Source organism: Dromiciops gliroides, chromosome 3 (assembly GCF_019393635.1).
Source record: "Dromiciops gliroides isolate mDroGli1 chromosome 3, mDroGli1.pri, whole genome shotgun sequence".
NCBI classification, from domain to species: Eukaryota; Metazoa; Chordata; class Mammalia; order Microbiotheria; family Microbiotheriidae; genus Dromiciops; species Dromiciops gliroides.
In genome coordinates, this window is record NC_057863.1 from 152,841,769 (window position 1) to 152,913,857 (window position 72,089).

The following is a 72,089-nucleotide window of genomic DNA, read 5'->3' on the forward strand; positions in this document are numbered from 1 at the left end:
TGCATAGAGTACTGGGCCTGGAATGAGGAAGACCTGAGTTCAAATCCAACCTCAGACATTTATTAACTAGGTGACTTTGGAAAGTCATTTAACCCTGTTTGCCTCAGTTTCCTCATCTGTAAAATGAACTGGAGAAGGAAATGGCAAACTGCACTAGTATTTTTGCCAAGAAAACCCCAAATAGGGTAATGGAGAGTTGGACTTGACTGCAGTGACTGAACAACGACATGTACTAGGCATTGTGCTAAGCATTTAGCAAATAACTTGTTTGATCTTCATAATAACCCTGCTCAGATAGATGCTATTATGATCTCCATCTTGTAGCTGAGGAAATAGAGGCAAACAGAGGTTAAATGACTTCTTCAGTTCATAAGTGTCTGAGGTTGGATTTGAACTCAGGCCTTCCTAACTCTAGGCCTTGTGCTCTATCAACTATGCCACCTCGTTGCCAAAGAAAATACCAAAATAGTCTTGCCCTTAAGGTTATAACACAACCCAACAGATGAGTAAATGCAATAAAAAACCCCAAATAAAGTCCAAATAATTTCAGCTGTGTGTGGGGTGGAGAGTACTAACAACTAGGGATATCAAGGAAGGCTTACTATAGGATATGGAACCATAGTTGTGCTTCAGGAAAAGATAGGAATTTAATGAAATGAAGGTGAGAAAAGTGAGTATTTCAGCCATGAAAGACAGCCTGGAGAAAAACACAAGGGCAGAAGATGGAAGGTCATAGATGGGGAATAGAAAGTGGGCCAGTTTGGCTGAATTGTAGAGTTGATGAGAGGAAGTAATGTGAGATCAGTAGAGAAAGACAGGTTGGTGCCTGGTTGTGTCAAACAGTGGAGTTTACATTTTATGCTAAGGTCCACAGTGAGCCACAGAAGCTTCTTGAGCAGAGGAGAAACACGGTAAAACCTGTGCTTTAGAAATATCAATTTGGGAACTGTATGGAGGATGGAGTGAAAAGTGAGAGTTGAAGCAGGGAGTTGAATTAGAAGGGTGGCTGTATAATGGATAATTTAAGGACAAAAATTGGTACAGATGTTTTTCATTTGGGGACCTAAACAGTTGGCTTTATATTTTATTTGGACAGCATCACATGGTCCAAAGACAAGTCTAAATTATATATTTAGGCCATAAGAATAGGATTTGGGAAGATAATTATTAAAAATATCAATATTGATCACAATACAAATTATACTTTTTCTCCCCAAATCTGGTTTGTGTAAAACATGCGCCATCCGCAGTCAGTGTCATTTGTCATGGTATAGCGATATTTCTTTTTTCAATCAAAGGAAGGGTTTTATATTTGAACTTGTAGTAATAGGGAGCCACTTGGGACAGCTAGATGGTGCAGTGGATAAGGCACCGGCCCTGGATTCAGGAGTACCTGAGTTCAAATCTGGCCTCTGACACTTAACACTTACTAGCTGTGTGACCCTGGGCAAGTCACTTAACCCCAACTGCCTCACCAAAAAAAAAAATAGGGAGCCACTGGAGTTTATTGAATTGAAAAATGACATAGTCAGACCTGAGCGTTACAAAGATCATTTTGATAGCTGAGTGAAGGATGACCTGGAGTGGGGAGAAAACAAAAAAGGATTTTGAACGCATTTCCTTTAAACTGGTTCTTTGGGTCATACAGCCTACACCAGAGTTCTGAGCATTTTGAGGTGCAGGGACAGTTTTCATGACCACGGACAATCCTATTGACTCCTTAAGTCAGGATCTGAATTAATAGTATCTTCATCATTTCTTTTTCCTCCCTTTTCTTTTCCTTGAGTGAGTCTACCAAAGGGCCTCGGTTAGCTTTAAATTTCTATGTTAAAATAATCTAAATGTTTCCCCACGGTTACCATAAAATCCATAGTTAGGATGGTACATACGACAAAAGGTCCAGAGTTAAGCCATTGCCCAGCTCCGATTTTGTCATGGGTGTTTTGTTCTGAATCTGAACTCCAATTCTGGCCGTTTCTGTCTAGGAAGCAGCATTTTTTCTTACATGTAATGCATTTGTCTTTGGCTTGTCTCTTGCTTTAATCAAAGTTCGACTCAATAGTAACAAATGGCATTTGTATTCTTCTAAGGCTGGGCCTGACAAGCTATAATTAGAAATACTTTAGTTGACCTTTTATAAACCATGATCCCCAACAAAATTGTTCAGAATCACATTAAAAAAATGTTCTTGCATCTTTTGTGGGTGCGGAGAAGATTACAGGATACTTTTATTTTAGAATAATTACACAGTGACCTTCAGAGTTATTTGCAAAGGTCATATTCTCTTCACATACCCTTGATTTCCTTTCGGTTTTTTCCTTTTGTCCCACCAGACATAAATTTAGCAAAGGAAGAAGAAAGAGAGAGTATTTTTTCTGTGGTTGAAAACTGAAGAAGATAGTTCAAAGTCCCCATAGGCACTCAGAGGGCTGTGGGTTATGATAGGCCATTTTCTACCATTTAGCTCCTGCATTATCACTACTCCTTTTTCTTCATTATTCTCCACTTATCACATGCAGCATCACTACAGAGCCCAAATAGAGAGTTGTAATTACCCAGCTGCCACCTGATAGTACCCCTTCTATCATCTTTATCTCACTAGGCCTTGCTGTTTCATCATTGGATAAAACTTGCCTATGGCAATGCCTGTGATAGTACATCTCAGAGATACATTTAAAGTTTACTCATTTATCGCAGAAAAATGCTGAACCCAGGCAATTATTAGATACACTTGCTAGTTTATTTGTTCTGTAAGGTTACTTTAACTCGCTGTTCTATCAGATTTTTCCCCTGTTCTTTTTGAAAAAAAGAGGTCACCATGGGCAGTGAATGAAATTTTAAAATTCCAGCATGTCCAGCCATGAGAATATGGAGACGCTGTGTGTGTGTGTGTGTGTGTGTGTGTGTGTGTGTGTGTATTCTTTGACACTGTGCTGATGATTTGGTTCAAACACTTGGACTTGGTAGGCATAGCCAGAAAACAACACAGAACCTTGAGGAGCTCTTAGTTTCTAAGTACCGAGAACTCAAGATTTGTCATCTTTGGTAAAAAGTTGGTGGGCTGATGGACATAAAAAACAGAATGCAAAAAGGTTATATGCAAATGTATAAAAATGCATGACCTAAGGGGCAGCTAGGTGGTACAGTAGATAAAGCACCAGCCCTGGATTCAGGAGGTGCTGAGTTCAAATCCGGCCTTAGACACTAACACTTACTAGCTGTGTGACCCTAGGCAAGTCACTTAACCCCAATTGCCTCACTAAAAAAAAAGAAAAAAAGAAAAAATGCATGACTTGCCACTGCCTTGAATGATTCTCAAGACTCTTTAGTTGTTCATCAAAATAACCCAAGGACAAGAGATCTCAGTAAAAATATGTTCCCTGTGCTGGTTAATGTTGGGTAGGTAGATGATTAATGTCCATCAAAAATCAACAAAGGAGTAGATTATGCCTAGGTTTGACAGTTGTGTCCTCCACTTAATGGTATGTCAATTTAGTTGCTCTTTGTTGTTTTCATTGGTATCTGTTAGGACATCAAAAAGGTTTTCCTTGATCCTTGCAAAATGATTAATTGGGAAGGGAAGGAGGAAAAAAAGCAAAGTATGGATAAACAGACTCTAAAGCTAAGTGTTTATGTTTTTAAAATTCAATTTCTATGTTCTTGTGAGATCATTTTATTTAATGATGAAATTTGTAAATGCTTTTTGTTAACAATGTACTTTCAATAAACTTTCCTTGAGTCAGGTGAGATATTTGTATTAATTTAATATAGTTTTTAGTTAACTGCTTTTGAATTTTTTAAGAAGAGTGTTTCCAAAACAATATTTTAAATGTCCCTTAAGCTTGTCAATTCCTCACATATGTCAGGCTGTTTGCCACTTTGATGGGAATTCAGCCCATTTGCAAATGGGCTGATATCAGCATGTGGGTATTACCATATAAAACTTCTAAAGAAGTCTAACAGAAGGTACACTTTGCCTGGGTGTTAGATGTGGTTTTAAAGATTATATCCCATATGACTATTTAGTTTGACTTGATTAACTTCCCCCATGGGGTGATGCATTTAAAACAGCAAATAGTAACTTCACTTAATAGATTCAATTTCATTGCAATCACACATGCTCACAAGCAGGAATGCTTTTTCCACCTTTAACCAAAGCTTCCTTTATTCCAAGGAGGTTTTTGGGTTTTTTTTAATGTATCTCAGACTTCAAGAAAATTAGCATTGTACTCTGTGCTTCTGTATGGAAATACAGACAACTTCTGTCACTGAGTACCTGAATCATTCTCATCTTGATTCTTGGAAGAAAGCTTATCTGTGTGGTGGTTGAGCCATATAACTATCTCTGACAGATAAGGAAAACAGGTAATGTACTACCTGTTTACCCCATTGTGCTTAATTAGAAAAGAGTCTGATAGCAAAACTGAAAATCTGAAAGGAAAAGAGGATCCTATTTTTCATCATTAAGAATCAAGTCCATTATCAGATGCTAGGAACTCAGAGGCAGATTATCTTTCAATTCAAGTTTCATCTGTAGATAAGCAAAATTTAATTTGAAGCCTTAATGGTGACGCATTTATATCAGACTTTACGATTCAGAAAGCATTTTCCTTACAATACTGTAAACTAGGTCAAGCAAATATTCCCATTTTAGAGATGAGGAAACTGAGGTTGAGTGACTTGCCTACTGTCACATAGCTAAGAAAGTGACAGAACTAGAGTCCAGGTCTTCTGATCTGTTCTTTCAACTGTACTAGCTCAACACAGTAAAGGGTACTGGGTTTGGTATCAGAGGACTTGGGTTTTAATCCTGGCTTTCCTATTGACTAGCTGTGTGACCTTGGGAAGTCACTACATGTCTCTGTGCTTCACTTTTCTCATTCATAAAATAAGGATGTTGGGTTAGATGACCTCTAAGAAATGGCTTGAATATTCAGTAGCTAAGAAAATCCCAAATGGAGTCTTGAAGAGTCAGACACAACTGAAACAACTGAACAAAAACAACAATAGAAAAGATCTATTTCTAAATGTATGATCCTATAAAGTTAAGAAATATTCTGCCCCATGCCAGTATGGTAGGTAGACCGCTACTCATCTTGGAGTCAGAAACTCTGAGTCCAAATCCTGGTACAGCATTTCCCTTCTGTGTGACTGTAATAAGTCAATCACTTTCTGAGTATCATTTTCACCACCTGAAAAAATGGATAATAATACTTACACTACCAACTTTACAGGGCTGTTGAAAGGCAAACACCTTTGTAAACCAAGTGCTATAGAACCATAAGTGATTATTATACAAAGCTGTGATTCAGTCAGTAAATTTAAACCTAATGAGAAAGCCCTCACTGCTCAGTCCATCGAGGACAAAGCAGAAGAATGTCCAATCTTGCTGATTCTATCCTACTGTTGGAGCCATTGTCCCAAGTAAATTAGGGTAACACATAGATAGATAGATATATAGATAGGTAGATAGATGAGAGATAGATAGATAGATTGATCGATCTATAACCATCATTTGCAAATGGCTTAGGCAATTGGTTATGCCACCTTCCACTTTGCCCATTTTCTTGATGATGTTGTCTTTTTTCAGTAATTCTGAAGCAAATTTGAGTTGCTTCCCCTCTTCCCTTATCCAGTATCTCTGTAGTCCCTATGGTGCACAGAGATGTCTTGTGCTTGTGGTTGGTGGGGTGGGAAGTGGGGTGAGTGGGCATGGGGAGAAAGGAGCTAGAGAAGGCGAGAAAAGAAGGGAGAGAGGGTCTACAGAGAATAGCAACCCACTTTTTCACTTCCTTCTCCTCTTGTGCTGCCTTCTAACATACCTCCTTAGACTCTTGCCAAGCCCTTTGGCAAGGATTCAGAAATCATGAAGTTTTGGGTGCACACCCGTTCAGCAGCAGCTTGAAGAGGTTTCATATGTGTTCCCACCCACCTGAGCAATTGAGTGCTGGGCCATTAGTTTGAGTTGGCAAGGATCATTGGCTTAACTTTTTCTTTCTTTTTCTGAAAGCTCTGATTTGTGTTACGTGCACCCTGACATAAAATGACATGCTGTGTCACGTCCATTTTAGTGCAAACTTTATTGAGCATGTGTGTGTCATCTGTCCTGACTACCTTTTAGCACTTTGTATAAAAGTCTAGGTGTCATTATGGCACCTCCTAAAAGCAAGTCTATTGATCTATTAAAAGAAGCACTTTTAATTAAGTTATAATATGTGGTTGAAACAGAATGCCTAGCAGTAAATGGCTATACTCGAGTGCCAAAGCAGGTAATGACCGAAACATATTTGAGGCATTTGCCAGACTTGAAAGCTGCTTGTCATGAATACGTTCTCAGGCAAGGTAACATTTCCACCCCCCCCCACCACCCCCACCTCATGAAGGAAGTGTGTTGATTTTTGAATTTTTTACATGCTATGCTTGATGTCATGGCTAGCAGGGGTTCTCAGGCTGGGATCATGAATTTTTTATTTCAATGTAATTGGTTTCTTTTGTATTCTGTGTATTATACACATTTTATTTTATTTTAATTATATTTAATTTAAAAAATTTTTGTGGGGCAATGAGGGTTAAGTGACTTGCCCAGGGTCACATAGCTAGTAAGTGTCAAGCATCTGAGGTCAAATTTGAACTCAGGTCCCCCTGAATCCAGGGCCAGTGCTTTATCTACTGCACCACCTAGCTGCCCTATTTTATACATTTTAACAAATTATTATGAGAGGGGGTCCATCAGTGTACTAGATTTCCAATGTGGGGGGAGGTCGATGATGAAAAAAAAAGTTAATGAATCCTGGCTTGAGTCAGTGATTAGAATCAGAAATTCATGCATTAAAATACCATCTCAGACCCTTTCTAGCTATGTGACACAGGGCATATCATATAATCTCTCTTTGCTTTCATTTATTCTCCTGTAAGATGGAGATACTATTAGCACTTATCTTATCACTTTGTTAGACTGCAATCGTTTGAGAGAAGGAATTGTTCCAACTTTGTATCCTCAGAACCTGGTACAGCCCTTGACACATAGTAGGTGTTTCATGAATGCTTGCTGATTGATTAATTGTGAGGAATGGAAGCTTTTCCCAATTCCCCTTGTGGCTAATGCTTTCCCTGTGTTGATTACCTACAGTTTATAATGCATCTAACTTATTTATTCATAGTTATTTTCATGTTGTCTCCTCCATTAGAGTGTGAGCTCTTTGAGGGCAGGAACTGGGTTTTGTTGTTGTTTGGTTGGTTGTTTTTGGCCTTTATTTGTCTCCTCAGTGCTTAGCACAGTGCCTGGCACATGGTGAGTGCTTAATAAGTGTTTATTAAAACTGAATGATGGGGGAAGCCAGGTGGCACAGTGAATAAAGCCCCAGCCTTGGATTCAGGAGGACCTGGTTTCAAATCTGGCCTTAGACATTTGACATTTACTGGCTGTGTGAGCCTGGGCAAGTCACTTAACCCTCACTGCTCTGCAAAAAAATGACAAACCCCCACCCCAAACAAACAAACAACAAAACAAAACAAAACAAAAAAAACCCTGACTGATAAAGTACCTTAAAGTACTATTGTCTAAATATTCTAAATGTAAATATGATGATATAGAGTTTACATATATATGTTCATTTTTATTACTGATATAAGAGTAATTATTATTAAGAGCAACAAACGCTACGCCATGCAGATTTCAAAATGGATAAATAAATTAATTTGTTCCTTATTTGAATTTTATTTAAGAAACTCTCATCTGCATCTGACCTAACACATGTGGTCACCTTTCCTCTTTTATACGCTTCCCCACCCTTCATTTTGAGAGGCATTACTTCTTCTTCTTCTTCTTCTTCTTCTTCTTCTTCTTCTTCTTCTTCTTCTTCTTCTTCTTCTTCTTCTTCTTCTTCTTCTTCTTTTTGGTGAGGCAGTTGGGGTTAAGTGACTTGCCCAAGGTCACACAGCTAGGAAGTGTCAAGTGTCTGAGACCAGATTTGAACTTAGGTCCTACTGAATCCAGGGCCAGTGCTCTATCCACTGTGCCACCTAGCTGCCCCAGCATTACTTCTTAAAACTCTTTCCTAACTGAAAAAGACTAATATAAAAAGGCAACTACAGTCATTTAACAGATATTAGGACCTCTCTTCATTTTTAAAAATTTGTCTTATTTTTTTTATTGAATAGAATTTTATTTTCCAAAATATATGAAGTGATGTCTTTTATGATAAACACTAGCTTCAGGCTTTGAAATCCTGAGGTAATTAAAAAAAATTTTTTATTCCTTCTCTTTTCCTTACTCATTTGTTATCCTTAGTTTTTCCATCAATTTGCGCTTCAATCTCGAACTGAAGTACCTAACACCTTCAATTGTTTTCATGCAGGAAAGACGCTCCTTTCCTTCCCCCAAGAGTAGCTCAGGAAGTCTTTTTAAATTAAGAAAAAAACAACAGTCAATGATTGTTGCTTTTGCTATGCCTTAGCCCCCATCCTTCCCCTCCCTTAGCTAGAAAAACCTCGTTTCTCCTTCACTTACCCAAACTGTACACATCTTTTAAGAAACAGATCTCACTTCCTCTGAGAGGCCTTCTCTGACTACTCCAGCTCTCTTCTCCTTCTCTGAACTTCCAGAGAACTCCACTAGTCTGTACCATGTAATTTAGCACTTAATTATATACTGCCTTGCATTGTTTGCTGTTGTTTTATGTATTCTTTTGTCCTTGATCAGATGGTAAGTTCCTTGTGGGCAGAAACCAAGTCTTGTACTTTTTCTCCTCTCTGTTGCCTATCAGCTGCCTAATAAAGCTATAGTGGCTGCCCAATAAAGGCTCACTGACTGATGGATTGACGTATAGACCACAAATTCTCTTATTTTTTATGTTCAGTTTAAAATAAGATTCAGCAGTTTGGAAGTATGCCCTAAAGTTACAGAACTGCGCACCTGATGACTCAGCACTGCCTCTATTAGGTCTATAATGGTTATGACAACTAAAGTGCAAAGAAAGAGAACTTGTGAAAGACTTAGGACTCTAATCAACATTCATACCAGTCTCAATTCCAGAGGACAGTTAATGAAGCATGTTATCTACCTCTTAACAGAAAGCAGAATGAGACATTAATTTTTGGATATGACCACTATTTGGATTTGTTTTTACTTGACTATGCATATTTGTATACAAGGTAGGGGTTTTTTTTTCCTTTCTTTTTTTTTTTTTGTTTTAGTGGCGAAGGGGTGAGATGAGAAAGAAAATAGATCTTTGTTAATGAAAAAAATTAAGTTTAATTTAAAAAATCAGATGCAGCTATCTCTATTCAGATCTTGATAAGTGAACATTTCAATGTGCAGAATGCTTGTACAGTGAAAGTTTGGGTAGTTTGCCTGGATGCATCATTTTATTAGCTACATTGAATCAGGTTCCTCTATGGGCTTCAAGTCACCAGGAGTAAGTTAGGTATAATTCAGTATCTATACAACAAATACTTATTGAATGCCTACTATATACATGCACTATGCACAACTCAGGGTACACAGACAAATTTTAAATGTTCCTTGCCCCCAGGAAGCTTATATTTTATTGGGGTGAGGCAGTCTGTAATTATTTCAAGATGGGCATACTATCCAAGCTACTCCCTAGAAAATATCTTCATTTCTGGCTGTCTCTAGTCCAGATCAAGGTGTAGATTTAAACTGGGGTACGACTACCGAGAAAACTCTAGACTAATTTATTCCAGGGAGACCAGAGAGTTCAAACATTCATTCAGAGGTTGGTTCCCAACCTGGCCCTGTTAGCCTGAATGATGACTTGGGGATGATATGAATCTTGAGTCAAAGGCAAATCCATGTCCCATTTGCAACTAATAAGGAATGTTAATCAGTCTTATATTTGTCCTAAGATTTGGGAGGACAGGTAGATAGTTAGAATTACACAGCTTGAAAATTTTAAAGAAACCTTTGCTCAGAAGGATGGAAAAATTCCAAGAATGAAATCCTGGCATTGCAGTCACCCTGAATTCATGGCAGTGAAATAATTTCAGACCGCCCCACCCCAATAGAATATAAGCTTCCTGAAGGAGAGGGGAGGAGATGTTAGAGGTGTTTATTCTTGCTTCGCCATGAGCCATATTCTCTCTCTCTCTCTCTCTCTCTCTCTCTCTCTCTCTCTCTCTCTTTCTCTCTCTCTCTCTCTCTCTCACTTTTGTTACACATAGAAGAAAGAGAAAAGAGGGAAAGTGGAGACTTCTATAGGATCTGCACTTGCAGAAAATAAGTTACTTCTCATTGATCAGATTATCAAGTTTTATTTTTTTCTCCTTTTTGTATGGGCTTAGTGGCCAACTCAGTCTAGCCTCTTCTGTAGTGTCTCCTCACAATAAAAAAAAATTTTGTCTTTTGCATAAAATTGTAGATATGCTTAGGCAGCTAGGTGGCACAATGGCTAGAGTGCGGGGCCTCGAGTCAGGAAGACTCATGTTCCTGAGTTCAAATCTGGCCTCAGATACTTATTGGCTGTGTGGCCCTGGGCAAGTCATTTAACCCCATTTGCCTCAGTTACCTCATCTATCAAATGAGATGGAAAAGGAAATAATGAACCACTCTGGTATCTTTGCTAAGAAAACTCTGAATGGGGTCACAAAGAATCAGATAAAACTAAAAAAAACAAAGATGAAATTATTGTAAGCATAAAATATACCCCAAGAACTCTTCAAAATTGTGGTTAGCTACTGTTTATCTTGTCAATGACTGATAGTCTCTAGAAACTTGTTCTTAGACATATCCATAAACATTGTCCCATTCTTATGGCTGAATTGACTCACCCATTAGAAGGTGAAAAATATTCATCCCTAACTGCCTCAGTATTCTGGACCCATATTGTTCTTTAAAAGCACTCCATTGCTTGACAATCTAGACATGTCCACTAAGATTAAATATTTTTATTTTTCTACAGACAGTATCTTGGGCACTGGCGTTACACAGATAGTGCTATTGAATAAATGCTGAGCTTGATGTGTTGATTCTGGGTCTTAGCATCTGTAGGAACATCAGAGGATTGGATCTCTCCTGTGTGTCTGTTAGCTGGGCAGCTCCCTGGATCATTAGAGCCTTGTAGAATGGCATCTATCTACTTACCTGATATATAGAGAGATAGAGATAGAGATAGAGAGATAACAGAGAGATAGAAATAGAGACAGATATATAGAAGGATAGAGAGATTTAGTTCTATTTCTCTAGCTATATCTATCTATAGTTATCTTACTACACACACACACACACATATATATGTATATATATATATATACACATAAATACATATATGGACAGAAAGAGGGTTTTAACGTTTAGAAGTTTACAAAACACCAACATCTCATTTCCTTACAGCTGGGAGGTTAGTGCAATTATTATCCCAATTTTGCAGATGAGGAAACTGAGGCAGAGATTAAATGGCTTGTTCTGGGTTACACTGCTAATAGATGTCTGAGGCCAGATTTGAACTTAGGTTTTTCTAAGTCTAGGTTGAGTGTTCTCTCTCTTGTATATCTGCTGATATAAGAGCAAATAGATTGAGCTACATCCGCTTGGTAGGTAATCAATTGTGGTGGCCCCATCTCTGAACTCTATTTAGAGGGTCACTATCTGACAAAAATGAAGGTTCCAAAGGACACTGACTGCCCCACAAGCTCTGAACCCATTTTTTTTCCTGCTCATCCTACACACTTTTTGTTCTCTACTCACAGAAGGGAGGGAGGGAGGGTCACTAGCTCATGGCAGGTGCCAGTTTTCCTTCCTAGAGGAGAGCCCAATTTGGGGGCCGTGCTGTGTGTGTGTGTGTGTGTGTGTGTGTGTGTGTATTTTGTGGGGCAATGAAGTTTAAGTGACTTGCCCAGGGTCACACAGCTAGTAAGTGTCAAGTGTCTGAGGCCAGATTTGAACTCAGGTCCTCCTGAATCCAGGGCCAGTGCTTTATCCATTTTACCACCTAGCTGCCTCTGGCCCTGCTGTTCTGAGTGTACTATTGGTGGTCAGTGGGCTTCAGGGGGGTGAGCTTGTGCTATTAGAGACATTGACAGACAATAGTCATTGACGGGTGTGTCTCATAGACCCTTAACTGAAGTGGAGTAATGTGGTGCCTCATGTTACTTAGTAATAGGAAGGAATAGAAAGGAAGTTCCAGTGAGCTATGACACCTGACGTTTTAGACCGTAGTAATTGTCTATATAATGCATTTATAATTCAAAATCTAGCTTCTATTCACTTTTATCCTCACTAAAATGAGGCAACAGGGAAGTAAAATAGGGTTACATCCTGCCTACTTTTCTATAGTACACTTTGCAGAGAATGCTGCATGAGCCCAGGTCTATACAACTCCCATTATCCAAATAATTTAAAGCATTGCTTCAATCCTCTATATAACTGTCACCACCAAGGAATCATTTTTAGATTTGCAGAGCACAATAGATAGATAAATAGATAAATATAGATGTATGGATGGATGTATGGATGGATGTATGGATGGATGGATGGATGGAGAGAGAGAGAGAAAGAGAGAGGTTTTGGAGGAGAGTGCCAGACTTGTAGTCAGACAGGCTCATCTTTGTGAATTAAAATCTGACTTCAGACACTAGCTAGCTGTGTGCTGTGTGTCCTTGGGCAAGTCCCTTAACCCTGTTTGCCTCAGTTTCCTCATATGTAAAATGAGCTGGAGAAGGAAATGGCAAACCACTCCAGTATCTTTGCCAAAAATTTCCCAAATAGGGTCATGAAGAATAAGACATGGCTGAACAATTCCTATAAACATATGTGTATATACATACATATATACATATAAACACATACACACATACATACACATCTATAAGCACTTTACACATGTACATATGTAATATATACTTATATATGTATATGTATGTGTATATTATTCTCATTTGATCCTCACAACCACCCTGTGCTATTATTATCCTCATTTTAACAGGTGAGGAAATTGAGAGGATCAGGGAAGTTAAGAGACTTGCCCAGGATCACACAACTAGTAAGTGTCTGAGGTAGGATTTGAACCCAGGTCTGCCTGTCTCCTTGTCTAACATTCTATCCTCTATGACACCCTGCCTCTCAAATCAAAGTGGCTATAAATCTAAAAAGAAATTATATAATGGCCTATGCTACCACAGTTAATCAGATCTTTATCAACTTTCCATTTCATTTTGAAAGAATTCATTAATTTTTTTGGCAAGTGTTTGTAGTGGTTTCTGGTCCTGCCAGAAATGGGTCTATCTAATACATTTAATAAATCTAATCTAATCTAATGTAATAGATCTAATAAATAAAGTACAGTCCTTACCTCCCAGGTGCTTATAACCTAAGTCAAGGAAGCAAGGTACACACCTGAAGCATTTAAATGACTCCACCACATAGTGTCTGATTCAGTGGTAAGGTGAGTTGTACATGCGCAAAAGACCATGGAACTAGTCCAGAAAACAGGCAGCTTGCTCCCTGTGGTCTGAGAAATCTAAAAGAGCAAATGAGTTAAAATGGCCTCCTCATTTTTCGTCATGAGTTGTTATAAGCAGCTGTGCATGCTTTCCAGGTCACAAGTGGATACTGATCCAGGTTTGTATGCTGAGATTTCTCTTGGTTTCCAGATGTGGCCTTATCCCTGCTGTTTCAAGAGGTTTTCATGGGCCAGGGTAGTATAGGCCTCTACAAGTGTTGTGGTCGGCTCCTCCATATGATGCTTCTATGCAGGTGACCCCACATAGCATTAGACCATGCTGCAGCTTCTCCTGGTGGAAGTGGGTGCAGCTCTGTGAACCTGAAACATTGAGCAACAGGCCAGCTACACCCTCAGGATTGATTGATTCAGTGATGAGGGAAAGAGGGAATGAGAGCTAACGAGGAGAATGATTGACGGATTTATGTTTGAGCAGTCACCCATCCATGTTGCTCTAGATTGATGTACTGAAGAGGAATGTAGGCGTATGATTAGGAAGTGCCAAATGCAGATCTCAACACCCCATGACAGAAAGATTGAAATTTTGGTATTGAGTATGGCAGTGTGAGATCTCAGTGGTGAGTCGCAGATCATAAAAATGAAAAATGTTACAGGTGTGGTACCAGGGGAAGCAAAGTTCTCAGGACTGCTCACTGATCCACAAAGAGAAGGCTTGGGAAATATGTACTTTCTTGTCCTAAATATCTTTAAACAATATCTTTTTTTCTAAGAGCAATGCAGAGTTATATACTGGTTTAAAAAATTAACCAAAGCACTCAAACGGGAGCTGGCATGGTGCATAGATGGTGTGCATGAAAGGAGTTTTTTGGGATAAAGATGTTGAAAACAGGTCCTATTAATGTCTACTCTGATGGCTTTACAAAGGCTAGAAATGTTAATATTCTTATAATTGAAACTATAAAGTGATTATATAAATGTGTGCAACTGTTGTTATGTCTGCTATAGCCTAATGAATTTTGAAAGTTCAGTAGAATATTGGGAGATGAAATAGTGAGGTGTGCTGGTAATTGTTTAACAACCAGCTCTCTGGAACAGAATGTATAGAGGACATACTTTTAAATTTAATCTTCATTCTTAACATTTTCTCTATCATTTTCTTAAGTCTAGTCAATCAACAGAACAATAAATCAAGCCTTAATTGGTAGTTTGCCCATTTCTGAAGTCTAAATGCTCACTTAGAAAATTTAACAATCAGTTCTTACAAGCCAGTTAGAGCTGGCTCCAGCATACCTCTGGGTGCATGATAGAGGACCCCAACTGGTGTTATCTAAGGAGATGAATGTATGTGGTCATGCAGAAATGGCCCTAAATAGAAGAATAGGCATTCTTCTCCACTCCCCTGACAACTGAAACCCTGGGAAAAATATGCTGTGAATTAAGAGAGTCTTTATGGAGTTGTGGGAGTGGTAGAAAAGGATTAATCCCGAAGAAGATAAGTCTAACATTAACTTAGACATTGTAGTATAGTGAAAAGAACACTAAATTTAGAGGCAGGTGACCTGGTTTTACTGGTTCTGCTAATTACTTTCTCTGTGACTTTGGGCAAATCACTACTTCTCCAGGCCTCAATTTACTCATCTATAAAATGGGAATGGATCAGGGTGGAGAGTATACCAGCTAATCTCTAAAGTCCAATCTGGGTCTAAATCTTGTCTTCCTTCTCATCTCCCTACCCTTTTCCATCTCTTTGTCTTTTGCTGACTCTCCATCTAGTTCTTATCTTTGTTGTTCAGTCATTTTTCAGTCATGTCTAACTCTTTGTGATCCCTTTTGGGGTTTTCTTGGGAAAGATACTGGAGCCATTTGCCATTTCCTTCTTCAGATCATTTGACAGATGAGGAAACTGAGGCAAACAGGTTTAAGTGACTTACCCAGGGCCACACAGCTAGTAAGTGTCATCTTTATGTAAGTTCATTTCTCTAAAGTCTCAAGCCAAGTTTGAAGTCTGTTATTACATAGAGTGGCTGTGCAATTCCACGATTTCCTTAGCTCAGATATTCTGCTCCATATACAATGGGATTGTAATTAAAAAAAAATGTATACATATGGAGGTACAGCACTGAAACTGGAGCATTTTAAAAATTCATAACAAAAGAGTTTCAACAAATAACTTGGCCTTCGAAAAAGAACATGGAAAATCTAAGTGATTCTGCAATTTCTTTTGTTCTGTACAAATCAAGGTTAATATTTTTTGCACAGTCTTCTTAATATAATACATAATGTAATCATCCAGACAGACCATTAATATCTATGAAACAAAAAACCCCTTTAATATAGAAAAGGTGCAAAGAAGTAAAACCTTTATAATAAGGCTAGTTGGAAAGCCATTCTAATTTGGAAGAATAATTTGATTTTTTGTACACATATGCGCTTGGCCTCTGACATCTTATCACGTATAAGTAAACATTTCAAAATGCATTCAACCCATTTGTCGAAAAGTGTAGGTAGCAGGAATAAGGAGAGGTAGAGAGGTGCTAAGCTGGTAACCATTACATTTTGGATTCCATATTGAGACTTATAACCTTGAATCCATGTCCTTTTCGAGATTTTGTCCCTGGAATCAAGATTAGAAAAATCTATCGAGTTAAAACCAGATTGTAATAGTTCATTGTGGAAGTCTGATTCAGAAGGAGAAAACACACCAATTGGGACAACATTTTAAAATACATGGTGAGTGCCAAATGTTTCCTTACACCAAATAGTTCCTTTTGCATTGAGGTGGTTTTTACTTCTATGCCAAGATGACTTCTTTTCCTCTGTGCTGTGTTTTATAGGAAATAAAACAGTCTAGTGCAGTGGAAAGAACATGGGATTTGGTATCAGAGGACCTGGGCTTGAATCCTAGATAGGTGACCTTGGACAAGTCCCATTCCTTCTATAGGTCTCATACTACTTACCTATCAAATAAGGGGATTACACTTAGATGAATTTTTATGTTCCTTCCATCTCTAAAGCCTATGAAATATATATATATATAAGACTGACATATTGTGTTGTTTGCCCAATAGGTCTTTCTTACTCCTTTTTCAGTCTTTTCCATATGTTGTTTGTCCTTCATTCTCAGAGGACCATGACATCGGGGTGATGTCATGACTTACACTGAATTGGATTAAAGTCAGGGAGGGTTGTACAAGGTCACCAACCTCTCTGTCTCCTCCAGAGGCATCCGGGTCAAGTGGCAAGATATACATCAGGACAAGTGGAGATGGCCCTGGATGTTTAAGTCAGTAGGGGTTAAGTGACTTGCCCAGGGTCACACAGCTAGTAAGGGTCTGAGGTAAGATTTGAAATTAGATCCTCTTGATTCCAGGGCCAGTGCTCTCTATCCACTGTGCCATATAGCTGGCTCCTCCATATGTAGTAAGATGAGTATTAAAGGGTCTAATTTATTTAAATAAATATTTACTAATTATCTACTATTTTGCAGGCATTGTGCTAAGTGTTGCTACATAGATGAAAAACAACATGATTATAAAGAATCTTAATGATTTAACAAAGAGTATAGGACATATATACAGATAAGGATGACATGATATACTTACTGGAGGGACTGAACCACATACATACTGATATTCTCATTATAAATCAAACTACAAGACAGAGTGATGAATGAAGGCATTGGGAGAGTTAACTATGGGCCCCAAAGTTATAGGAAACATCATTTTGTGGTACACTTCATCATCTTATTTTGTGATATTCATCATAGTGGTGATGAGGTAGATCTCCATGAAGACAACTGCAACTTATATACCAACATCCCTTGTAGAGGATGTAGAAGAGAGAAAATTCTAAGAAAAACTTGCAAATATCTTCCAAACTTCATTAACATATGGCTTCCTGCTCAGTAATTTCAATGTAAAAGTGGATACAAAGGAAGACAGGAAAAAACTGTTAAAATTTGATTCAGAGAGTCAATAAATAAATATCAGGCAAAAATGAAAAAAAGGCACAAAGATTGAATGCCCCCTGAAAAATCTCAAACTTGTACATTATTCACATCTATCACTGATAAGTTTACTGATGAAAAACAATAAACACAATAAGGAGACCAAAAGATTCCAGAAACAGTCCCAGCCAGCAAATATTTAATCTTCTTTCAAAATGGAGAGACACAGGAACCCATAGTAATAGCAGTTTGGTGTACAAAGCTGTTTTTTTTTTAATATTAAGGAAGAAGTTGGATGTATAAAAGCAGCATTTCCTCATAAAGCTCAAAAAACAACTTAAGGGAAAATGAATCCATAGAGAGCTAGAAATAAAACAACAGTAAACCCAAAAAGGAAGAGATTTTCCAATGTTTAAGTGGCAAAGAGACTTGGAGTCCTCAGTGAACTCAACATTAATTTACCTGTTAATGGTTTCACATCTTCTCAAAGTAGCATGCAAGGATATATAAGTGGCCTTAGGGACCAACACATATTGACTTTGCAAAGCTAGGCAAGTCACTTAACTTCTCAGTATCTTGTACCTCTCTAAGAATATAAATTACAGAGAAGATACCAACCTGCACTGATAGTGGATGATTCTTCTTCCTTTTCTTTCTTTTTTTTTTTTTTTTGGTGAGGCAATTGGGGTTAAGTGACTTGCCTAGAGTCACACAGCTAGTAAGTGTTAAGTGTCTGAGGCCAGATTTGAACTCAGGTCCTCCTGACTTCAGGGCCAGTGGTCTATCCACTGTGTCACCTAGCTGCCCCTGTGGATGATTCTTCATCCAGGAATTCCCTATATCAATGAAATCAGAATTTTAATCCTTAACCCAATGCCAAGGTATGTTTTCTTTGGCAATTGTGATTTCTGATATACTAAATGAGGATGGGGTAATGGCACTTAAAAAGATTAAGCAGGGAAGAGCAGCTATAGCTTATATACAGAAGGTATCTAAGTTTCTGTTGACTCTCAAGTTTGCCTTTCAAAGTTTCTATTCAGCTCTTCATCAGAAATGCTTGGAAGTCATCTATTCCATTAAAGAGCTATTTTTTCTTGCTGTAGGATTATTGACTTTGGAGGCTAAGTTAATCTATGTTATAAATCCATATCTTTTGTCCTTTATAATATTGTATTCCAAGCTCTCCTCTCATTAATAGTAGAAGCTATTGGGTATTATGTGATCCTGACTGCTATTCCTTTGTACTTGAACTCTTCCTTTTTCCAGATGTTTGAAATATTTTTTTTCTTTATTAATGGAAACTCTGGATTTTATCTATGACATTCCTATGATTTTCCTCTCAAGGTTTCTTTCAGGAGGTGATGTATGGATTCTTTCCATCTTCACTTTTCCATCAGGTTATAATAGATCCTGGCAGTTTTCATTTATGATTTCTTGAAATAGGCTTTTTAAAATCATGATTTTCAGAGAGTCCAGTGATTCCTAAATCTTATTTTGACCTGTTTTCTAGGTCAGTTGTTTTTAATATCAGATATCTTACTTTTTTTTTCTATTTTTCTATTTTTTAATCTTTTGGTTTTGTTCCAATATTTTTATCTCATATAGTCACTGATTTGTTTAATCTGTTCTAATATTTAAGAAGTCTGTTAACTTTGGTTAGGTTTACCATTTTCTATTTAAATCTACTTATTCTCCTTCCAGTTCTCTCCTCCAGAACTTTGGTTTCAGTTATATATCTTGCTTCATCCCTTCTCGGTTTCATGTAATTGTTATGGATTTTGAATGTCTATTTTCAGTTGTTATGGCATTACTCTGTCCTCCTAGGTAGGATTTTGGGACTTCTTTAGATCTATAATAATTCTTTACAGTTTTGTGTCTTCTTTGACTTACTCATGTCTTCATTTTAAGTTCCCAATAAGTCCAGGATCCACCTCCTTCAGTCCTTTTAGATGAAGTGGTTAACCGTGTTTGGCCCATCCCTGGGTGTCCTAGTTTTGTGTGTTGACATTTGAGGCCAAAAGCACTGGATATTCAGGGTGTTATGTGGCGTCTCATGACAAACTGCTAGGACCTTAGAGCCCTGGTGTGTCTCAGTCTGAGTGTTATCCTACCCAAACTGATTTCTATCACTTCCACTCACTCACTGGGTTTCCAACCTTTCTGGGGCTTTCTTGGAGAACCCTCTGTTTTGATGCCTCCAATTATAGAGACCTAAAAGCTACCCAAATTTTGGGTCTCTGTGCGCAGAATACATAGGCTTGTTTGCTTGCATTAGTGATGGCTTTGCTGGTGGCCCCTTTTCCTAATGCCCATGGACTTCTGGTTGACTTTTTTGTTGTTCTGTGATAGAACAAGTTCTCATTGTAATTTGCTTTTCATGTATTTTACATTAACTTTTTATTTGTGTACATGGTTATGCTAAATGCTGGAATAAGTTTGTAGAAGCTGATAAGCCTATTTCTATTCATTCAGTCACCTTGGTTAGAAGTCTGATCTGCTTAATCATTCAGTTTATTCAAGCAAAGGTTGGATGATCACTTGTTGGCAATGTTGTCTAGAGGATTCTTGGTCCTGCAGCAGTTGGACTAGATTTGAGATCCCCTGATTTTAACTCCATGTCCAGTGATTTTTCTTATATTTTTTCCTGACATAAATGAAGTAAAAACTCATTTTAATTTTTTAAAACTTTTTTTATTTTTTGGTGAGGCAATTGGGGTTAAGTGACTTGCCCAGGGTCACACAGCTAGTAAGTGTTAAGTGTCTGAGGCCGGATTTGAACTCAGGTCCTCCTGACTTCAGGGCCGGTGCTCTATCCACTGTGCCACCTAGCTGCCCCAAAAGCTCATTTTTTAAAAAATGCAATTGCTTCTTTGTGTTTTGGAAATGCAGTAGAGTAAGATTAACTTACTTCTCCATAAACTCAACTTGTTGTCACCTTAAATATATTTCCCATCCCAGCTGTGAGAGTTCACCAGTGCCTATTGATGTTGAGGCTTTTTTCACAGTTTTGAAAAATCATTTTTATGCCTCCAGTAGTGAAAGGCCTGACATGAGAAATGCAATTGCAATCACATTAGCCAAGAATCTATTGAATGTTATGAAAAACAATCATCTCCTAATATGATCATAGAAAATTAATGGTTTGGTTGGGAATGTGGCATAACTTTAAACACATGAGGAAGGCAATCTAACTGTATTAAATGTCTTGGGAAAACACTTTTGTGAGTTCTCATCACTTAAGAAAACAAAATCTCAGCAGCAAATTTTGTGGGGAAACTTGTGGTTTTATAGATTATGTATAGCCAAGAACCAACTAATCCTTCAGGAATTCTACACACAATTGATTTTTCCCCATAAAAATCTAATATGGCTGAAACTTGCTAGTTATTAACCATGTGTAGGTCATGTAAGGATTGGCAAATTCCTACTGGTCTGGGATGATAGAACAGGTGACAGATTGTTATAGATCTTGATTGCATCATCATTTTCCCTGTCATCTTTTCTGTTTCAATGAAAGTTTCAGCATTTTCTTTGATTCTTCCCTTTTCCTTTCCATTTACTGTATCACCAAGCCTTATTAATCTTATTCTTATTGTGTATCTCACATTCCTTCCCATTTCCCATTGTCACCAATGTAGTCTAGGTCTTTTCTCAGTCTTCGCCCTTCTTGACTTATAGATCATTCTTTCCTCCTAGATATTTTCTTCCTCAACTTTTGTGACACTGATCTTTCCTAGTCTTCCTCCTAACTGCCTGCCTAAATGTTCCTTCTTCATCTCCTTTGCTGAATTCCATTTCCTGCCCCTAACAGTAGGTGGGTACATACATTTGCTTTTCATATATATTGCATTAACTTTTTTATCTGTGAACATGTTGTTTTCTACCCAAAAAATGTAAGCCCCTTGAGGGGAGGGACTTGAGTCTCCCGTATATAGTCATTCTTGAATGGAATGGTATTGAGAAGGAATTGTTCAGAGTGTCATAGACCATTCTTCTGTTGGAAGAACCTAGAATCTGAGAAGTGAGAAGTAATTGACATGGTTCTTTATTGCTTGGAAAATCATAGCATGAAACAATTAGGATAGTCTGAGAATATTTCTCAGTCAGAAAGAAAAAGAATTATGTCTGTGCTTAGCATGCAAAGATATACTTCAAGACAAACCAGGCAGAACCAATTTGGCTGCATACTCTATAGATACAGGGGATAATAATCCAATTTAGGTTACCACCTTTCAAGTAAATGGAAAGTGGAGGGGATGTTAAAGCTAGGACTAAGCAGACCTTCTCTCTTCCCATGGTCTCCTCCAGTTAGTCCAGTTAGTAAAACTAGTTTCTGCGTAGCTTATAGAAAATGAAATTAACACAAAAAAAACAATATATAGTTTATGTCTACAACTTATGCAATCTTAGATAAATTCAGTTTGGTTCAATTCAAAGTTAAATGCTTACCCTGTAACCCAGGCACTATGATAGGTTTTAGGGATACACACTCAGAAACAGAAATAGTCCTTGCCTGAAAAGAACTTATATTCTGCTGCAACATACAAATAAGTGAATAGATAAGTAAATTTATTTAAGGAAGGAGAAAGCTAGCAAATAAGGGGATCAAGAAAAGTTTCCTGAGAGAGGTGGCACATGACATCACAGTTGAAGGGAGTTACAGATTCCAAAAGGCAAAAGGGAGAATCTTGGGGAATTCCTAACCCCAGGGGATAGCTTGTGCAAAGTCATGGAGGTAGGAAATGGAATACTATATTCAACAAATGGTTATTAGGCCAGTTTGGTTAGAACATAGAATGTGTGAAGAGAAATAATGTGGAATAAATCTGTAAGTCTGAAAAGAGAGGTTAAAGGCACACTGTGAAGGACTTTAAATAATAAGCTGGATTGTTTGTCTTTTATATATAAGAGGAAGCCACTGAAACTTCTTGAGCAGGGATGTGACATATTGAGACCTGTATTCCAGGAAAATTATTTTGGTGGTGAGGGGGAGAATAGATTGGTTCAGGGAGAGACTGGAAACAGGGAGAACAATTAGGAGAGTTTTACAATAGTCCATGTAAAAGGTTCTGAAGATCTAAAATAGGATGGTGATGCTATGAGTAGACAGAAGAGGAAAATGTTGTAGAAGTGGAATTGATAAGATTTAGAAATTCACTAGGTATAGTGAGGTGAACAAGAAGAATGAGTTGAGTCTACCACAGGTATGCATACAGGCAGAAGGAAGGAGTCAGGAGACAGGAAAAAAGAAAAATTAGAGAGGGCATGACTGAAGGGACAAGCTATCCCAGGGGACAGGAAGAAATGGTTCAAAGGTATGATGGCAAGGAGATATTTTCCTCTATGTCAGAGATTGAAGTAAAAAAGGAGAGATTATGGAAAAGGGAACAATGTAGAGGAATTCTAAGAAGTAAAATAGAACATAAGAGGGAGCTAATAATGGATAGCCTCTGTTTTCTTATAAATAAAGTCCTCTGCTGACAGGGAATGGGCACAGGGTGGTCTAGGAGCTTTGAAGAGGGAAAAAAAGGTTTGCCACAGCTTCTGAGGAAAATATGATAGAAAATCTATCATGGAAGAATAAAAATTGCTGTAAAAATAATGAGAGCCCAATTGAGATTCACAAATACAGATTTATGCTGGATCCAGTCAACCCAATTGGGTTCAGAACTAGTAAGATATTATCTATTGATATAAATAGAGATTTGGGGCAAATGGCCTTGGATCAGAAACCTAATCCCACAAGAGTATTTGTAATGGTAGAGGGAGTTTATGAATTTAGTATTTGCCTTTGGACTGAGAAATTCATCTGCTTTCCAAAAATTGGTTAATGTCTTATTAATGAGCTATAATCAATAGTTCCATTTGGCTTTAGAGTAGATGAACATGCAGAATTTCTTATGTTAGCATGCAGGCAAAGTATAAAGCTAGTTTTACAATAAAACTTGGAAAAGATCAACTCAGACTTCCCAAAGTCAAAAATTTGAAAGAAAGGATGACATATGAATGACCTTCCTATGGCAAAAAGTAGGAGCTATTCAAGATTAACAAGTTCCTACAACAAAAAGGTAATTCAGAAGACTAACAAGATAGCATGCAATCAATCCATTTATTCAACAATCAGAATTTTCAAAACTTTTATCCACAGTCAAACAAAAACACCAGAATGACCATTTCAGGAGGTACTTTGAAAATAGGTTTTCCATGCTCACATCTTTCCTGACTCTTGACTCACCAGATTTTTCTACTTCCTCAGAAAGGCAATAAGCATTTTTATATAGCACCTACTATGTGCCAGGCACTGTGATAAACACTTTTTACAAATGTTATCATATTTGATCCTTACAACAATCATTTAAGGCATCAAGGTCAGCTATCATGCTGACAAAAATCATTTAACTTAAAAAGGCTACAATCCAAGATTAAAGTGGAGGGAGAGTTGATGGGTGACTTTTTGTCTGTAGATGATTGTGCACTCAGTGTAGCCTTTGAGGCTGAGATGCAACAATGTATGGATTGATTCTCTGTTGCTTGTGCTAATTTTGGCCTAACAATTAACAACAAGAAAACACAGGTTTTCAACTAGCCAGTAATACACCATTCACATCCATACTTGGAACCACTGGTTATAGCAAATGGAGAAATTTTGAATGCTGTGGATAAGTTCACTTACCTTGGCAGTGTGCTTTCCAGGGATGTACACATAGATGATGAGGTTGATGCACACATTACCAGAGCTAGCTCAGTGTTTGAAAGGATCCAAAAGAAAGTGTGGGAGAGAAGAGGTATTAGACTGACTACCAAACTAAAGGTCTACAGAGCTGTTGTGCTGACCTCATTGTTATATGCCTGTGAAACCTGGACAGTATACCAGTGCCATGCCAGAAAACTGAATTGATTACCTTTGAATTGTCTTAGGAAGATTCTGAATGTCACCTGGCAGATAAACGTACTGGACAATAATGTCCTTTCATGAGCTAAACTTCCAAGCATTCAAACTCTACTGTAGAGAGTACAACTCTGATGGACTGGCCAGGTTGTTTGAATTCCAAATGTATGTTTTGCCTAAACAACTATTTTATAGAGAACTCACACAAGGCAAATGCTTGCATGGAGGTCAGAAGAAGCAATAGAGGGACCCTCTCAATGTCTCTGAAGAGCTGTGGGGTCTATTTGTGACATGAAAGACATAGGTGCAGGACCATCCAGCTTGGTGTGCCCACATCAAAGAAGGCACTGTGCTCTATGAGCAAAGCAGAATTGTAATAACTCAAAAGAAATGTGAGCTGCAAAAATTTAGAGACACCTCCACTCCAAATGTTCATATGAACTATTTGAGGCAATCTGTGGTAGAATCTTCTAAGCTCATTTTGTCTGATCAGCCTTAGTTGGACATACTGTACCCCGACCTTGACACAATGATGTCATTTTGGGCAACAACCAACCAACCAATCAACAGTTGAGAAAATTGAATTACGTAGAAATAAAGTGACTTGCCCAGGGTCACACAACTACTAAGTGTATAAGGCTGAATTTGAACTTGAGTCTTCCTGATTTCAGGTCCAACACTCTATCCACTGAGCCACCATCTGACTCCTCACCAACACCCTGCCCTCTAAGGTATTCTTACTTCCCCCACCCCTCCAGCTACTTTTTCTGTGTTATTTTCCCTCTCCTTTCCCATTAGAATGTAATTTCCTTGAGTCAGAGACTGTCTTTTCTTTGGCTTATATTTATATTCCCAGTGCTTAGTAGAGTGCCTGTCACATAGTGAGTGTTTAAAAAATGCTTTTTCTATCTATCCTTCCTCAAGGAATTCAACAAGTATACATATGCTAAGTGAAAAGTCATTCGGTCCATTTACTCAAAATGGAAATACAAAAGACTGGAGCAACATTTCTCTATTTGCCAGCCTACCAGGGAGAAAGAAATGTTTCCCAGATGAATAGAAGATATGGCCCAAAGGGAAAACAGAGAAGGATTCTAAGACAAAAGGGAAACCAAACCATGGAAATGAAGGTGAAAGGATGTGACACATGGATGGAAGGGAAAGACTTTTGGTAGTTGAAGCTACATTATCAAAATATTCCCTCAGACATGTCTAGATCTTCTGAGGATGAGGCAATTTCCCATGATTTACAGAAACTTAAGAGTGAATTCATGGATGCCACCCAGATGTGGCATTACTGAATTAAGGTAGAGAAATGCCTTGGTGGAAAATATCTTCCTATTAAGAGACACAGAAGGCGCCATGTATCAGCATGACATCAACAAACATGAAGTACATTTTTTACCTACATTGTTTGTATGTGCTGTGACTGAACTCCCCAGGACTTATCAAACCTGAGGATAGCTACCCATTTCTGGTGATTCATGTAGGACAAAAATAACATTGCCAGAAGGAAGGTGGAAAGAATCTCTAAGGATTATGAAGACCTAGAGAGAAAAATGAAGGGCCTAGGGGCTCAGTAGTCTTTTCATCACTGCTCCTGATTGAAGGCAAGGACTTAAGAAGAATAATTAATGTAAGAGGAGCCAACAGTTGGAAACCATGGTATATGAGGACTGATTGAAGAAACTAATGATCCTTAGTATAGACAGGAAAAGGACTTGGGGGAGAAGGAAAGGAACATAAGAACAATCTTCAAATTTTGAAGGACTCTCCTGTGGAAACCAGATTAGATAAATTTTATTGGGTCATAGAGATCAGAGGGCTCACGGTTGGAAGTTATAGGAAAGCAGAATTTAAATTAACATTAAGGAAAAACTTCCTCATAATTAAAATTGGATTGGATTGATTTAGGAGGTAGTGAATTCCTTATGCAGTGTTGGTGGAGTCAAAACTACCAACCATTCTGGTATGCCCAATTGTGCATACCCTTTGATTCAGCAATACCACTGCCACATCTGTAACCCAAACAGATAAAAAAATGGAAAAGGACCTATTTGTACAAAAATATTTATAGTATTCTTTTTGTGGTGGCAAAGAATTGGAAATTGAGGGAATAGCTATTAATTGGGGAATGCCAAACAAGTTATGGCATATGATTGTAATGGAATACTATTGTGCTATAAGAAATGATGAACAGGCAGATTTCAGAAAAACCTGGAAAGACTTACATGAACTGATGCAAAGTGAAATGAACAGAACTAGGAGAACATCATACACAGTAACAGCAATATTGCAGGGATGACCAACTGTGAATGACTTAGCTATTCTCAGCAATACAGTTATCCAGGACAATTCCAAAGGAATCATGATGAAAAATGTGATCCACATACAGGAAAAGAACTGATGGAATCTGAATACAGATAAAAGCATATTCTTTTTCACTTTCTTTATTTTTTTCATTTTTTTCCCTTTTTGGTCTGTTTATTCTTTCACAACATGACTAACATGTAAATTTCTTCCATTATTGTATAATCTATATCAAATTCCTTACCATCTCAGAGAATTGGGGTGGTGAGAGAAGAAGGGAGAAATTTGGAAATTAAAAAAAAAATTAAAGTGAATGTTTAAAAAAATTGTCTTTACATGTAATTGGGGAAATATTATTTAAAAATAAAGACAAGGAAACTTCAAAAGGGGGGACATTGGTAAATTCCCCCAAAGTCACTGAAGGTCTTTGAGAAGAGGAAAGATGAAAGATTAGGGATTATTTCATTCTTTGATTTTGAATCCCCAGCACCTAGCACAGTGCCTGGCACATAGGATACACTTAATACATACTTGGTCATTGGTTGATTACCACTTGTCAATAAATCATTTGGGGAGGAGTTAAACTAGAAAATCACTAAGGTACCATCCAACAGTGAGGGCCTATGATTTGGGAAAACAGCTATCACAAAAGCTTTATGTTCTACTCCATGGGGGATAGATTATAGCCATGCTCATATCAGAGTTTATTGATAACAGAATGTATGTACACTTAAAGTAACTGATTTAGCAACCTTTACTTCCAGGCTTCTGCAGGCAACTTTTAGTTCTTCCTATGTCATCATGGACAGGAGATAAAAACCAACAAATAAAGAAGGGAATCTTAAAAGTAGACATACTATCAGCAGCAGCAACAGCAGAAGGAAAATAAGTAGAAGAAGTAGAAGAAGAAGAAGAAGAAAAGGAAGGAAGAAAGAAAAAGAAAGAAAGGGAAAAAAGAAAGGGAAGAAAAGGAAAAAAGTGAACAAAGTGGGAGGAGACATCATCAAAGTAGCTAGCATTTAAATTTATAGGACCTACTATGTGCCAAGTGTTTTATCAATATTTCTTTTAATCTTTACAACAACCCCAGAAAGTAGGTGGTATTGTTAACCCTGTTTTACAGTTGGGGATACTGAAACAGAGTGACTTGCCCAAAGTCACACAGCTAGGTAGAATCCAAGGCTAGATTTGAACTCACTCCAAGCCCAGTGTTCTAGGGACTATGCCACCTAGAAAAACACAAACTACACAAACACAGACTACAAAAGCACAGAATTCTGAGGCTGTATAATATAGCAGCAAAGCTCTACATACCCCAGGTGTCTCTTAGGCAGAAGTTCTTAATCTTTTTGTGTGTCATGGATCACTTTGGAAGTCTGTTGAAGCCTATGGGTCCTTTCTTAGAATACTGTTTTTAAATGAGGGAAAGAAATGTTAAATTTCAGTTAGAGTTTAGTGAAAATAAAGATGTGATATTTTCCCTAGTCAAGTTCACAGACCCCCCTTAAAATTCATCTATGGATCATGGGTTAAAAACCCCTGTTCTAATGCATTATTGAATTATTACACCATGATACAACAATTGATATTCAGAGGATGCCCCTGAATCATCAATAAATTATGTTCAGCATATTGTGTTTACTAAAGCAAGGAAGTGTGAAATACATTTTAGAAAATTTCTTATAAGAAAAGGTCAATATTTTAAAATTGGGCTTAAAAGCTTCCCATTAATATGGTACTTGAGTGGTCGTTGGATGTAACCAGGGGTCACAACCAAGACTGGATACTAGACACACAACTGGGGGCAGGTTAGGCAATCTAAAAAGGGTTTGTCCACAGAAAACTCATGAACTATTGAATGAAGGAAAGGGAATTAGGCAGCAGGTAAAAGATAGATATTAAAATAGTCAGTCATCTTTAGGGATGTTGAGAAGTCTTAGCAAATGGGTATCTTGGATGCTGATAGTTTTAATGTAGATGGAGGCCTAGGAAGGCAGGCAATATTAGAAAGAATAAACTGGGGGTACAAGGTATCATCCTATAAGATATATTGGTTAAGTGGCCCCAGTTGTAGGGACTAACAGGGTATAGGAACAATAAATCAAACTAGTCATTATCATCAATTTCAGTTATCTGGAATTCACTCATACAAAGTCCTTCATTTCTCAGTGATACCAGGTCAATGAAGTTTTTATATCACCCATCTATCTATCTATCTATGGTATATATATATATCTGTTATAGCTAGTTAGAGGATCTTTCTCTCTTTATATAGAAATATATATTTTATATTTATAAATATATAAAATATGTACATACATATATGTGTTTATGTGTGTGTATGTATATATGTATGTGTATATATGTATATATATGTGTGTGTGTGTATATATTTTTATGAGATCCTCTATCAGTTTGATGCCCCTTAGCACTCCCTTCTCCATTCCAGCAAATGATCTTCCTCTTGGCTACATTTACTCCTCTTTTCCTATCCCTATTTCTGTGCTTTCTTCCATTGAATCCTTAATGTGTAAGACAACCACCCATTTCCCATCTGCTAAGCCCTTACCTTGCCTCATTCAAAACTTGCTCAAGGATTGATTCTAGGTTATGTTCTCTTCAGATAACTTTTTATCTAGGGTGATTTAGTTTCTAAGCCCATTGTGCCCCCATACCATACTTTCATTATAGTATTATATATTAGTATATACTATAACAACAGTTTAGGCATTAACTTTAACTTCCCTCAGTCCCTCCCTTTTTCCCTCATTGAGAAGAAGTGTATTGTAGTAAAGAATTTCAAACTTGGAGGTAGAAGACCAAAGTTTGAATCCAGGCTCCAACATCATGGTCTCCTGTGTGACCATGGGCAGATTGCTTAACTTCTCTGAGATGTGAGTTTCTCATCTGTGAAATATGGATAACAATAGTTATCTTGCCTACCATACAGGGTTATTACAGGGAAAGTGTTTTATAAACATGCCAGATCAACAAAATTCCAGAAATAATAAGTACCCTTATTATTATGATCTGTGGACCTTCTGTTTTAGCCAGACTGGTTTCTCTATTCCATTAACATGAAACACTCGTCCCCACTTCCACACTTGCTTAGGCTCTTTCCCTGACCTAGGATCCCTGCTTCTGTTCCTAGAACCTGTCCAAATCCTTTCCATCTCTCCAAACCCAGCTTCTGCCCCAAGACTTTCACAAAGCCTTTGCTGAACACTTCAGCCCTTACTCTCTGGTCTCCCTCTCCTCTGAACTCCTATAGAACCTATACTCAATACTACACAATTCAGCACCTAATTATCTATAGGATTGTCTTCTTTTTCATCTGTGTTAGACTTATGGCTTCCTCACCCCCTACTATAACTCCTATAAGCTTAATGGTACTATAGATTTGGGGCACCTAGATGGCTCAGTGGACAGAGCGCCAGGTCTGGAGTTAGGAAGAGCTGAGTTCAAATCCGCAATCAGATCCATGAGTCCTTGGGCAAGTCACTTAACTCTGTTTGCTTCAGTTTTCTCGTCTGTAAAATGAGATTGAGAAGGATTGGCAAACCACTCCTCATCACTGTGCAGAGATTCCCAACGTTAGTACTCCAAACTAAACATGATGTTGGCTGTGCCTCGGTTTGAAATGTCATACTTGCCATAGAAGCAATGAATGCTGGTCCTTTGCTCAATGGTGAATAAAACTCTAGGAAGCTTAATATTTCCTTTAGTTTGAAAGACAAAAGGAAGTTGATTTCTAGATAAGGGTCCTTTAGCACACAAATTCTCCACAACAAGACTGCAGAAAACTTTTCACGATGTCTTTTTCTTTTCTCTCTTTGACTGTAAGGATATAATAGGGACAATGTGTTTGAACAACTCTTTGCTAGAAAAACTACAAACGCTCCAAAAATTAAACCATACACAACAACCTTCAAGCAAGTAAAAGCTGGCAATGTTATGAAGGTGACGTTCTGTGGTCTGAGGATGGGGGAAGGGACAAAGAATTGTGGAAAATGTCGTTCTTGAGCACTTCTTGCTGCCACTCTTCTGTATGGAGGAGCATGAACAATACCTATTGCCTTCCCCCGTGTCCTGAAAAGCCAATGGGCTGGCGAACAGAGAGGAAAGGAAATCCTGCCCTGCCTAACAAACCCACTTGATCAGGATTAATATCTTAAGCCTTTATCATTGGGAAGGGATAACTATTTTATGATATGTCAATAGTCCAACCATAGACCCTTAAAGGCTCACTGACCAAAAATGACAAAGAGGAGACATTGTTCTTCCCATGTCACACTATAATGAGGCTCTGTCATATGAATTTGGTTGAATTCATCTCCATAGTGGACTTCTATAATATACTGTTAACCTACATTCTTTTGGTTCGTCATTTACAATTTTCCATTACTATAGTTCTATTGTTTGGAGCCGTAGAATTTTAGTGGGAAGGGAATTTAAAGATCATCTAGTCTAACTTCTCTCATTTTACAGATGAGTAAACTGAGACCCAGAAAAGTTGTGAGCAGCCCAAGATTACAGAACTAGTAATTTATAAGCCAAAAATACCTCACAGGTCCTCAGATTACTGGTCTAATATCTTTATCCCCTCAACCATGCTACTTGTTTTAAGACTCTACAGAATATAGTATTTTGTATTAGGTAGGATCATTAATTAATTTCTGTTGGATTAAGTGACGATTTGCACAGTCATCAACCACAGACTGAATGACAGGCATTTTTTATCCACTTGGTTTTTCCTGAATGGACAGTTAAACCAAGTTCTTTTGAGCAATTATGGATTGAAGGAGGCTCTACAATGTTTGAAGGCTTAATGTATTTTAATGTAGTTACATCCCCAAATGGAAACATCCAGTACACTATATCATCTCTAAAGAATACTTCATCAGTTCAGATTTTGAGCCAGGTGATCTTTCATGGCAATGGTGAACCCCTTTGATGAAAAAAAAAATGTCTTCCTGCTTTTTTTTTTTTTTTGCTTAACAATAATAATCAGGGAGCTATCAAACAGTTCTCTCTATTGTTATGCTTTTTAAGGCCTCTGATATGATTTTGATATATGCATGGGAAAGAGTTTGTTGCAGTAGAATCTTTAAGGAATTATATTGCTCTACTCAATCAAATGCTTTTTTAAGTCAACAAATATGAAACATAGTTGGAACTTTTATTCACTATGCCTTATTTGTGTGACCATAAAGATATGGATTACTATAGACTATTATTTGTGAAAAACTTCCTGTTATACAAACAAATACTGAAATCAAATGGACAAGCCATTTATCTTAGACAGACAGTACAAATGGACAGTGAATTGAAGGAAAAAGGACTGGATTGTCTTTGTTAATTGTTAGGTATTTTTAAGGATCCCAAGCATCTCCCTGAGACAAAGGGCCAGCAAAGTCATTTGGCTTCAAATCTTGTAATACAGAAGTGTCTGAAGCATCAAAATTGAGATTCACACAAATAACAGGTAATAAGTGTATGGCACCCATAAGCAGAACACAAAACATTGCAAATTAGGAATTATAAAGTGAAAGAAAAAAAGAATGCTATCAGAGAAATGTATGACTGGAAGAAGGGCCATATAAGCAGTTAAAATAATAACTCATAGATAGCTCCAGGTCCCCATTAGCATCTGTTCAATGTCAAGAGATCTATAAGACAACCATCAGTATCTTGGATGGACACCTTGGAGTAAATTTATTGGAGGATGTAGACAAAGATGAGGTACAGGATAGGTAGGCATGAGGTAGATTATAATTTGCATTGTTTCAGAGAATACCGCAAATTGAAATCTTATAGTGTCAAAATGTTGTAGTCATTACAAAATTATTATAAATCTGCTTTATTTTCACCCATTACTTGGAATGTTTTCCAAAAATTACTTTTTCTTTCTATCGTATTTTCTATTTTAAGGTGTTTCATGTCAGAGGTTCAAGGGAAGGGCTAACTCTTATTTAGCACTTAACTCCTGTTCTCAGAAAACTTATACTAAACTTCATTTCATTTGTAATACATGTAGAAAGTTATTTTTAAAGATATTATATTCTATCTCACAAAAATTTAGAAAAATACCTCATCTACTTTCAGAGATGCTTCTTTTCAATAACATCCACAAAATTTTTGAGAAACCGAAACTACTCTGAAAATCAGTTCTAAGTAGAAACTTAGCCCATCCTGCATTTCTCCAAGACTACATACTTTTTCCAGGGATGCTACTATTATTCAGAATATTTTGGGAATTGCCTTTATAGAACTTTTTGTGTCACAGGAGACAGTTAGTCTTGTCACTCCATAGTTGTGCATTGTTTCTTGGCCCAAAGCTATTACCCAACTGATCATTCATTTTGTTCACTGGCTTTGGTTCCAGATAACTTTAGGCATTTTCTAAAATTCCATTTAAAAAGGAGAGTGGATTTGATTGCCACCTTTTGAGGATTTAAAAAAATAATGCATCTGGGTCAATTCTAGGTAAGAAGTTCCAAAAATATTTTCTACAATAGCAGCAGCATCGTAATAAGCATACAGCTTCCCAAGAGGATGATGGAAACAAAATGGAAACAAAACTTGTTGGAACTATAACTTCTAGTATATTTGTCTAAAAATCAGTCACCTTGCTTTATACTCACTTTATATGTCAGTCACTTAATATGTTAGTGCTAAAATGGAGTTCAATAGGCAAGTGATGCAATAAGACAAACCATTGTGTCTTATATTGTTGCCCATCCCTTGGGTTTTTTTAAATTTAATATTCACTTCTTCTATGGTTTTTATGACATTAAGCAGTCCTGATTCATTTACCTCTTTGGAGGTATATTTTTCAAGATCTTGACTGGATTGGCTTAACTAAATTCTTGCTCTATAAGGTCTACCCTCGACCAAATCTGTTACCACTATCACTTCTTGCAGACAATCACCAATTTGTACCTTGAGTTCTGCCCTCTCTCTAGAGTTCTGATGGCACATCTTTTGCTGCCTGAAGGGTATCCTGTCTTATGCTTCAAACTAAATATGCCTAAAATGTAATTACTCATGTTTTTCTGAAAACCAGCTCCCTCTCTGATCTTCTATATTTCTATCAATGACAACCTCATTATCTTAGGCACCCAAGTTGAGAAGCTTGGGATTATCTTTGATTTTTTTCTCCCTTATCATACAAATTCACTGTCATTAAGCTAGGTCAATTATTCCTCTATAATCACATTCATCACCTCCTTTCTATTTCCACTCCCAATACTAGTTTTGACCCTCATTAACTCTTTTCTTTTTGTGGGGCAATGAGGGTTAAGTGACTTGCCCAGGGTCACACAGCTAGTAAGTGTCAAGTGTCTGAGGTCAGATGGTCAGATTTGAACTCAGGTCCTCCTGCATCCAGGGCCAGTGCTTTATCCACTGTGCCACCCAGCTGCCCCAACCCTCATTAATTCTTGCTTAGGCTATTGCAATAACTTTCTAACTGGTTTCCCCATCTCTAATTTTCTCCCTCCCAATCCATCCTTTCCAACACTGCCAGATTAATCTTTCAAATATGAAGACTTGGCCCTATCATTGTAGTATTAGGAAACCTTCAGTAGTTGCCTATCATTTACTGAATAAAGACCAAATGTTTTAGGCCAGAATTCAAGGCCATGCACAATATTGTCTCAATGTAACATAAAATTGGCCACATAGAAGTTTTCTTGCAAGCCAAGCTGTTCTGTAGGTCAAAATATAGATTTAAGGAGCATTTGGGCCTAAAGAAATACCCCACCACCAACAATCACTTCCAAGCAGGGTTTCAATGAAACTCAAGTGTTTTAGAGAAGGGAGAAAGGCTGATTCTATTTGTTTTTGTATAACAGTTCCACCTGGCCCTTGGTCTCATTCTTCTGTCCAAAACTGTATGATTAAAACTAGGTACATTTTAGACTAGACACAAATTATGAGAGATCAGAAGCACATCAGAAGCAAATGTGCTGCTACACTTAAGTGACTGAGAGGTTCATATGGATACACATAGCTCCTTCTCCCCTTATCTTCCAAATAAAATGCTCCTGAGAAAACACATTTGCCTAAAGAATTAAAGACTGTCCCAAGGGGCTCTTTAAACACTAAGATGTTGTGTCCCACTGGACTCCATTTTCTTCGGTTTGGGGAAGACCTGGACTATTTCCAAGTCCCTGAGCAGCTGTCTACTACCAACTAAAGGATGCAAGTGGAAAAGAGAAATAAGTGAGTATGATTCACTTGCCAACTAATGTGAATCCAAGGGTGTGGGAGATGCTTGTGGAGGGGTAGGGACTTTGGTGCCCCTGGTAAGATTCTCAGGCTCTAGGTTGCTAAGTAGGTGTTCATTTATATTGCTGGAGGATTTATTTTACCAGGAGTTCTGTCCATTGGTGAAATTATGAGTTTAGTCCCCAAAAACGTCAAACCAAAGTCCCCACGTCTCCAGTGGCTATACTCAGAAAGGTCTGCTTTAGGTAGGTGGGGAATCCTAAGGTCTGGTCCCTACTTTTATTATTTTCCCCGTTTCTTCGATTCCTGCTTCTATTTCCCTTTGCTTTCTGACCACCTATTCAAGTACTTCATACACAGTAGTGTGTCTACTATAGAGAAAAACTGTAATGGACAATTTAATAGTCTCACAAAGACTTTAAAGTTTGTGTCTCCACAGCTCCTTAGCATCCCTCACTGATTGCCTCATGAAGGAGCCATGTCAATTGTGTAAGTTTGAGCTCAAAAGGTCCCCAGTTCCTGTCTATGCTTATCACTGCAGACATTTATTAAGGTGTCTACTATGCTTATGTCACTAGGTGAGGTGCCTAGGTATAGGAAAGATAGACAAATAATACACTGCTCCTTGCCATTAAGGAACTGCCAAATTAAAAGTATTGTACATGTGGGAGCTAATATCATGATAGATAGGTGATATAGGTTAAATAGAGACAGAGATAAATAGACTGAGAGATAGCTAAACAGATGGGTAGATAGAAGACATATATTGATGGATAGATAGGTAGATAATAGATAGATAGATTAAATAGGACATTTATTAGTCACTATGTTAAGAGCTAGGGATACAAATACAAGAAAATAAGTACCTACTCTCAAAAAGTTTACATTTCAATGAGGGGAAGACAGCATATAAAGGGGATCTGGGAGGAGGTGGGGAAGAGGGACAATTCAAAATATGTGATATGATGAGGGAGCTAAGCAAAGCAAGAGCACAGTGCTCAGTGAGAAAGTGTGGAGGGAAGACTTCATGAAAGAGGTGGCATTTGAACTGGGCCTTAAAAAATAATAAAGATTCGAATAGGCTTGAGCCAAAGAAAAGAGCATTCTATGTGTAGGAAAGAGCTTGAGCAAAAATACTGAGGTGGGAAGTGCTTGAGAAAGGTAAGTAGCTCACTGGCTCAGCACCTATCAATGTTCTTGTTGTCCTCTCTACCAACTTTGGTACGCAAATTCCTAAGCATGCCTGCCTTGTTTCCCTGTGACTAAGTCTCTATCCTATATAACAGCTTCCCACATCTCAAAAAACAGTTTCTGCATTGGTTAACTTGCTGTGAATCTGCCGGCACCATACTTCTAGTAAGAAAGTAGCTATCCAAGTCAATAAAATAAAAATGACAACTCTACCTAAATTTATTTACTTATTCAGTGCTGTGTCAATCAAACTATCAAAGAGATATTTTATAGAGCTAGAAAAAATAATTTAAAAATTCATCTGGAAGGACAAAAGGTCAAGAATAGCAAGGAAATCAATGGGAAAAATAGGAAAAATGGCAGCCTAGCAGTACCAGATTTCAAACTCAATTACAAAGAAGGAGTCATTTATTTTGGGGAGGCAACTAGGATTAAGTGACTTGCCCAGGGTCACATAGCTGATAAGTGTCTAGGGCTGAATTTGAACTCTGGTTTTCCTGACTCCAGAACTGGTTCTCTAGACACTGCACCCCCAGCTGCCCTAAAAGTAGTAATCATTAAAACCATGTGGTACTGGCTAAGAAATAGTGGTAGATCAGTGGAATAGATTAGGTACACAATACAGAGTAGTAAATGACCACAGTAATCTAATATTTTATAAACTCCAAAACCCAAGCTTTTGGGACAAGAATTCACCATTTGCAAAAATTGCTGGGAAAACTGGAAAGAAGTTTGGCAGAAATGAGGCAAAGTTGAGCATCTCACAACATAAACCAAGGTTAGGTTAAAATGGGTACATGATTTAGACATAAAGGGTGATATCATAAGCAAATTAGGAAAGCATGGAAAAAATTGAATGCCTAGATATTTCTCTTTAATTACCAACCTCTAAACTTGTTTCCAGACTTTCCATTCAACCTGACAGGTCTTTCCCTGATATTATTTGTCCCACCATGGCCTAAGCCCTGACTCTGATATCCAACTTCCTTAGCACCTTAACAAGCTTTAAAGCAGGGATTCTTAATCCTTTTTTGTGTGTCATAGACCAATTGGCAGTCGAGTGAACCATATGCACCTCTTCTCAAAATAATGTTTTTAAATGTATAAAATAAAATTCATAGGATTGCAAAGGAAACCAATTATATTGAATACAGTTATAAAAATACACACACACACGCACATATATATGCATATATATGTGCGTGTGTGTGTGTGTGTGTGTGTATTCCATGTTCACAGACAACAGATTAAACCCCTTCCCTTTAAAGATTATATAGTGAAAAGAAAAAGCAATGAGGCTTTAGGATCTATGGATACATATGGAAGTAGCCCTATTGAAAAAAACATTTCTTTTATTGGCAAGACAAAAAATCAAAAAGGTCTTTTAATATTATAATAGACTTAATTTCCATAGACAATGAGGCATAAAAGTGGATGAAAATTCACACTAGATTTTAAAAATTGCTTTTATTAATGATTCTCATAAGTAGAAAGAATATGGCTTAAGCAATATTCCATGTCACTGGAATATGACTCAACTTGCTTGAAAGGATAATACAAATTCAATTCTACAAATAAATTGTCATAATTAAAATTAGAAAATCCAATACTCAAAAGATCATATTTGATGGGGAAAAGTTTCTTAGCCAGTTTTATTGGCACAAGTTATAAACCTTATATGCAATTAATGACATGGTTTTGTTAAATGGGACAGTACAAATCCAATTCTATAGAGAATTTTCATAATTGTCATAAGAACATCTTGTAATCTTATTCCATTTGCTTCCTGTGAAGAAGGAAAGAGAATTGGGGGAAGAACAGGGAAACCTGGGTTTTAGTAGTGGCCCTGTCACATTCTAGTTGTATGACCTTGGCCAGCTGCCATCCCTAGGCCTCAATTTCATCACCTGTAAAATAAAGAGATTGGATTAGATGAACTCCAAAGATTTTAAATTGCAACATCCTTGATTCTACTACATGAGGCACAGAGATACCTTTCTTACATTTGAATGGAAACATTGAAACTTCATTTTTAAAACCATAGATCACAAGGTGAATCATGAAGGGGATTAAAATACCAAACACAGTTTATGATTTATTGACAACTCTGTCCCAACACACCTGTTTTTGCCTCTTTGTAGTTCCTTTTCTCTACTCTGTCATCTCACCAAACTGGCTTTCTCTTTTTACATTTTTTTTTGGTCAGGGCAATGAGGGTTAAGTGACTTGCCCAGGGTCACACAGCTAGTAAGTGTCAAGTGTCTGAGGCCAGATTTGAACTCAGGCCCTCCTGAATCCAGGGCCGGTACTGTATCCACTGCACCACCTACTTGCCCCACTGGCTTTCTCTCTGTTCTTCACATATGATACTCCATTGTTGGCCCTCTTTGCCTGTAATGTGCTCCCACTTTCTCATAGAATCCTTCTCTTTCTTCAGGACACCACCAGCAGCTAGGTGGTGCACTGGATGGAATGTTGGGCTTAGGGTCAGGAAAACTTGAGTTCAAATATTGCCTCAGATACTTACTAGCTATATGATCCTGGTAAGTCATTTAACTTTTGTCTACCTCAGTTTCCTCTTCTATAAATACTACTTAGCTTAGTTGTTGAAATACTGTACCTGGCCTATTTGTTGCTATTCAGTCATTTCAGTCATGTCTGACTCTTTGTGATCTCGTTTTGGGAGTTTCTTGGCAAAGACACTAGAGTGGTTTGCCATCTCCTTCGCTAGTGTGTCAGATGAGGTAATGAGGCAAATAAGAGTTAAGCGACTTACCCAGGGTCACACAGCTAGGAAGTGTCTGAGGCTGGAATTGAACTCAGATCTTCCTGATTCCAGACCCAGTGCTCTATCCACTGCAACACCTGGCTGCTCACCTGGTCTATAGTTGTTGTTCAATAAATGTTTATTTCCTTCACCTTTAATGTGAAACCCTTCCCAATCCAGCCATAACTACTTTGTATTTGACTACCTTGTATTAACTCTTTATCTTTATTCCATAAATGTTCATATATGTGTGAGTTGTTTTTCCTCAATAAAATCCTGCTTCTTGAGGGCAGGAACTATTTCATTTCTGTGTTTGTAACCCCAGCACCTAACACACCTGTTTGCCTGGCACACAGGAGTTTGAAAAATGTTTGTTGAATGATTGAAAGGAATGGTAAAAAAAATCTCTATACACAATTCTTCTGTTACTTTTAGGATCTTTTAGACATGCTAACCAGAGGGCAAAATAGGAATTCTTTCAACTGAAGGCAAAACAATTTGAGAGGGGTGAGGGTGGAGGGTGGAGGGGTATCATTGCAGACAATAGGTTGACTCTAGGTGCTCTAGAGCTAGGAGAGAGGGTGGCTGCTTTAATGCAAGGCCTGACCTTTGCCAGGATTGGAGGGGAAGATTGATCTGGAGAGAAGGGTGGTCATTCAAGGGACCCTTGGGGTAATGGTTAGAGCTGGGCAAGTCAGCAGAAGAACCCAAGGCAAGGTGTAGGTCCCCAAGGGGAAGAACTTCCTTATGTCAGTGCCCTGGGGCTTCCTTATCTTTTTTCTGGAACTCTTAATTACCCTGTACCAAAGAGACCTGGAGCAATATAGTCAATTCTCCATTATCGGAAAACTGATTATCTACTTTTAAAATTACAAGATAGAGTTGCTTTGCTCTTAACTTCTCTAACTTTCTCACCTCTTCTGTTGACTTCCTCCCTAGGCTGAAACCTGCAAACCCAACATAAGCTGTAAATAACAAAAAAGCTTTCCAACCCTACTGCCTGAGGTTCTCACCAGTCAAGAAAGACCATTGCCTCATCCCTTCCTCCCTCCATCTATTTGTTCAACAAATATCTATGGAACAGCACCTGGTTGGACTCTGTGGGAATACAATTAGTCATTCATTGCTCTCGTTGCCTTCAAGGACCTCACAGTCTCTTCGGGAAAACAAAATATAAGCACATGCATAGTTAAATGACAATGTAAAAGAGTGCAAGTGACAAATGTGTGTCTAAACAGTAGATGCCATAAGGGTTTAAAAGTAAGAGAGATCCAGTGGATAAAACACTGGCCCTGGATTCAGGAGGACCTGAGTTCAAATCCAGCCTCAGACACTTGACACTTACTAGTTGTGTGACTCTATGAAAGTAACAACCCTCATTGCCCCCCCCCAATAAGAGAGATCTCTGTTGGCTAGGCAAACAAAGGAGGCTTAATGGAGGAGGTCAAAGATGAGTTGGATCCAAAAGGTGAATGCCTAAGTTGGAGAATGGTATGATCAAAGAAGTGGCAGAGGTGGGGTGCTGGAGACAATTCTGGGCTTGGATTCTGGAGGTTGTTGATGAATGGTTTCAGTCATTGTCTTACTCTTCATGACCCCATTTTGGGATTTTCTTGGCAAAGATATAGGAGTGATTTGTCATTTCCTTCTCCAGCTGACTGATGAAGAAACTGAGGCAAACAGGGTTAAGTGATTTGCCCAGGGTTACACAGCTAGTAAGTATCTCGGGCCATCTTTGAATTCATGAAGAGGAGTCTTTCTGATTCTAAACCTAGTGCTTTATCTACTGCACCACCCAGCTGCCCAAAATCAGGATTCAGGAATACCTGAGTTCAAATTTGACCACAGACACTTACTAGCTTTGTAACCCGGGGTAAGTCACAGAGCCTCTATTTGCCCGAGTTTCCTTAACTACAAAATGGAGAAGATAATAGTACTCATCTCTCAGGCTCAATGTGAGGCTCAAATGAGATCATATTTGTAAAAAGTATTTGGCACAAAGAAGTCACTCAATAAATGCTTATTCCCCCCCCTTTCCCAGCCCCAGCCCCACCCCCATATAGGTGTAAGGTGATAAGGATTTGGATGAAATTGATATAAATGAAGAGGAAGGTGTAGGTTTAAGAAACTGAAAACAAAAAGACTTTGTCCTATTACCTGATACTCCCACTGAGAAGTTGTGAGCAAAGGAGCCTTGATGTTTACTCGGATGTGATGAAGAAGGGATTGTTGTTCAGGTGTGGGTTAGATTAGGTGGCCTGGGAGGTTTCATCAGATTTGTGAGATCCTGTGATTCTACATTCTGACACTGATGCCACCTCCCTCGAATAGAAAGGGACTGGTGTCTGCTGGGAAGGGCAGACAATCATAGATTTACATTTTAAAAGTGGAAGGAACCATAGAGATCATTTCATTGAGTAGGGAGACAGGATAGGAAAGTGGGGCAATTTTCCAGTTCTTCTTAAGCAAGTTAAAAAATGTAGCCTTGTTATTTTTGTTTGAAGCTGGAAAGCCCAGGAAAACTCTTACTCAAAGATTAGCACCAAGAAAACACGTCAAATGGCTTTTTGAGATTGTTGGTACTAGGTCTTTGCCTCCATTTCTACAAATAACTGGAACTCAGCTGTACTTTGTCATTCACATACCTCTTTTTAAAGCGATCTAATAATCACAATTGTACCTTGTTATGAGGAATAGTAGCATCTTTCTACTTTCCTACTCGCCAGGGACTCTGAAGAAAGCCCCATGCCAACCACCAAACATTTACGAAGTATGAGTTGTTATTGTCACTACCCCATCCTAGCTTCCACAATGCCAGATATTTTACTCCTCAGATATTTTCTACCAGCCACTTTATTGTAACACCCTTGGACCTGAGACCATACCTTGGATGACTTGACCCTTTCAGCTCTGGAACACCTGCCTTCACTCTTCGACTCCCTACATACTTGGTTGGGAAGTATCACACATGGCTCACTTCATTTCACTTCTTTCCAGTCCTGCAAACATGATTAGATCACTACTGCCATTGTTATTGGAAAAGGTGTGTTAGTCTACACTCCTATTTTTCCAATCACAATCACTGTGACTTTCTAAACCAAAATACTCCTTCCCAGCAGCCATTTTCCTCTGTGTTTTGTCTCCTATTATTAAAATGTCAGCTCCCTGAGGCAGAGATAGTTTTGCTTTTGTATCTGTATCCCAGTGCTTAGCACAGTATTTGGCACATAGTGTTTAATAAATGCTCATTCATTCATCGATATTGTCAAACTCCCTGTGTTTCCCTCAGTAGAATATAGTTATCCTTCGTTCAGCAGCTTTAGAGGTGTGGGGAACTCTCCCACTGAGTAACACAGGATATGGAGTCAACCCATTATTTCAGAGTACTTTGAGTTCATCAGATGAAAGGTGACCTAAACATTATTATTATTTTTGCTTCTATTATTATTTTTGTTTTCCTTTCATATAGTTAAAAAGGATTGGAATCTGGTTTATCTTTTTGTTTTATGCTCACAAAATACCTGAGAGGTAGGGAGGCAGTGAATGTTAGTTTTCCCATAATTTCCTAAATGGCAATGAATTAAATATTACCTGTCCTTCTACCTGTCTGACAGGGATCTAGGGATTAATTAGATTAACATCTCTAAGTACTTTGAGTTTCTCAGAGATAGATATTATGTAAACATAAGGTATTATTATATTATTATTATTATTATGTTATTGTAATTGTGTGGAATTCTCCCATAAAGATACACAGGATGAAATTCTAGACCATTATTTGTAGAGGGCTTTGAGCTCAGATGAAAGGCACTATATATGTTGCTTAATGTTGTTAACATCATTACTGTGGTGATTATTGTCTTATTACTTTTGGAGAATAGGCCACCTTTCAACACCCATTTCCGTATAGCATTTCTAATGCTTCCTGTGTGACTTCCAAGGTACATTTTAATAATAATAATAATATCAATACTGTACATTTTTTATAGCACTTTGAGGGTTACAAAGTGCTGTTATATATAACAACTCATCTGATCCTCACAACAACCCTGTGAGGGAAGTGCTACTATTAATCCCCATTTTACAGATGAGGAAACTGAGGCAGTGAGCGAGTCAGTGACTTGCTCAGGGTCACACAGATTCAAACTCAGGTCTTTCTGATTACAAGTCCTGCATTCTATCCACTGTGCCACCTAACTGCTATTTTTCTTTCCAGTTAAAAAGAGGACTGTTGCAAAATATTGGTCTAGAAGAGACAGTGCCTTAAGACATTGAACTCACTGGGGTGAAGGAGAAAATGGGGGTGATTGTTGAATTTTTGTTGATGTTGATACAGGAGAGGAAAGAGCCAACAGGCCCCATATAAAACATTGGATCTTTGAGAGTTATATTAGCATGATAAGTGGTTCTGATTCAAGCCAAATCTTGAGCTGCCATTTTCTGAAGGGGTGACGCTTGCCGGTATGAAGAATTACAAAGGACATAAGATTGAGTATATGGAGAAGAATATGATGGAATCAATTCATACCAGAGGGGAGGAATATTATATAGTAAAATGTTATGTGGAAACATGAAAATGACAAATTAGTTATCTGTTTTTAATTGATTCATGGTTAAATAGATAATTAAAATTTTGGTTTTGTTATTGTTTAGTTGTTTTCAGCTGCGACTAAATCTTTGTGGTCTCTTGATGGGGTTTCCTTGGCAATAATATTGAAATAGTTTGCCATTACTTTCTCCAGCTCATTTTACAGATGAGGAAAGTAAAGTAAACAGGGTTAAGTGACTTAGCCAGGGTCACGTAACTAGTACATGTTTTAGGCCAGATTTGAACTCTGGTGTGACACTCAAATATACCACCTAGCTGCTCTACTAAGTTCTTTTTAGGAAGGTAGCTGATGAATCTTTAAGGTTTAAGATAGGGGTATCTAGGTAGAACACTGGCCCTGAAGTTGGGACAACCTGAGTTAAAATATAACCTCCAAGACTTACTAGCTATGTGACCCTGAGCAAGTCACTTAACCCCAATTGCCTTAAACATCCTGGGCCATCTCCAGTCATCCTTATATGTATTTTACCACTGGACCCAAATGGCCCTGGATGAGAGAGTGAGGTTGGTGACCTTGCACAGCCCTCCCTCACTTAAATCCAATTCAATGAAAGTCACATTACCCCAATGTCGTGGTCCTCTTCAGGTATAAAAGATAAACAAGATTTAAGATATACCTTAGACTTAGAAAATTAGGGCAGCTAGATAGTGCAGTGGAGAGAGCGCTGTCCCTGGAGTCAGGAGGACCCAAGTTCAATTCTGGTTTCAGACATTTGACACTACTAGCTGTGTGACCCTGGGCAAGTCACTTAACCCTATTGCCTCAAACATTCAGGGCCATCTCCAGTCATCCTAATATATATCTTGCCACTGGACCCTGGAGGAAATAGTTGGTGACTTTGCACAACGCTGGCTCGCTTAAATTCAGTTCACTGCAAATCATGACTTCATCTCCCAATGTCCTCTTTGAGAATGAAGGACAAACAACAGCAACAAACAAGGCTTAGAGAGTTACCTTGGGCAGTGAGCGATTAAGTGACTTGCCTGTGGTCCTCAAGTTATTTAGGTCAGAAATAGGACTTGAACTCAGATCTTCTTGCTTCCAAAGTCAGTTCCCTATCCATTATGCCATGCTCTCTACCTTTTAAATATTATTGTTGTTGTTATCAAATATTAAATGGGACTCAAATAGAAATGGTCCTGGGACAAGTTGCAATCCAGTTATTGCTCTTCTATGTTCCATTTTAATTGAACAAATACATAGATGGATAAAGTGAATGCTTTTTGTATTTGAATAAAGTGTTAGCATTTTAACCCACATCCTGCAGTTTCACTGAAAGCATCTTCAGGAAAACTCCAGAAGCAAACAGGATGACAAGAGAGATATGAACTTCATACTGTTCCCACACGGTTTTGATTACTTTGTTTTTTTCTATATATATCGAGAGCTTTTAATTCCATATAGTTTAAGGACCTGAAAACTATTCAATATGGCCTATCTGTCAAAAACCTTGTTCTTAGATTTTTATGGCTCAATCTTATGTCCAAAAGATTGTAAGCAAGTTTTATCTGTAATGATACTCCTGTCACAGTGTAGCTTATTTGTTGGAGTCTTTTTTTTTTTCTTGGAGGCAATCAAGGTAAAGTGACTTGCTCAGGGTCATATAGCTACTAAGTGTTTGAGGTCAAATTTGAACTCAGGGGGGCAACTAGGTGGTGCAGTGGATAAAGTACTGGCCTTAGATATAGGAGGACCTGGGTTCAAATCTGACCTCAGACACTTGACTCTTACTAGCTGTGTGACCTTGGGCAAGTCACTTAACCCTCATTACCCCTCATTACCTCAGGTCCTCCTGACTCCATTAGTAGTGTTCTATCCACTGTGCCACCTAGCTTCTCCTATTTGTTGGATTCTTAAGGTCATAAGGATTTGTTGTCTGTTAACTTCTGAGGTATGGTGAATTTCTGACATATAATTCTGTCTACTTGATTGTTGTCTTTCTAGCTATCTGATTAGTGCTAAGTTTTGCAACCTGCAGCAATAAAACTCTACAGTTTCTACCTTAAGCAACATGGTTTCGTGGATAAAGTGCTGAACCAAGAGTCGAAAAGACTGGGGATCAAGCCCTGCCTTAGATACTTGATGACCTGAGTGACTCTGGGCAAATCACTTAATTTCTCTCATGTGTAAAATGAGAAGATCGAACAAGATGGTCTCTAAGGCCCATTCCCTTTCTAAATGTTTTACTCTATGACATTCTTTCTTTTTTTATTGTTATTTCTGGATTAGTTGTGTTGTGAAAGAAGAATCAGGGGCCAGCTAGGTGGTGCAGTGAATAAAGCACTGGCCCTGGATTCAGGAGGACCTGAGTTCAAAAAGCGGAGTCAGATACTTGACACTTACTAGCTATGTGACCCTGGGCAAGTCACTTAACCCTCATTGCTCCACAAACACAAACAAACAAACAAACAAAACAAAAAAACAAAAGAAGAATCAGAACAAAAGGGAAAAACCTCAAAAAAGAAAAAAAGTAGAAACAGTACGGTTCTATCTACTTCCAGATTCCACAGTTCTTTTTTCTGGATACGGAGAGCATTTTCCATCATGAATCCTTTGGAATTATATGATCTTATTTCCTTACAAAATTTGCATTGTTAAGTTCAGGTTACTTAAAGAAACTTTTCTATAATTTCAGTAGCAATGACCTGGTCTTATATCATTATCATGGCATCCTCCATTTTTATAAAAAGTACTGATGATTGAGTTCACATAGATGTTGCCTACAGAGGGCCTTTTGATTCCATTCTTGGATTTTAGTCATTTTATACGCCTTATTCTGAAGTAAACTAATTATCTTAGACTCATTATAATATATACATATGTACACACATGTGTTTATGTACATGTACACACATGTATATTGTATACATGTACATGTATACACAAACATATATAGATATATTTACACACACACACTAACAATGCTCATTTAGGATTTTGGATCTACCCAGGATTTGCATTATCAAAGGCCATTCTTACTCTGCGGGAAAACTTTTCCCTAGAGAATCCTGCTGTCTGACTAAATGTGATCTCAAATAACTTAGAAAATTACTGAGTATTTATACTAATTATTCACCTTTAAATTTTGTTTTCTTTCACTTTCTCCACTGAAAGACCTATGTCTTTCCACCCCATGTTTTCCTCTTTAATGCCCAGCACTTCTCACAATTTATCAAAGGAAAATGACCAATCCATTTGTCTACTTTCTGACCTATAGTTATATTTCTTTTTTTAAAAACTTAGTTATATTTCTTGATAGGGCAGAACATCATCATGTTTAAATGAAGTAAAAATTCCCAATTGAAGAGCTAGTTGTCTGTTGAGGTTTTTTTAAATCTATTCAGTCCCCAACCCAATACACCTCTGTATGATTTATTAAGTCTGGTTGTAATAACTTGGTTATCAAAATACTCTTGCCACCACGTAACTGGTTATTTGATTTTTTTTAAAGTGCAATGTTGATATGAGAGCAGAAAGAGCATTTTGTTCTCATGTTTCTGGGAGTGTGCATGGGAAATAAAAGTGGTGTTTACTCTGTGGATATTGTGATATATATTGTGATAGATACCTAGCATAATATATCTCATATTCTGAAAATGTAATATTATTAAGAAATATATTGTGATAGAAAGAGAAAGGAAGGAAGGAAGGAAGGAAGGAAGGAAGGAAGGAAGGAAGGAAGGAAGGAAGGAAGGAAGGAAGGAAGGAAGGAAGGAAGGAAGGAAGGAAGGAAGGAAGGAAGGGAGGGAGGGAGGGAGGAAGGGGAGGGAGAGAAAGAGAGGGAGAGAGAGAGAGAGAGAGAGAGAGAGAGAGAGAGAGAGAGAGAGAGAGAGAGGGAGAGAGGGAGAGAGGGAGAGAGGGAGAGAGGGAGAGAGGGAGAGAGAGGGAGAGAGAGAGAGAGAGAGAGAGAGAGAGAGAGAGAGAGAGAGTGCGTAGCAATACACAGACCCTGTCTCTGGATACAAATAGTGGAACCAAAAAAAAGCCCTGAGGCTCAGACTCCTATTTCCCATAGACTCTGCTGTGGTATTTCACTGGAGGCTACAGGTTGCAGCTGGTCCGGCCCTTGCTGTGTGCTGCTAAGGGCTCAGACTGGCACTTTATTATCAGAATAGAACAAATCTAGGCTAATGTGTGAAGTATAAAGAGTCCCAGGGAGCCCCAGCTCCTCATTCTCTGACTATTCTTTCCAGGTTTTCTGCTGTTGCACTCCGGATAATTGCAGTTTAATTGGGTGACATGAAATGAAAACTGTGTCCACATTATCCAGGATTATCTCTTTTTCCTGAAGCCTGCCACCGATTGAAAGGGGGCCCATTTATCAGACCAAAGAGCCTGGCTCGGTTGGTTGATTTTTACGAGCTGGGAAGAGTGTGAGAACAGGCTCGAAAGGGGAAAAAGGGGCCTGACAGCTAAGAAAAATTATTTCAGTTGTTTATCGCAGGGAAAGTTTATCTGATTCTTCACAAAATGCTGTGGAGGCTCGGGATGTCGAGCTATGAGTAATGAACATTGACCAAGTTTGCTTCCTCAACCTGATGTGCTCCAGCCCTGCCTCTCTTTTGTGTGGGCACAGATCAACTTTAAAAGCTTCTTTCAGCTAGCATGAATGCACTTCATTTTACCAAAAAGAACTTTGTATTGATAGCGAGAAAAAAGGAAGGTTGTTTAAAAAGGAAGGGTAGACAATCAAGACAAAATGAAGAGCTTTCAGTTTCCATTATGAGCATGTCGGGCTGTTCTTCTCATCTGTTTATACATTCCCTGCACAATAATGCCTCTTTGCAGTAATATGTTTCCCCTTTTACACTATTCATATTGAAAAAAAAGCCCTCACATCATGACCACAGAAATAAATACCATAGAAATGTGGGTATAATGTCAATTTGCATTCTGCGAGAAGATCAAGGTAACACCTAAAGGCCAAAAGAATATTCTGCTAATGCTCATTCATCATTCTACACATCCAGGTAAAAGAGGGACCTTGTCACTACACTACAAACCTTTTCTATTGCTATTGCCGTTGTGTGAATATTTTAGCCTAATGCACTGATTGTTAAAAAGAAAGAGCAGTCTTTGAAATTGTCTATTGCACTCAAATCCCTAGCTGCACAAGGTCTGGGCTGGAGTGCTTTCTATTCAGGAAGAAATGGAAGGCTTTAGTTCAGTACGCACAGCGTGCATGAAGGTTACTGAGGATATTGTCTGCCGGTTTGGGTTTTTAAATGAAAGTTTGAGAATGGGGGTGGGGAGAAGCTCATTATCTATAATGGCTACTGTCAATATGGAGTAAATACCTGGCAAAGCTAGGGGATACGCGACGGCAGTCCTAGAGCGGGACTTAGAAAATCTCAGGCCATTGAAGCCCTGATATTCTGTGGTATTTTCCTAAGTACATTGTCGCGACTTTTCATTAGGCACAGACAAAATGTGACTTTTATTTAGACATGTACTTACTGAATACTCTGTAACACTTGTGTCGTATTTTTATATTTATCTTCAGAAATGAGAAAGGGAAGGACACATCTGTACTTCTAAAATACATATAGATCCTATTTGATATATTAGCATATATGTTAATGAGGCAGCATGATGTTGCTAGCTTTATAATAGCTAACATTCATGTAGGTTTTAAGGTTTGCAAAGTGTTAATTCATTTGATCCTTGACAAGTACGCTGTGAGATAGTTACTATTTATAAACATACATAAATAGTACCTCTATTGTTTGTATATTTGTGTGTGTATAGATAACACATACATGTGTATGTGTGTATATTATACATATACATTTATTTATTTATCCATTTAGTCACCCATTTATTTATTTATTTGCTCACTGATGTACTTATTCATTCATTTATCTATTTATTTATTTATTCCCTCACTTATTTATCTATTCATTCATCTACCCATCTATTTCTCTATTTACTTATTTATTTGTTTGGTTGGTTATCTATCTATTTATTTGCTTACTCACTCATTTATTTATTTATTAGTTGTTTATTTGTTTATTTAATAATCCCTATCTTACAGGGTACCTGTAAAGATCAAATGAGTTAACATATGTACCCCCCCCCCACACACACACACATTTTACAAAGGAGGAAACAAAGAAGTTAAGTGACTTGCCCAGGGTCACATAGCTACAACTAAGTTTTCAAGACAGAGGTCAAACTTAGGTCTCCCTGATTCCAAGTCTCTTTCTCTAGTCACCAGGCCACTTAATGAAAATAAAAATTAAAATAAAAAAATAATACAAATAAATAGAATAATAAAAAATAATAAAGTACTGGACTTAGAGTCAGAAAGATCTGGGTTCAGATGCTACTTCTGACACTAGTTAACCAAAGGTGAGCAAGTCATTAAATGTCTCAGAGCCTCAAGCAACACCCTATATATTTATTATATTTATTGTGATTTGCATCACAATCCATGATTCTTGATGTAGTGGCATCTCTATATGTAATACATATGTTTTGTTGTTCAGTCATTTCCGACTCTTCATGACCCCATTTGGGGTTTTCTTGGCAAAGATACTGGAGTAGTTTGCCATTTCCTTCCTTCCTTCCTTGTCAGATTCTTTTGCAGATGAGGAAACTGAGACAAACAGAGTTAAGTGACTTGCCCAGGGTTATACTGCTATTAAGTGTCTGAGGCTGATTTTGAACTCAGGTCTTGTTGGCTCCAGGCCCAGTGTTCTGTCCACTGTACCACCTAGCTGCTCTAATATGTATCTACATGTATATATAGATACATATATTAAAACATATACATACACATATGCAATATTCCAACAAGCATTTATTAAACACCTTCCATGTGCCTAGACTCACATCTTTACTCCTCAAGAACAGAATTTAAAGTTATATTTATGGAGGAGATAAGGTTCTCATCAGTATTAGAATGTTCTTATGATATTTTTCCAAATTAACCAGTTCTGGGGGCAGCTAGGTGGTGCAGTGGATAAAACATGAGCCCTGGATTCAGGAGGACCCAAGTTCATATCCAGTCTCAGATACTTATCACTTAATAGCTGTGTGACCCTGGGCAAGTCACTTAACCCTCATTGCCCCACAAAAAATAACAACAACAAATTAACCAATTCCAACCAATGAAAAAATAGCTGTCTCTGGTCAGTCTTTTAGTGTTTTGGGACACCCATCCTCCAAGGTGCTGAATATAGCTAATTTTTCTACTTAACACTTGTAATTTCCTCCCTGACTTTGTTTTATTGAAGTTGTACTAATTTCTAAGCTAAAGTCTTGGGTTGATGCTTAGCCATGATATGGAGTTGACTCTGAGCTCTCAAAGGTTAGCTCAGCAGAAATAAGATCTGAGAGTTTCCACCAAGCTAGAAAGGTTTAGCAATGGAGTTCACGTCTACCATGTAAAGACCATCCTGGCTACATTTGGAGAATCTCAACGTTGGAAGAAAGAAGGATGGTACCAAATGAGTATTTCATTTGTCTATCTTTGGTTATGACAACTGATAAAGATTGGCTACTGAGCCACAGAAAAACTGCGATCTGCATCAGTGGAAAGTGCATGACAATTAAATCTCAGTAGAAATGGAATTTCTGAAGTGGCCATATGGAACCTGAAGTCATAGCCTTTTTGCTTATGAGTTTTTCCCTTTCCTGTCCATTTATGCTAACCTAGCAATGAGGTGGCACAGTGGATAGAATGTTGGACTTGGATCCAGGAAGACCTAAGTTTAAATGCCACTTCATAAATTTATTAGGTGTGTGTTCCTGGGCAAGTCACTTAACCTCTCATTGCCTCAGTTTCTCCATTATTATCCATGGGGATAATAATAGCACCTGCCTCTCAGGGTTGTTATGAGAAGCCAATGAAATGGTATTTGTAAAGTGCTTTGTACACCTAAAAGCATTATATAAATGATAGCTATTATTGTCATCATGCTTTGTTGTTGTTTTTTTTCCCCAGTTGAGTCATTGTTTTCAAACTCTTCTTTAAGAGCACAAACCTTTCATGGAAAAAGAAAAAATGCTGAAAAATACATTCGTACCTGATTTTTGCCCAAAGATATAAGCACAAAGCTATTACAATAGTTTGGATTTCTGTCTCAGTAAGAATAATAGCTAGAATTTATATTGTGCTTTAAGATTTGCAAAACTCTTTACATATATTATCTCATTTGATCCCCACATCACAGAGCTGGTAAGTAGTATTGGAATTCAGGTCTTTCTGACTCCATATCTAACTCTCTAGACACTATGGCATCTATCCACCTCAGGACAAAGGGGTACTCTGTGAGCACAAAGAAATGGACAAGAGCTTGATCAGTACTTTTTTTGGGGGGGGGGAAGGGAGGCAATTAAGATTAAGTGACTTGCCCAGGGTCACACATCTGAGGCCAGATTTGAACTCACATCCTCCTGACTCCAGGACCAGTGGTCTATCCACTGTACTACCTAGCTACCTCATTCAGTCCATTTGTGTAAAGCCTTCCCATAGGATCAGAATTGGTCTTGTGACTTCACTGACATACAAAATTCCCAGATGAGGAATTTCCTTCTTCCAAGATAGGCTTGCATCTTAGTCTTAAAGAATTTCCTGGAGCATTGAGAATCTAAATGACTTGCCCAGGGTTATACTGTCACTATGTGTCAGAGGTAAGCCTTGAACCTAGGTCTTCTCACTTTCCCTATAGAAGATAGAAGATAGAAGAATTGCTCCCTCTATATTCCCATCCTCAGGAAGCTTTGAGCTTTTACCATAAGACTTAATTTATTACAAATTAAAAGTAGGGGGCATCTAGGTGGCACAGTGGAGAGACCATTGGAGTGGGGAGGACCTGAGTTCAAATCCAGCCTCAGACATTTACTAGGGCGTGACCCTGGGTAAATCACTTAATCCTGATTGCCTCCCCATAAATCTCCCTAATAAATAGATTAGATGAATGAATGAATACTTCTCAGCTACAGAGATTAGAATTTCCTGCCATTAAAAATAAGTGTCAGGGGCAGCTAGGTGGCGCAGTGGATAAAGCACGGCTCTGGATTCAGGAGTACCTGAGTTCAAATTCGGCCTCAGACACTTGATACTTACTAGCTGTGTGACCCTGGGCAAGTCCCTTAACCCCCATTGTTCTGAAAAAAAAAAAAAAAAAAAGGTGTCTTTGGGGCAGCTAGGTGTCTCAGTGGATAGAGCACCGGCCCTGGAGTCAGGAGGAATTGAGTTCAAATCCGGCCTCAGACACTTAACACTTACTAGCTGTGTGACCCTAGGCAAGTCACTTAACCCCAATTGCCTCACTAAAAAATAAAATAAAAAATAAGTGTCTTTACAAGTGTAATATTTTTAAACTGTCCCTTTTTGAGATCCCTGTAGACTGCCCACTAGAAGGTTGTCTACCTTGGCCTCTGGAGAAACAAATTGCTGAGTAGGACATGGTGTATATAGTCAGTTCTTGATTTACTTAAGTGGACCATTCCTCAAGTCTCACCCCTACCCACTCACTTCACCTAGCCTACACAACAAAGGCATACACAAAATAATACCTTTATGCAAGTCATAAAATGTACTAAGATGCAGACGTATTAAATACGGTATCATGATAATAAACAGGATTATGAGATGAAAGGTAAACTTAACAATAAAGTATGCACAGTACTATACAGTAAAGTTAACACAGGTGGGCAGTGTGTTGCCCCTTCCCCACCCACTGCACCTTTATCACTGGTGCTTGACTGAGCAACTTTTTTATGTAGCTGCGTCGAGAGACCTTTAGACAGTGGGTTTCTTTTCCCCCCTTGTATATCTGATGATAACAAGCAATATTATCCTCAACTAGTCTTCAAACTTTAAAAAATCTTGAAGTATCTGGATCCATCTTTTCAATACAAGAAAAAGAAAATTGTTCAAATTGTGAAGCTTTTTGGTTGAATCTCAGGTTCCAAAGCTTCCTTTTTTTCTCCTACAGTCCTTAGAGCCATAAGCTTAATCAGATCCTCATTCAGAATCCTCATTCATATTTATTTCAGAATTCTTTATGTAAAGTCAAATTTATGTAATGTAGGGGGCAGCTAGATGGCACAGTGGATAAAGCACCAGCCCTAGATTCAGGAGGACCTGAGTTCAAAATCCGGAGTCAGAAATTTGACACTTAGTAGTTGTGTGACCCTGGGCAAATCACTTAACCCTCATTGCCCTGCAAAAACAAATAAATAAATGAATGAATGAATGAATGAATAAAAAGTAAATAAATAAATGAATATATACATAAGTAAATACATAAATAAATTATGTAATATGAAGTTATATAAAGTGAGAAATGTCTGTACCAAGTCAGGAAAACCACTGCTCATATCTTGTTGCTGGTCCTTATTAGCTGGGTGACAATTCTGGAATCTCCATTTTCTCATCTGTAAAATGGAACTTGTATTAGCTATTGTGTCTACTTTGCAGGGTTGGTGTGAGGTTCAAAGGGTATAATTCATGCAAAAACCCTACAAAAATGGAAATTGTCAAGCCAAGGATACACAACACCAAATAATGAACATTTCTGAATTGGGGGGAGGGGGGGAGTCTGGAACCATGATTTCTTTGGTTCATGGAGCTCAGAGGGAGGTTTGGTGACTTTCCCAAAGTCATACAGCTGGTAAGTGTCTGAGGCAGGATTTGAACTCAGGTCTTCATGACTCTGAGTCTGATGCCCTAACCACCTACTTGTCCAATTCTCCAAGCCTTATAGTCTTAGAGAATTCCATTGAATATGTTTTCCTAGTTTCAAGGTTAGTTGGCTATCCTTTACAAAAACCTGACATTCAGATAAATATATTCAACTCAACAAATGTCAATTATTACTATCTAGGTGAAATGGTCCCACAATAGAACAATGACATGTAATTTTTTATGCAAAAGTGGTTTCCTTTTTCCTTTTCTTAGGAAGAATGTGTGTAGCTTAAAGCTAGAGCCAAAAGCAACTTATTTCTTAAAAAGATTTGTGTTGTTGTTCAGCCGTGTCTGATTCTTTGTGACCCCATTTTGGGGTTTTCTTGGCAGAGATACTGGAGTGGTTTGCCATTTCCTTCTCCACCTCATTTTAGAAATGAGGAACTGAGGCAAACAGGATTAAGGGACTTCCCCACAGTCACACAGCTAGTGAGACTCTGGGGCCAGATCTGAACTCAGAAAGAAGATTCTTCCTGATTCCAAGTCACTGGACTATTATTGATTGTGCCACCTCATTGTCCCAACAAAGATTTGTTGTAAATGGTGCTAGTGGTTGTTTTTTCTTTCAAGGAGCATCATAGCATCATGAAGAAGCACAGTGCCATGGCGGATAGGGAATGGAGCCCAAATTCAGCAGGTTTTATGTTCAAATCCCTGGCCAAGTCACTTAACTTTTCTGGGACTAAGCTTTTCATCTGTAAAATGAATTTTATGGTTTCTAAGATCCCTTAAAGCTCTAAAAAAAAGAGACCTTAGAAATTATCTAGTCCAGTCTTCTTGCTTTACAAATATGAATACAATATTTCCACAATACAAAAAATATGTTTTATATCAAAAGCATCTTCTTGTTATTGCTCCTATAACAGAGAGACAAACACAAATCTTCAGAGCCAACCACGTGACAGACAGTTAATGGAAATACCAGAAAGTTAATATTTAAGCAGTGAAAACCCACGTCAAATCACTGTAACCGCTTGCATTGCTCAGCTCCCAGTCAGCAATAATGACAGCCCATCATGGTATACCATGCCAGAACAAGCAGGATATCATTCTATTGTACCATGATAAATACCCTTATGTTTTCTTTTGTCTTTGTCCCCTCTTCTTCATTTCAATGGTGACAACTCTGGTGTAGGCCCGCAATACCTCATGTCTGGACTTTTGTAATAAAGTCTCCCAAGGAGTCTTCTTAATCCTAGTTTCTCTCTTTTTCTTTCTCACTCACACACACCATTCCATCCTTCATACTGCTGCAAGATTTATCTTCCTACAGCACAGGTCTGATTAATGTGACCTAGTCTATCAGCAATGGGTTAAGTGACTTGCCTAGGGTGACACAGCTATTAAGTGCCTGCGTTCAGATTTGAACTCAGGTCCTCCTGACTCCAGACTGGAGCTCTATCTACTGTATTACCTAACTGCCCCAATGTGGTCTACTCTCAGAAAGAAGACTGATTCTAGTCAAATACCTGATTTTGAATTCTGGTTCAGTTCTTTGTGACTTGTTTGGTCATTGGGCAAGACATTTTGCCTCCCTGGACCTTAATTTTCCAGTGTGTAAAAAATGAGAGCAATGATGGAAGTGAGCTTTAATATCTTTTCTGCTAGAAATTCCTTGAATGTGTTATCCTTCTGTGCAAAAACTTTTTTTTTTTTTTTTAGTGAGGCAATTGGGGTTAAGTGACTTGCCCAGGGTCACACAGCTAGTAAGTGTTAAGTGTCTGAGGTCGGATTTGAACTCAGGTCCTCCTGACTCCAGGGCCGGTGCTCTATCTACTGCGCCACCTAGCTGCCCCTGTGCAAAAACTTTTAATGGCTTATTGCCAACTGCCCACCAGATAAAGCCCCAACTCCTTAGATTGTGACATGAGAAGTCCTCCAGGATCTTGCTCCAACGTACTTTCCCAAATGTATTTCTCAATCTCCTCCCCTTTGCACCTACAACTCTGCATCTAAGCTGAACAACTTGTCCAGTTTGCAACTCCAAGCACCAGAATACTTCCTCCCTTCACTGACTTTACTCCTATTCTTCTCCTTGAAATTCTCTCTTCCTACATTTCTGCCAGTCCAGCTCCAATGTCACCTCCTCTACAATCCTCTAAGTCTAGAATCACTTTCTCTGCATACCCGAGGCACTTTGTACTGCTTCTATGACATTGTTACATCCTATCCTGTACGAGGTGTTGCAGTGGATAGAGTGCCAGGCCTGGAGTTAGGAGGACCTAAGTTCAAATTTAGCCTTAGACACTCATTAGCTGTATAACCCTGGGTAAATCCCTTAACCCTGTTTGCCTCAGTTTCCTCATCTGTAAAATGAGCTAGAGAAAGAAATAGAAAAGCAGCCTGGTATCTTTGCCAAGAAAACTCCAAATGGGGTCACAAAGAATTGAACATGACTGAAATAACTCAACAACAGTCTTCTACTTGGTTATTGTGTGCATGTTTCTTCCCGGTCACACTATGCTCCAGTCAAACTGGATAGCTCCTACACAGTGCTCTATCTCGCATTGCTGTATGTTTGCACCAACTGTCCTCTGTTCCTGGTATCTAATCCCTCCTCACTTTCAGCTCTCAGAATTCCTAATTTCCTTCAAGGTTGAATTCAAGGGCTACCTTTTATATGAGGCCATTCTTGATTCTCCAGAATATTCCCCCCCAGTCATCATATGTGTGTGTGTATGTATATATATATATGTATATGTATATATGTGTGTGTATATGTGTATGTATGTATATATAATACATGCAACCATTTAATACACACCTATTTATATGCATATACATGTGTATATATAAACACACATATATACATGTTGTCTTATCTGTCTAGACTGAGTTCCTTGAGAGTAGGGACTGTTTACACTTTTGCCTCTGTAGTCTTCTTGCCTAGTATACTGCTTAACACATAGCAGGGACTCAATCAATCATTGATGATTGATTGATTGATTGACTGACTGATGCTTGACCTCTTCAACAATTCCAACTAGTCCAACACCCTAATTTTACAGATGAAAAAAATTGAAGGACCAAAGTTGAAAGGATCATCCAATGTCACACAGCTAGCCAATGGGAACTAGATGGCAGAACTTTTGACTCCTAGCCCAACATTATTTCTGCCTGACCATTCCACAATCGAACAATGAGCGGAAGAACACTGAAAGAGGGAAATAATATATGAGTACAGTCTTTTAATGAGATAGAGATTTAGACTCGTCTTAGAGTTATGCTATCCACAGGAATGAGATGTAAGCAGTTTTTTAAAAAATGTAGAACAGCTTAGCTCCCATGTACTCTCAGGAGGCCCCTTAGCTCAGGAATACTTGAAGAGGAAAATAATGCCCATTGGGCATGTAGATTAATGTAGAGGCTTATATTTTAGGCATTTCATGGATGTCTGTACACATGGCACACATGGGGGGATATTTTATAGAATTGAGTTCTTTTTATATGGTCATTTGTAGTCTCTGAAGCTATCTGGAGGTTGATCTTTGCACTCTGATTATTCCATAGAGTCTGAGAGAATTGAAGGTAGATTGTAACAGCATTCTTACTAACGGGACAAAATATGGTTTCTGTCTGGTAGAAGAGAGCCAGCTTTTAAACACTAACACCTAAACCTCTTATGTTTCTCCCTAGCAGGGGTAATGAAAATTATGTATGTGTATATGAAGCATGTGTGCATGTATGTATATATACATGTACATGTATAGATGCGTGCATGCATGCATCTATACACATATATGCATGTGTACATGTGTGTATATGTGTATATACGTATTTCTGGGGATTTATTGATTAACCACCAAAGGTATGGATTGATTCTCTTTATAGTCTGGTGTCTTTAGGAATAAATACTACCCAAGCATCTCTCCTTTTCATTTAGACCATGAAAGAAAAGGGCCCCTCTTTCCTGAAGATTAGTTTGGAATTAAGTTCATATTTTATAGCATTTTATGGGTTACAAAGCTTTTTTTAAATATATTATCTCATTTTATCCTTGCAATAATATTTCTTTTAAAAGTGATATATATGTTTGTGTACATATATGTGTATGTGTATTATCCACACATTATATAGCTGAAATTATATATACATATGTATGTATATACACATTTCTTATCAGTACCCATGAATTTAGATACTATCTCTATGCTAATGTATCTCAAATCTACCCATCCTGCCCCACTCTCTTTGCTCACCTCAAGTCTTGCATGTCCAATTGCCCTTTCGACATCTCAAACTAGATGTCCAAAGACATCTGAAACTAAATTATATTCAAAACAGAACTGACTATCTTTACCTCTAAACCCTCCCCCACTCCTACCTTCCCTATTATTGTGCAAGATAACACCATCCTCGCAGTCCCTCAGATTTACAACCTAGGCATCATCCTAGATTCCTACTATCCCTCACCCCACCCTATATTAAATTTGCTGCCAAGATCTGTCAATTTCACACTCGCGACGTTTCTCCTTTCTGCCTCATTCTCTCCTCTGACACTGCTGCCACTCTAGTGTATACCATCATCACCTTAAGCCAAGTTTATTGTGATAGCCCCAAATCTCTCCCTAGTCTAAGGTATCCTCCATTCAACCACTGAAGTTATTTTCCTAAAGCAAAGGTCCAATTATGTCACCCTGCTACTCAACAAATTCTAGTGCCTCCAAGAGCAACTACAAAATGTTCTGTTTTACATTCAAAGCCCTTTAAAACCTACCCCCCCCCCGCCCCCGACAGCTAGGTGGGGCAGTGGATAGAGCACTGGCCCTGGAGTCAGGAAGACCTGAGGTCAAATTCAGCCTCAGTCACTTAACACTTACCAGCTGTGTGACCCTGGGCAAGTCACTTAACCCCAATTGCCTCACTCTCACAAAAACAAAACAAAACAAAACAAAACAAAAACGTGGCTCCTGTACCTCTTCTACCTTTCCAGTCTTATTACACCATACTTCTCAACAGGTATTATTCAATCCAGTGACACTGGCCTCCTAGCTATTCCACAAATAAGACACTCCATCTTTCAGCTCTGGGTATTTTTTTTTAGTTGTCCCCCATACCTGGAATGCCCTGGCTCTTCTGCTCAAACTACTAAGCTCCCTGGCTTCCTTTAGGTCTCAACTAAATTCTCATCTTCCATAGGAAGCCTTCCCCATTCTCCCTTAATTCCAGTGCCTTCTCCCTGTTGATTCTTTCCCATTTATTCTATATAAAGCTTGTTATATACATATATGTTTACATGTTGTCTCCCACATTAGATTGTAAGCACCTTGAAGGCAGGAATTGTCTTTTACCTGTTTTTGTATCCTCAGTAGTTAGCACAATGCATGGTACATCTTAAGAGCTCAATAAATGTGTGTGTGTAACTTCAATTAGAATACATACATATATAATTAGAATATATGTACACACATACATTCTATAACATAGACTGTGTGCCCATGTGTATACATACATATATAATATATGCATATATATTTTAATTGAAGTCCCATGCTTTACAGGCACCATCATGAGTCTATATCAGAGATGTCAAACACCCCCCCAAACCAGATTAAAATGTAATTGGGAGGGGGCAGCTAGGTGGTGCCCTGGATTCAGGAAGACATGAGTTGAAATCTGACCTCAAACACTTGACACTTACTAACTGTGTGACCCTGGGCAAGTCACTTAACGCTCATTACCCTGCAAAAAACATAATTGGGAAATATCAAATAAAATGAACAAAAATACAATAAAACCTAGATAATATTACATTTTTAAATCAAGTCAACATGTGGTCTTCCCAAAGGAATTCCTACAGGAATCCTTATGTACAATCTAGTGGCCCCCCATTTAAGTTCGACCCCACTGGTCTACACAATCTCCCTGGACGGAAGCATCCACCACCTTAGGTCAGAAAAAGCCAGAAATGTTCCTGGGAATGGGGGAGGAGAGCTGGAAAAGAAAGGCTCAGAAAAAGAGGCTAAAGGCATTAAAGAAAAATTTCTGTTATTTCTAAGATTCTCTCCCCCCCACCCCACACAACCAAGGCCTAGCTTTGATGGTGTGTAAAGAACATTATTTCCATTTTAGAGTTGACAGCAATTAAGCAAGAGGGTAATGAAGTCCAGGGACATTAAACAAGTTGCCCAAAGTTACACAGAGAATAAGTGGCACAGTCAGAACTATGATGGTCTTTAGATTCTGAAGCCAAAGAATGTTCTTTTCCTATTACACCATGAAATAGCAGCAGTATTTCATGCTGAAACTTGTATTGGGACCCAGAATTTAAACTTATAGCATTAATGAAAATGAAACAAACAAAAAATGAGTTCTTTATAGTTTTTGTTTTAAATCAGAGTTGGCCCATAAGCTTAAAATTCTTAATTTTAACAATATTGCTTGTTCATTGCTTACCTAAATACTTATTGTGTATCACGGACACACGAACATGTTCAATGGTTTTTAAAGTGTATTAAAAAAAACACCTCAGAGTCTTGGTTTTCCTTTTAAAAATATTATCATTATATAGTAATTTAGGTAAAGTTTCAATGTTTAAAAGTAAAATATTGGGTTAGCCTTATTTGAACAGAGTAGTAATATTTCCTAGTGATATATTTTCTCCAGAAAGTTCTGTAAGCCTGGCAGCTGCCACCAACATCCCTACGTTCTCCTTGTTGTAGGATTTTAAAGGGAATGGAAAGGCATTTATTGAGCACCTATTGTATGCCAAGCACAGTAGTAAGTAGAATAGAAAAGTAGGACAGTTTCTAACCTCAGAGAGCTCACATCCTAAAAGAGACCACACATGAAGGAGAGTTCAGAGCTCAGGGCCACTGACTGGTAAGTTCCAGAGATACTTAGGATGGATGAACTGTTGGGAAAGGGAGATTCTGTTGGTCTTTGGGCAGGCTGGGTTAGAAAAACCCAAGTTCAAATTCAGCCTCAGACACTTACTAGTTGTGTGACCCTGGGCAAGTCACTTAACCTCAATTTTCTCAACTGTAAATTAGAGTACCTACCTCCCATAGTTTCAAAGATTCAAGGCAATAATATTTGTAAAGTGTTTACACAGTATCTGACACACAGTAGGTTCATAATAAATGCTTCCTTTTTTGTGAGGTACATTTATGGCAAGGAGATTTCATGTGCTAAAAACTCCATTTTAAAGAAGCTGATTTATTGAAAAGCTTAGGCTACAAATAGGTCAACACAGAAACCATAAAAATAAAGATATGATAATTTACAGGGGTGAGCTTAAATCAGAGCATCTCCTTCAGTGGAAACACATCACCGACCAAACAGATTTTATCATGGGGCAAATATAGAGGTAATGATTGCTTGACTGGTGTGAGAGATAAAACTGAGTAATGGCTGGCAGATCTATTGAATGTGAATAATCATAAAGGATTTCCTTCCAGCAAGTTCCTTCTAGAATATACCCCAAAGGGAAAAATAGTCAATCCTATTAGCATAGAGTCTATGAACTTAGGCTGTTTCACAATGAAAATTTCAAAGCAACTAGTGAGTATTAAGCCATATTTCCCTTCCCCTCCCCATTCTCACAGATAGCATAGTGCTGGAGGGGACCTTCCCTTCATTTTCATAAATCATGACTAAGGTCCTTACCTAATATAAATCCCATATTCTTATTGGTTGGGAGAGAAGAAATAACTTCATGAGTAGGTTTTCCTATCACCCTCTCTGCTTTTTCACGCCTCTCTCTGAATGAATGAAAATGCATTTTTTTAAGCACTTATCATGTGCCCAAAACTGTGCTAAGTGGTGAGAATGCAAATACAAAAGTAAAAATAGTCTCTGCTTTCAGGGAGTTTACATTCTAATACTAAAAATATATGTGTGTATGTATGTTTTTATCTGTATGTTTTCAATCTAGAGCTTAGCAGCCCCTGTCTGAAGGCTCCCAGGGACCTCTTGGTTTCCCTCCCATCATGAGAGCACTCCTAGCTTTTCTTAGAGTAAAACCTTAGAGCTCAGTTAAACATTTTGGGTCTTATTCTAGATACATATCTATGAGGGGGATCTGACAAATCCTCCCCTGTTATGCAGAAGCTCATTGGCTTCCCTCCAAAAAATGCTCTGAGGGTGCACACCCTTGAATATAATGCAAAGTGCTATTAAATTAATTATAGCATTTATTATGGAACTATTTACAAGGTAAAGTCATGCAACATAAAACATTAAAGAAACATAATTATGCAGAAATGGATCGTATAAGGTAGGCTATCAAGTGAGGCATACTTGATTAGTAAGTTGGTTGTAACTGAAAAGAGGAAAGCTGAAGTGTGCGAATAGTTACATTCATCTTTGTGAGGAAAGATATCTTGAAATTTTTTCCCATACAAGCACCTCTGTCTTAGAAATGGGCAATTGTTTGGGGAGATGGTGTGTCCCTGTTTGCTCATAGAAAGATCTGAGATGGATCATAGACATTTAGAACTGGAAGATACCTTAGAAATCAACTCAACTCCCTCATTCGACAAATAAGGAAACTGAGGTCCATAGGGATGAAGTAGCTCACCCAATATCAGCTCCCAGATGACATTCTAATCTGTTATTTCTTCTTCTTTTGGGAGACAGAAACTAATGTATTTTTGATCACTACAATGAAGCCTTTACTCCCAATCACTTTAATTGATGTTCTTTTGTATATATTTAAATTAAGATGAAGGATATTGTTAAGTATTACTAAGATCATATCCTTACCATTGAAGGAAATAGAAATCTTATCTTACTATCTATCTTTCACCTTAGAAGACAATGCTGTTGGCTATATTATGATATTTCCTGTGTATAATTTCCCACCATCTATAAGACTTGTTTAGAGAATGCTTATGTTGCATCTTTTTTCCCTGCTTTGTTCATGTCCATGAGTCATGCGTGACAAGGTGTTAACACATAACCAATCAAAATGAGTCACAAAGAGCAGTAGCTACATATTTATCTATACTCATCATTTGCTGTCCAAAATTTACCAAATCCAGGTTACCTTCATCTTTCCTTTAATTCACTTTATTCATTTATAAAATGAAGATGAAAAAGCCACTTACTGCTTTGAATCTCTTTCCTTTTCTGTAAAATGAAGAGGTTGGATTGGATTAATCAATCATAGAATCAGAAGTTTGAAGAGATAGAATTAGAAAGGACCTTACAGGTCATGTAGTTTGAACCTCTCGTTTTATAGATGAGGAAACTAAGGTAAAGTGAGTTGCCCAAGGTCACAAAGATAGGCTGACTCCAACCCTAGGATCTTTTCTGTTATACCAACCTGTCCCCAATCAACAAACATTTCCTAAGTGCCTATTATGTACAATGCACTTTGCTGGGGATTCATGATATAAAAACAAAAATGAGACAAGCCCTGACCTCAAGGATCTTGTATTCTACTAATCTCTAGATGATCACTCAGGTTCCTTCCACCTTCAAATATCTGAATATTTGCATAACCTACCTTACAGGGTTGTGTGAAATAAAGTGCTTTATAAGCTAGACCCCAGGACATAAGTTAACACTACATAGGAACAAACCATTCTCAAAAGAAGAATTGTTTCAATTATGTCTGATTCTTCCTGACCCCACTGGGGAGTTTTCTTGGCAAAAATCCTGGAGTGGTTTGCCATCTCCTTCTACGTCCTATTTGACAGATGAGGAAACTGAGGCAAACAGGATTAAGTGACTTGTCCAGGATCACACAGCTAGTAAGTATGTGAAGTCAAATTTGAACTCAGGTCTTCCTGACTCCAGGCCTAGCACTCTATTTACTGTACCACCTAGCAGCCCAAAAGCAGAATGATAGACTCTTAAAAATCAGAAAGAATTCTCCAAATTACTAAGAGAAATGCAATTTAAAAACAACTTGGATTTCTTTGCACACCTGGCAAATTAAAAGTTTGAAAATAGTGAATATTGGAAGAATTATGGGAAGATAAGCACAATAACTGCATTGTTGGTGAAATCAGAAATTTGTACAACCATTCTAGAAAGCAACTTGAAATAATATGAAAAGAGTGACTAACAGGCCCATACCTGTTGACCCAGAGATTCCACTGCTAGTTATATACCCCAATGAGGGAAAAAAAGGCCCCCCATACAGAGCAGCTAGGTGACACAGTGGATAAAGCACTGGCCCTGGATTCAAGAGGACCTGAGTTCAAAATCTGGCCTCAGACACTTGATACTTATTAGCTGTGTGACCCTGGGCAAGTCACTTAACCCTCATTGCCCTGCAAAAACCAAAAAAAAAAAAAAGGCCCCCATATACATATTTGAAAGTATAGCAACACCTTTTGTGGTAACGAAGAATGTTTGTGGTAAAACAAAGTAAACAGTTGTCAAATGGGGAGTTGCTAAAACAGCTTGTGGTACATGAATGCAATGGAATATTATTATGCTATAAGGAATGATGGATGTAATGAATAAAGAGAAAAATAGAAAGACTTACATGAACTAAAGCAAAGTCTGAATCACCTTTGTATTGTTACTAATTCCTAGAATGCCAAGGAGGTTCGGATTTCCTAGGACTTGATTCATATACTTAGCTTAGCAATGGAGAAACAACATGCTGTAGTCAAGAGAACACTGACCTCAAGTGTTTCCAGGAATTCAAGTCCTTCTGGGGTGTTACTACTTTGGTGATCTTGGGCAAGTCATTCAACCTCCCTGAGCTTCCATTTCCTCATCTGTGAAATGGAGGAGGGGGTTGGACTAGATATTCTTGGGGTCCCCTCTGGCTCTAGAGCTATGACCTTAAGTTTCTGATCTTAAATTCATCCTACAAAAGAAATCTGGAGTCTGGTTTGGTACCCAGCTCTTTGTAAAAAAACCTTAATCCTGGAATGATGAACCTGAATATCCAAAATAAGGACCCTGGACAGTTCTGGTCAATTTGAACAGTATTCTGTGGGATTAAATCACAAGTGAGGGGCGGCTAGGTGGCGCAGTGGATAAAGCACCGGCCTTGGATTCAGGAGTATCTGAGTTCAAATCCGGCCTCAGACACTTGACACTAGCTGTGTGACCCTGGGCAAGTCACTTAACCCCCATTGCCCTGGAAAAAAAAATCACAAGTGAGACCACTTTGGAAATATAGCAATTCAAATGAGCATTGAATCACAATGTTTGGCTTGTTAAGTTACTCATTATCTAAGAGTTATTCCTCAATTGACATAAAATAGCCTCTGACCTCAGATTAATCTATTGAATTCTGTCTACTCAGGCCTCACATTATTGAAATCTCTTATTCATTCACCATATATATATTAAATTTCTTCTGTGTGCCTACCACTAAAATGAATATTTTGGAAAATGCAAAACAACAATAACAACATGACCCTATTCTCCAGAAGCTGATGACATGGTCTGAGTGATAAAACAAAAAGCAACTAGAAAACAAAGCAGTATAGGAATCCCAAAGCAATATAGGAATAAGCTAGAAATAATTTCACCCATTCTAGCTTTATTGATCCAAATACAGGTCATGCTTTAACCCAAATATGGCTTGTATAAAACTTGTGTGGCCTGTAATTGAAATTATTTCTCAGGTTATAACTATATACTTATAATGAGCATATTCCTTGTTTTAGGGAAGAGTATATATTTGAGGGGTAACATATTCAGAGAAATTTATTTTATAATAAGTGTTGAAGAGATGAGGGGTAAAAGGAGAGACCAGAGAGGTCTGAGGTCACTTTAGGAAGGCTTAACAAGTCTTTTAGTCTTTGCTCTGTCTATCCTCAGGCCTTGAAGGAGCTCTCTCCTTCCCTCTGTTTTTTGTTTGTTTGTTTTTAAATCATTTGTTTCCATTTTCCTTTGTTTCCTGCTGCTTGGTGGTGTAGATTGCTACTTTCTTGTCTTTTTTCCTAGTGCCTAGCATAATATCTGTCATATGCTAGGTGTTTAATGATTGACTAATTAATGATATTATCTACTGAGAGTGGGAGGAATTAGGGCAAGCTTCATGGAGGAGGAAGCATTTGAGTCAGGCTTTAAAGGATAGATGAGAATGCAGTAAGTGAAGAAGCAAAAGAAGAACGTTCTAGGTATCAGGATAATCTTCTGGGTACAGAGGCAAGAAAGTGTAGAGAATGTTTAGGGGATAGAAAATAGTTCAGTTTAGCTGGACTGTAGAGCATGGAATAGAGAGTAGTAAGAGATAAGTCTGGAAGAGTAGTTAGCATAGTACCAGATTGTACAGACTTTCAGTGTTAGGAAGAGGCATGGAAGCAGAGCCAAGATGTGGGAGAGAAGCGAGGAAGTCGCCTGAGCTCTCCCCAAATTTCCCTCAGAAACAAAACTAAATCAAGCCTCTAAACAGATTCTGGAGCTACAGAATCTACAAAAAGACAAAAAGAAACAATCTTCCAACTTAAGATAATTTAGAAGGACTTTAGGAAAGGTCTGTCTCACTTGGGTGAAAGGGGAGCACAACTCAGCATGGAGGGTGTCTGGGCAATTCAGCAGGAGGCTCTTGGCCATAGCACAGATCAACAGCCAAGGCCCCTTGGTTCTGGCTCAGCAGGCTGGTTGTTCAGCAGGTCAGTTGTGAGGTCCCCCAGCCTCAGTGGAGAAGGCAAACTGCCAGATAGAAAACCACCCACAGGACAGGTGCAAACAGGACAGGCCACCCCAGAACAGAGAGCAAACCCAGAGCCATGAAGAATCCACTAGCCCCAGAGGCCTCAGAGCAGAAAGCCAGTGATAAGACCCCTGGCCCCCAGCACAAGAAGCTTGGGATAGTGCCTCCTGTGCTCCAGAAGCAGAACTCAACTTTAAAAGTCACAAAATAGACTAAAATATCAGTAAGAATTAGAAAAGAATGATTACCATAGTTACTATGGTGACAGAAAACCAAAACACAAACTAAGAAGAGGATAACACTGTCAAAATTCCTACATGTGAAGCCTCAAAGGAGAAGATGAATTGGTTTCAAGACCAAAAAGGAAAAAAAGGGTTCAAAAAGGAGAGAGAACAATTGGGAATAACTACCTTAATGTGTCGGGGAGAAAATGAAGACCAATTAGAGAAAACATGGAAGGAGAACTAGGACAGTGTGATATCTCTGAAACAAATAGGGAAGAGACTTGTGTAGTAGAATGAAGGTGGTCAATAGTATAAAATCCTACAACTTACATCTTTATGCTGATGAGTTAAAACAGAGAAAGACAACCACAGAGGCATCATGGTATAGTGGGAGGAATGTTGTCACTCCAGTTCAAGGACCTGCATTCAGATCCTGGCTCTGCCACTTACTACCTCTATGAACTTGAGCCATTCTCTTAATATCTCTATACCCCAATTTCTTTCTAACCTCTAAGGCTACTTCCAGCTCTAAATCTGTTATCTTATTGGAACTTTAAAAAGATAGGTTGCTCAGTGGATAGAGCACCGGCCCTGGATTCAGGAGGACCTGAGTTCAAATCCGGCCTTAGACACTTGACATTTATTAGCTGTGTGACCTTGGGCAAGTCACTTAGCCCTCATTGTCCCACACACAAAAAAATTTTAATTAAAAAAAAAAGATCATTGACAATCCCAAGAGAAAGTAGTTTCAGTATGCTCATGTAGTCTAAAGCCAGATTGCAAGGAACTGAGGAGAGGAATACATAGAAAGAATGGAAGAACTGGGTATAGATAGCTTTTTTCAATTAGTATGGATTTAGAGAGGACATTTTAGTAAAACAGAAGAAACATGAATAAAGGAATGCAGGCAAGAATTACCTAGTTGTAGGGCAGGGACAGGAACAGATTGGTTTGGTTGAAGCAGTGGTGCCATAATTAAAATAATGAAAGAGGAATGAATGAATGAATGGATTTTTAGAAGCATTTATAGAAAGTTTGGCTGGAACAGTAGATAGAGCACCAGCCCTGAAGTTAGGAGAACCTGAGTTCAAATCTTACCTCACACACTTACTATCTGTGTGACTCTAGGCAAGTAACTTAACCCCAATTGCCTTAAAAACATCCAGGACCATCTCCAGTCATCCTGATATATATCTTGCCACTGGACACAGATGTCTCTGGAGGAGAGAGTGAGGTTGGTAATCTTGCACAGCCCTCCCTCACTTAAGTCTAATTCATTGCAAGTTATGACATCACCCTAATGTCATGGTCCTCTGTGAGAATGAAGGACAAACAACAATACTGAAGGCTTACTATGTTCAAAGCACCATACTAAGTACTGTGGACACAAGTACAAAAGTGGAAACAGTTCCTGTTCTCAAGGAGTTTATATTTTAAAGAGAACAAGACAATATGCACAGGAAGCTTTAGTTACAAGTCAAATGGAAAGGCCTAGAAGTTGTTAGGCCCCAGTGGTAAAAATATATAGTAATACAACTTCATTATTATTATTACCACTGATAAACGTGTGTGTTCATGTGTGTGTTTGTTTGTGTGTGTGTATGTTTCTGGTATTCAACTACTTGAAAGAACCAAAAACTTTGGTAATGAGACCTTTCATCTCCAGGTCTTCAGTGGGTATGGCTACTATAGCACCCGTCCTCTGGTGAGTAGTTGGAGGTCATACTTGAAAGTGATGGTGGTAGTGGTTGGACTCAAATATCCATCCCTCCCTCAGGGTGCCTTGCTGTTTCTTCTAGGATGGGTTGCCTATCTCCAGGTGGCAATTGGTTAGGGATAGTCAACCCTTCTCCACAGGAGTTCCTCCTAACCCCCAAAAAATCTTTTAAAAAGGATTTTAAAGATGATTTTGGGGGCTAGATTGGAAGTGGGGCCAATAGCCTGGGGGATGTTATTGTTCTCAGGGTCTTGAGCTTACCTGGAAGTTGATCATCAGTTGGTGCCAGTGGTGTTAAGGATGGTAGCTGATTCTCTAGATGACAGCTATGGAGACTGCACTGTGTTAATATGACTGGAAAGATGAGAAGGTAGTTACTTGATGAAGTCCATTGAATGAAAGGCTCTTTTGATTGTATGCCATAAGAAATCAGGATCCAAACGATTTTCTATTATTTAGAAAAGGATGATATGACAGAAATTTTGTTTCTAATTGTCTCTTCTTGTAACTGTGTGTAGGATGATACAGAGTTTGAAGGGAAAACAGTGAGGACACTTTTGCAATACTTTTTAAGTGAATGAATGAATGAACATTTACTTAGTGTTTACTTGGTGCCAAGCACTGTGCTAATCCCTGGGCACTGTAAGATGACAAGGTCTTGGATGTCTAAAGTGATGACCATGGAGACAAAAGGAAAAGAAGAATCAAAGAGATAGTCATTTTGCTACTCATTGAGGCCAAGTTCAGCAATTAAAAGCTGCAGTGTGGGTTAGAGTTATTTTAGGATTTTAGTTCATGAGAGGAGTGTAGAAAGATATAGAAAGGAAAGAATGCTGCATCTCAAATAAGAGAACCTGAGTTCAAATCTTAGCCCTGCTAACTACTGCTTATGTGATCTTGGGCAAATTATCTTGACTTTCTGTGCCTTGATTTCCTCATCCATAAAATGAAGTTCTTAGATGAGATGGTCATCAATTTCTCGTGTATTTTACCAGAAAATGTTGTTTGGTAGCCTTTATCAACCAATGCTTAGTTTTTCCTTGTTATTTACTTTTGACTGTAATTTCAACTTCAGGAGAAACAGACACATTTTATCTCCTCTGGATTATATGCAAAATTAAGTGGAACTAGGAACAATACCAGAAAATATCCCTTTCTTTGGTAATCTGATGCAGAACAAGACTTATTGAGTGTTAGGCAGTAGGACTTTTAAAAGTCATAATCTTATTACCACACACACACAAACACACACACACACACACACACACATACACATACACACACGTACATGAGTCTTAATATAGGTTTCAGGGGGGGTTGTTTTATAGTTTGTTTAGTTGTTTGGTTTCGGCTTGTAAGTTTTATTATTAAAAATGTTTATAAAAGTTTGGGGCATGTAAAAGTAATAAAAATGATGCCTGGTGTGGCCTTTCCCATAGATTTGCCTTTGAAGTAGAGTGCTGTGGTCCAGGTAGTTGCAAGGCTATATTTATTGTATAATTTTAAAATATAAAAGTTAATAACTTAATGGTAGCAACTTGAACTGTAATTTTAATTGTGAAACTGTTCTTCCTCTTGACATCACAATTCAATATCGTTAAGGGTTTAGAAATGAGGCCACAAGAAAGAGGCAGGTACAGCTATATACTCTTCCAAGAAAGCATTTTACAGCAAATGACTTTTATTCCTTTCACCTTTTGTTCTCACACCCCTATGCAAACTATTGGTGACCTGGACTCTACAGTCAGGCAGAGGAAAGAGAATTAAATGTAACCAATCGATCAATCAATTGGTCAAGTCAACAAGCATTTATTAAACACCTATCATGCGTCAGGTACAAAGAAAGGCAAAAAGAGTCCCTGCCTTCAAGGAGCTCATGATCTAATGGGGGAAACAACATGCAAACCACTGAGCACATGCATGATATTTAGAGAGTAAATTGAAGACAGTCTCAAAGAGAAGGCACTAGCATTAAAGGAAATCAGGAAAGGCTTCTTGCAGAATGTGCGGTTTTTGCTAAACCTTGAAGGAAAGACAGGGAAGCTAGGAAGCAGGGATAAGATCCCAGGTTATCCCAGGGAGAGCATCCCAAGTCAGTGAAAATGCAAAGTCAGGATAAATAATGTCATGTGAGATGAATGCAAGGAAGCCAGTGTCATTGAATCTCATAAAGTAGGTGGAGGGGAATAATTTATAAGAAAACTGGAAATATAGAAAGAGGAGCAAGATACAAAGGGCTTTAAAAGCCAAACTCAGGATTTTTTATTTGATTCTGGAAATAATATAGGGAGCCAATGGAATTTATTGAATATTGTTGTTCAATCATGTCCAAATTTTCAGTAATTTCTGAATCTTCATGGGCCCATTTGAAGTTTTCAAAGATGCTGGAGTGGTTTGCAATTTCCTTCTCCAGCTCATTTGACAGATGAGAAAACTGAGGCAAACAAGTTTAAGGGAGTTGCCCAGGGTCACACAACTAGTAAGTGTCTGAGGCCAGATTTTAACTCTGGAAGAAGAGTCTTCCTGACTTCAGGCCCAGCACTCCATTCACTGAGTCACCTATTGGCCCATTTATTGAATTGGTAGGGAAAAGGGTGCGATAGGATCATATTTTCATTTTGTTTTTGTTTTTTGGTGAGGCAGTTGGGGTTAAGTGACTTGCCCAGGGTCACACAGCTAGCAAGTGTCAAGTGTCTGAGGTTGGATTTGAACTCAGGTCCTCCTGAATCCAGGGCCAGTGCTCTATCCACTGATGCCGCCTAGTTGCCCCTAGGATCATATTTTCAATTTAGGAAGGTCACTTTGACATCTGAGTAGAGGATGGAATAAAATAAGAAGAGACATGAGGCAGGGAGACTAAAGATCAGGCTTTTTGAAATAGGTGTGAGGGGACAGCTAGGTGGTGCAGTGGATAGAGCACCGGCCCAGGATTTAGGAGGACCTGAGTTCAAATCCAGCCTCAGACACTTGACACTTGCTAGCTGTGTGACCCTGGGCAAGTCACTCAACCCCAACTGCCTCGCCAAGAAAAAAGAAAGAAAGAAATAGGTATGAGGTAGGGAGAACCCATAAATATATGAAGTTCTTACTTTATGATAAGTATTGAGGGTATAAAGAAAAGTAAGAATCCTCCCTTTCCTCAAAGAACTTACATTTTAATGAGGGAGATAACATTTATATAAATAAGTATATACAAGACATATACAGAGTAGATGGAAGCTGAGGGGAGCCGGAAAGGCCTCTTGCAAAAGTTGGCTTTAGAGCTGTTTCTTCAAAGAAACCAGAGAATGTAAGAGTAAGAGGTGAAGGGGGAGAGTGTTCTATACATGGGAGCTGGTGCAAAACTTTGGTATAAGAAATAATGAGCAGGATGGTTTCAGAAGAACCTGGGGAGACTTATATGGACCTATGTGAAGTGGACCCTATTAGGAGATAGAGTATCGTGTATGAGGCCACAAACCAATATGTATAGATCATAGAGGGTATGGAGAAGAATAAAGTGTAAGAAGTTT